Consider the following 72,089-nt stretch of genomic DNA (forward strand, 5'->3'; position numbering starts at 1 on the left):
TAGGTGGAAATGTAGTAAATAGTTTGGCCTATGCTGACGACTTGGTCTTAATGGCAGACTGTGCCGAAAGCCTGCAGTCTAACATCTTGGAACTTGAAAATAGGTGCAATGAGTATGGTATGAAAATTAGCCTCTCGAAGACTAAATTGATGTCAGTAGGTAAGAAATTCAACAGAATTGAATGTCAGATTGATGATACAAAGCTAGAACAGGTCGATAATTTCAAGTATTTAGGTTGTGTTTTTTCCCAGGATGGTAATATATTAAGCGAGATTGAATCAAGGTGTAGTAAAGCTAATGCAGTGAGCTCGCAGTTGCGATCAGCAGTATTCTGTAAGAAGGAAGTCAGCTCCCAGACGAAACTATCTTTACATCGGTCTGTTTTCAGACCAACTTTGCTTTACGGGAGCGAAAGCTGGGTGGACTCAGGATATCTTATTCATAAGTTAGAAGTAACAGACATGAAAGTAGTAAGAATGATTGCTGGTACAAACAGATGGGAACAATGGCAGGAGGGCACTCGGAATGAGGAGATAAAGGCTAATTTAGGAATGAACTCGATGGATGAAGCTGTACGCATAAACCGGCTTCGGTGGTGGGGTCATGTGAGGCGAATGGAGGAGGATAGGTTACCTAGGAGAATAATGGACTCTGTTATGGAGGGTAAGAGAAGTAGAGGGAGACCAAGACGACGATGGTTAGACTCTGTTTCTAACGATAAGAGGCATAGAACTAAATGAGGCCACAACACTAGTTGCAAATCGAGGATTGTGGCGACGTTTAGTAAATTCTCAGAGGCTTGCAGACTGAACGCTGAAATGCATAACCGTCTATAATGATAATGTATGTATGTATGTATGTAAGAGCTTGGAATATCGCGATAAACAGCCTCGTGCGTATGAAGTCTGTGTGACTGTGGTGTCTGTACTGTTGTTGCCACATCCGAATATTACCCTCTGAGATAAGGTTGGAAGAGAGCGACTTATAGTATGAAAAGGAAAGTGGATATAAAATCCTCTTCTCAGTTGTCTACATAAAAATGAATGCACCCCATTCCAAACCCCAGAGACCAGCATTTACATCCTTAATCACAGAACCGGAAATCGAACTCAGTCCAACCAGCATGACAGCTTCTATGCTAATCCCACGATAATTTAAAGGAACAAGGAGACGTGTAGTTGTTGCACAAACACGCGTGGAGAACACTGTCGCCATTTTCAGACACGATGATAATGATTACGATGCTGACGATGATGATGCGGAGGAGGATGATTATGAAGATGCTAGCATTTTAGTGAATAAAGATATAGGACAGTAGCTCCAACGACGGAAGACGCCTGATACTTTGGATAATATGGATATGTATGTTGAGTAGTCAACCCGAAGGGATGTTGGATACTCAACAGCTCCGCCATCACCTGCCATACACGACCTAACCGTCACTGAAGAAGTATGCTTGGGAAATGAGGAGTGAGGTACGGTAGTTTCCCGTTGCTTTCCTCACCGAGCCAGAAGTTGCTATTACATATCAGTCTGCCAGGCCCACTGAAATGCACGCACCAACCGACCCTATGAGCGATATTTTCACACCATTCTTAACAGAGATTTTTTTTTTTTTGCTAGGGGCTTTACGTCGCACCGTCACAGATAGGTCTTATAGCGACGATGGGATAGGAAAAGCCTAGGAGTTGGAAGGAAGCAGCCGTGGCCTTAATTAAGGTACAGCCCCAGCATTTGCCTGGTGTGAAAATGGGAAACCACGGAAAACCATCTTCAGGGCTGCCGACAGTGGGATTCGAACCTACTGTCTCCCGGATGCAAGCTCACAGCCGCGCGCCTCTATTCGCACGGCCAACTCGCCCGGTTTAACAGAGATTGGCTGCATAAGGAATCACTAGCATCACTCTTGCCTCAGTCACTTTCATTATGTCAATGAAAGTAACAATGTTCTAGCCCACACCAGACAACATGGTGCACTGTAAATACTAGATCTTGCTAGTAAAGACATCAATATGGATACCGTGCTGCTAAAGACGAAGCGAAATTGAAAATTACGACACGACCTCGGATACTTCGAAACTTACAGCCTTGGAGTTGACCAACAGAAGGTGGAAAAATGGAGGGAATCTTAGTGTAAATAACTCTATTGTTTTGTTCCTTAAAACGCAGTTACGAATCCGTAAGCAGTATTAAGCTCGGTTGAGCCCCGTACTGGAGACATCTCAGTAAGAATGTTTTTAGTTTTTCATCTCACTAGCCACTTTTACGGTTTTCGGAAACGCCGAGGTGCCAGAATTTTGTCCCACAGCATATTTTTTTACCTGCCGGTAAATCTACCGACAAGAGGCTGGCGTATTTGAACACCTTCAAATACCATCGGACAGAGCCAGGATCGATCCCGCAAACATGAACTCAGAAGGCCAGCGCTCTATAGTCAAAGCTACTCAGCTCGACATATAATTCTCAAAAGAGATGAGTTTCTCGGGTATATTTGTAATATGACCTATCATGAAGACTAAAAAGCCATATAATTTGTACCGAGACTATACTCAGAAATTAACCTCAAGTGTTCCTGAAACAGAACTTTCGCAATGCAGGACGGAGTGTTCTGCTCCCATTTTCGTTAAATAAGAAATTTCTGGGGATTCTTTGTGGTAGACCTATTTCGCTTGTATTACCACGAGTAAATGAATGTAGTCCCGTTTCGTCCGACTCGTTGGCTGAATGGTCAGCGTACTGGCCTTCGGTTCAGAGGGTCCCGGGTTCGATTCCCAACCGGGTCGGGGATTTTAATCGCTTCTGATTAATTCTTCTGGCTCGGGGACTGGGTGTTCGTGTCCATCCCAACACTATTCTCATCATATTCACGCAACGCACTACACTGCCAACCACCAGAGGAACACGCAATAGTGATTACATCCCTCCATATAGGGTGAAGGGCATCCGGCCGTAAAACAGGGCCAAATCCACGTGTGCGACGCAGTTCGCACCAGCGACCCCACAGGTGTGGGAAAAGCGGTAGGAAAAAAAGGAAGAAGAAGATATGGGGTCGGGAATGAAGTGAGTGTGGCATTTTTTTACGGCTGGTTGGATCCTCAAACAGCACCACCAAAAGTCATGCGGATGAACGGAAACCGCAAAAAGCGGTGGTGGCGTTTACTGTCTTACTACAACCTCCTTAATGCCGTCATAACCATATGAAGATATCTGCAATTATTTTCAACCTCGTTAATGTGATTACCCCAATGAAATCTTTCCTCATATTAACACCTAGGTACTTTCTGTGATGCCCATGAGGTACATTCACCCTATCAACATAACAACACACCAACACAGTAATATCCGGCTCCAAGGGTAAATGGTTAGCGTGCTGGTCTTTGGTCCAGGGGGTCCCGGGTTCCATTCTCGGACGGAACGGGGATTTTAACATTCATTGGTTAATTCCGATGACTCGGGGGCTGGGGATGTGTGCCGTCCTCATCATTAGAATTCATCATCGGTAGGGCCCCATCCTCATAGACGCGCAGGTCGCTTATACGGTGTCAACTTTCAAGACCTGCACCAGGCCTCTTCGGAGGCTACAATCCATTAATTGTCGAACACAGTAATTAAAACTGAGAGGAATTTTCTTCTTGGCGAAACATGCAGTTTGACTTTTCATACAGTTTATCATGAAACCATCTCACAACATTGTCGACGTCTTTCTCCAGTCACTCACATGCCTGCAACTTGTTTATTATTCTATACGGCAATACACAAACAGGTCTTTGCTCATAATGTATAAGGAAGCAAAGGTCGACAAACAGTGCCTTGCGGTACGCCTCTCATCTTGTCCTGTCGGCAACGAGAGACTGCTTAACTGAGACAACCGTTAATATGCGATTGTATCCAAAACTCCATAACCAGCATGTACGGGCAGATATCAATCCGTATGTCACTGTTCATTGCACCAACAGAGATTCACCATCAAAATCTGGGCTGGCATTCTTAGTGACTGCTTGTTGAGTCAGCACGTAGTTTCCAACCGCCTGACAGAGGAGACCTACAGGCAATTCTTACGTACCACTTTGTCTGGTCTCTTAGAACAGGCATCATCAATCGAGAGCGAAATGCCTTCGGAAACAGTTTGCTCCCCGCTCTCGAGGAACGAGAGCAGCTTAGCGAGCAAGTAGGGGAAGTGCGTGACGTAGTACTGTATGTGCTGAAGGCCAGTGGCGCAAGTACAGTACGGCCACGTTATGCAACCCGCCTGACTGCTGCTCTCTTGTCACGTGACAAACACCCGTCCCGTGCGGAGCAAGTAACACCGGCTCCCTTAGAGCAACTACGTGATGACGTCTGTCTTAGAAGACGTGACACTAGCCATACTTCGTGCATTACGGTACTCCAGAACATGTTAGCCGTAATGTCCGTGAACACTTTAAATGGACGCCACCTTGGTCACTGGATAGATAGAGGTGGACCGATTGCTTGGCGTCCACCATCACCTGATCTAAACCCGTGGGAAAACCTATATATAAGGACACTAGTCATTCAATTGCAATTACTGCTCAATGGCTTATTCTGTGCAAGCTGGTCAGATTCATCTTATTTCATGATCATCAAAGAAGGCTGTGACAATGCGTGTGCAGGAGTTGAAGTTGGCTGTTCTGAAACAGAGGAAGCTTGATTCTCAAGATGTCATTTCGCTCGCCTTTTCATTATAAAAGGCAAGTTACTCATAAAATAAATATGTATTTGCAAAGGTTCAGTGTGAAATGAACTGTATTAGGATGCATCGCTTGAATAGTAGTAAAATGAAAGAGAAAACACTTTATTTTAGGTTACTGGATGGGTGTTTGATGTTCTTTTAAATGGACGATGGGAAAATACACCTACCTACATTGTTATTATGCATTATAGGAAATCATATTGGAACTCCGAGAATGAGACTGTTTTAAAGTAGTAATAGATAATGAAGTGTCAGGTAAATTGTTTCATTGGCCAACAATGTTATAATTAAATATTCAACCTAAATTCCTATGATACAGAAATAACAAAATAACATTTATTGTTTCAGAAATCTGGCATTGAATGAATTTCTCGCTATTTTGGAAGAAGATGAAGAAGGCGACATTTTTTCCGAAGCCCAGATCAATATTCCAATAATGCCCCCCACTACTGTATTATGTGATCTTACAGATGAGGATTCGGGAGAAGACAACGTAACTCCTAACAACCTTCCCGGTTCGCAGCTGTAAGCAGAAGCATATCTCTTTTCTTCCTGCATCCTTGAAAACCATAATGAGGATTTAGAAGATGCAGATTTCGCAGTCGCCACTGCAAGTCCACCGTAATTGTACTCAAGATAGATTGGCCCCATAACCTGAATCTTCGGTGTCTACTGTGAGACTGTCGTCACCTGTTATTACAAAAAATGGATAATTACCCTTGGCCTCAAATAATGGATGTTAAAACTGAAAAGGCACCATTTCAATTATTTTGTGATTTTTTGACGATGAAGTTATAGTTATAGAATAGTTATAGAATACTCACTCATAGTAACATGTATGCAGCCCGAAGAAGTTATGTAGGGGATATTACTATGGAAGAGATGAAATGTTTCATAGGTATTTTATTACTTAGTGGATATTTGCAGGTTTCTAGGAAGAGAATGTACTGGGAAGCAAGTAAAGATACCTATAATGAAGCTGTAGCTTCAGATTTATCAAGAAACAGATTAGAATTCATTTTTTCAAATTTTCACTGCTGTGATAATGATGCACTTGATCCAACGGAACATTTTTCCAAGGTTAGACCTTTTTGACCGTATGAATGAATGATTTCAACTGATGGTACCACATCATGAAAATCATAGTATTGACGAAGCTATGGTGCCGTATTACGGTAGACATGGTTGTAAACAGTTCATACGAGGCAAGCCCATTGGATATGGATACAAAGTGCGGGTGGGAGCAACGTCTAATGGTTATATTGTTTGTATGGACCCATATCAGGGATCAAGAGCCATTATTGATGACATTAGTAGACGAATAAGTTTGAGTGGCGTTTATAAAAGTAGGAAAGATCACAATATGAAGATAAAGTTGGAATTCAAGAGGACAAACTGGGGAAAATATTCATTTATAGGAAGGGGAGTTAGGGATTGGAATAACTTACCAAGGGAGACGTTTAATAAATTTCCATTTTCTTTGAAATCATTTAGGAAAAGGCTAGGAAAACAACAGATAGGGAATCTGCCACCCGGGCGACTGCCCTAAATGCAGATCAGTATTGATTGATTGATTGATTGATTGATTGATTGATTGATTGATTGATTGATTGATTGATTGATTGATTGATTGATTGATTGATTGATTGATTGATTGATTGATTGATTGATTGATTGATTATCCCAGAAGCATATAGGACTCTAGGTCTAGGCCCCTCTGTCGTTCTACAATACAGCGATATTCTGAACAGAAGTGTACCTTTCACTTATCATTTCTTTTTTGACAATCTTTTACAACTGTGCCTCTCAGAGTTTGAGCAACAGGTACAATTAGGGAAAACCGAACCTCGAAATGTCCTCTGATGTCAAAAGAAAGCATGAAGAAAAATGGCGTGGTTTCTATCCAAAGTAACCACAGACAATAAGAATCGAATAGTGAAATGGGATGACAATAGTGTCGTGTCTATAGCTTCAAATAGTTATCCTGTTCTGCCACTCCACTATGCTTAAAGATATTTTGTCGAGTAGAGAAGAAAAGGATTGACATTCAGCGAAATCTGTCTAAATTATACAAATAAAATTTGAAATCTTTCTGAATAATAATAATAATAATAATAATAATAATAATAATAATAATAATAATAATAATAATAAACAACCATTGCAATATGATTACAATAATCAAATATGAATAAAATTCTTAATCGCCTCACGTTTGGGCATCAATTGTAATCCAATTCGAAATATAGAAATAGATAACTGAAAAAATTATATTAATAAAAATAATTAATCGAAATGTCCGTAGTTTGAGCCACAGAGTTCACCAGAAAGGATCCCTCAATTTTGATAAAGCATGATAATTCTCTCTCCCAGGGCGTGTACATAATGCTGAGTACTGGTACATCTGCTTCAGGCCTTACCTAACCTTCTGAAAACGACTAAATAGGTAGGAACTGCACCCAAGTTCATCAATAATTCCACTGATTCTAAAATAACTAACTATATTCTGAATAACATCCGTGCATGAGCACCTCATCAACACACCAAAATAGACATAAAATAGACTCACAAAATACTGCTGGAAGACTCCACATTTACAACAACAACAACAACAACAACAGTGGGAAATCAAAAGCGAGGACCAAGCTACCATTTGCAGTCTACAAAGCATATACATGTGGATGAAATGAAATGGCGTATGGCTTTTAGTGCCGGGAGTGTCCGAGGACATGTTCGGCTCGCCAGGTGCAGGTCTTTCGATTTGACACCCGTAGGTGACCTGCGCGTCGGGATGAGGATGAAATGATGATGAAGACGACACATACACCCAGCCCCAGTACCAGTGAAATTAACCAATGATGGTTAAAATTCCCGACCCTACCGGGAATCGAACCCGGGACCCCTCTGACCAAAGGCCAGCACGCTAACCATTTAGCCATGGAGCTACATGTGGATGAATACCCTTCATTGTCTCTGTGTACCAACACAACTTGCATATTATCATTATTGGCACTTGTCATATCACACAGATACTGTACCTTTATAATATTATGTTCACTGACTCTAACATTTGGTTTACAGATACATTCACTCGAGCAACACACGCTTGCTGTTGTAGAACGTAAATTATGGAAAGTCTGAGACACAATACCCCATAGCTTTTACCAACATGTAAGACACCAAGCCACCACAAGTGATGAAATACCAAATGCCTAAGCACTCCACAGTATGTAGGCCAGTACCACACATCACATTCCACAAACATAATAATCTATATACATAAATAAGAGTTTCGTATGTACATTGCTCAGAATTTGAAAAGAATGGTATTTCTGTATCGGTCTTGTCCACAGTAACAAGGAAATGCACTTTTTACATCTCCGTAATTTCTGTCTGTCTGTCTGTCTGTCTGTCTGTATGTATGTATGTATGTATGTATGTATGTATGTATGTATGTATGTATGTATGTATGTATGTATGTATGTATGTATGTATGTATGTATGTACTCGCATCACTAGAAAACGGCTAAAGAGAATTTAATGAAAATTGGTATGCAAAGTCGGGGAATAAGTCGCTACAATCTAGGTCATAAATAATTTTATTTACGCTGAGTGAAATGGTAGTTTAGGGGAAGGCCTAAAATTTAATTTTCAAATATTTATGTTGTTAAGTGGTCCTATCGTAATGGAAATTGGTATTCAAAGCCGAGGAATGAGTCGCTACAATCTAGGCTAATTTTATTCACTCTGAGTGAAATGGTAGTTTAGAGGAAGGTCAAAAATGTAATTCTTAAATATTTACGTTATGAGTGGACCTAACTCAATGAATATCGGTATGCACAGTCGGATAATAAGCTATTATAATCTAGGCTATGAATCATTCTATTCACACTGAGTGAAATGGTAGTTAAGGGGAAGGCATAAAATGTAATTCTCAAATATTTAAATTAATAGTGGTCGTATCAATAAATACTACATAACCAAAGTTATATAGAATTAAATTTCCGATGTCTTATACATTTTACCGTGATTTTACTGTGATAACACAGATATTCATGAAATTGTAATTTTGTTGCTAAGTCTATATCAACGCCGAACCACGAGAAAATGGGTTAACATAATTTAATGAAAATCGTTATATAGAGTCGGGGAATGAGAAACAACAGTCTAAGCTATAAACAAATTTATTCACCCTGGATGGAATTGTAGGTTAGGGGAAGGCGCCTAAAATGTAATTTTTAAATACCTATGTTATTGGTGCTATCGAAAAGTATTACAGAACAAAAGTTACAGGGAATACAATTTCAGATCATTTATGTTTTAATCAGTTTTACCGTACCGACTATGGTATGAGTAGTATTTCAGAATCGGAAGAAAACTAAATGTGAAGACCTACAATATCAAAAGCGCATAGCATTGATCAACAGTAACATTACATTGACCATTGTTTGATGTGATGTTCGTTGTCTCTTATGCTGCCTCTCAACTCCGATAGATGGGATTACTGCTGCGTACCGAGTATAACAGCCTGAAACAGCGAGAAATAGCTGAGGAGTTAGAAAACTTTCTTCTTTAGCATGTCATTCCTCTGGTTCATACATTTTCTGATATAGCTGGTACGTAACACACAGGTTCATTATAGTATTCCAGCTATGCGATCCCTAATCTGACGCGCTGTTTTGAATGAGCAGTGTGCATACTTACGGCAGAGGCTCACTTAGTAGTAGTAGTAAGGCCTGGTATAGAATAACAATTTAGGCCTATTCCAAATTATAACACCACAATTCACTAAATAACTCAAAATTCGACCCTGAAAAGAGCTGTTTCTTAATTAAAGCTTCTTCCTCTTTACTGTTATTAAATTCTACATTCATTTCATTCTAAATTAGCAGTGAAGAGTGGGTTTCTCCTCTTGCTTGGAGGAAAAATTTGTCTCCAAGTCAGATAGATTTTTCCGCCGCCAGTATGGTGAATTAAGATTTTCTGACTCATCGGGTACTCCTAGGAAACAGATTAGTAGAAGGGCATAGTTTATGCCGTGGGAGTCTCCACTATTCGACCCCCTCCCTGCCGAAAAAAGACGAAGGGTGTTCACGGATTACGGCTATCTGCGGCTTTGATCATTCCAGCTCTGGAACTTTGGACTGTTAGATCGGCAACGTAGTCCTGTTCGTTAAAAGTGAGAAAATGTGCTGTTTTTCATTTGATCGAGTATTTTATATGATATCATTGATTTTTATTATTATTATTATTATTATTATTATTATTATTTATCGCTACTTTCCTACCAACGTTTTTGTAATGACCTATGTTGACTTCAGTTAGGAAAATCACAAGGTCAGTCTCTCTGAGAATCCAGTCCCGTAGCGAAGCACGGGTACATCAGCTAGTACATAATAAAACCACGTTCCATAAAAGTTACATCTCCTCTCTTCCGCTGTTTTTAGTCCAGTCAGCTCCGCCGTTATCTCACATGCCTAAATGGACCTCACCTTCCCCCTGCTCTCACATGATACGTCTAGATTGATCCTGGCCATCCAGTGACGATTAGCAGGTCCTCTTAACGTGTCAAGACCACGCCTGAACCTCTTCCGGTACCCAATACAATAACAACCAGGCCATGTCATCGAACTCTGGGTTGCCCGTATGACTCACACAAATTTTCCGAGTTGTAAATAGCACTGTTTTCTCATCCGTTTGTAAAAAACAAATTACATATGGAGTCCTCCTAGCTTAAAATATTAATAATAAATATACAAATGAAATAATAATAATAATAATAATAATAATAATAATAATAATAATAATACGAATAATAATAACATCTCTTGCTTCTGAATACAGTGCGAGGGTGTGATATATGTACTGTCACATCAATAATAATAACAATTATGTTATTTGCTTAACGTCCCACTTACTACTTTTATGGTTTTCGGAGACGCCGAGGTGCTGGAATTTTGTCCCACAGGAGTTCTTTTACGTGCCAGTAAATCTACCGACACGAGGCTGACGTATTTGAGCACCTTCAAATACCACCGGACTGAGTCAGGATCGAACCTGCCAAGTTGGGTTCAGAAGACCAGCGCCTCAAACGTCTGAGGATTCACATTCAGCAAGCAAACACTGTACATATGTATAAGTAGGTGATGTACCCGTGCTTCGCTACGGAATTATACATTGAATACAGAATTCTACGTTAGGTAGTGTACATGTTGTGAGCAAGATTGTATTAAATTACATAGCACTTAACGTTACCCTAGAAACGCGACGGGTCAGTCACCAAACATCTATTCTCATATGAAAACTGGATTATGGAATTTTCATTGTAATGGTAGGCTCTCTTGCCTACCATCAGTCACAATCAGGTTGGGGAGTTTTCATTATAACGGCAGACATTCACTCTCCACCTGCCTTTTTACATCCTCAGAAATACCGTCTTAGTAGTTTGTCAATTGAAATGAACATAGGTCATTACAATGACGTCAGTAGGAATGGCGCGATTAAAAGCAATGCTTTCATATGAAATACGCGATCAATTGAAAAACCACACATGTTCTCACTTTTAATGAACCGTACTACGCTGCCGATCTAACAGTCCAAAGTTCCAGAGCTGGAATGACCAGCCCAGACAGCCGTGATCAGTGAACACACTTCGTCTTATTTCGGCCGGGTGGGGGTGTCGAATAGTGGAGACTCCCAGGGCAAAAACTATGCCCTTTTACTAAGCTGTTTCCTAGGAGTACCCGATGAGTCGGGAAATCTCAGTTCACTACACTATGATGAACCAGTTTGTTACGTACCGGCAGTATCAGGAAATGTATGAACCAGAGGAATGGCATGCTAAAGAAGAAAGTTTTGCAACTCCCCAGCTATTTCCCGCCAATATTATACTCGGTAAGCAGCAGTAATCCCATCTGAAGAGCTGCAGCATAAGAGACAAGAAAACACAACAAACAATGGTCAATGTAATGTTATTGTTGTTAACAATGTTATGCGCTTTCAATATTGTAGGCCTGCACATTTAGTTTTCTTCCGACTCTGAAATACCACTCTTGTCATCGTCGCTACGGTAGAACTGAATAAAACATAAATGGTAGGAAATTGTATTCTCTATAACTTTTGTTATGTAGTACTTTTCGATAGGACCAATAACATAGGTATTTAAAAATTAAATTTTAGCCGCCTTCCCCTAAACTACAATTTCATCCAGGGTAAATAAAATTGTTTACAACTTAGACTGTATTTTCACATTCTCCGACTCTATATACCGACTTTCATCAAATTTTGTTAACCCATTTTCTCGTGGCTCGGCGTTGATATGGACTTAGCAAAAAAAATATTACAAATTCATGAATATCTGTGTTATCAAAGCCGGTACGGTAACGATGTATGACATAAATGATGAGAAATTTAATTCTATATAACTTTCGTTATGCAGTATTTACCGATAGGACCACTAATAATATAAATATTTGAGAATAACATTTTAGGCCTTCCCCTAAACTACCATTTCACTCAGCGTGAATAAAATTATTTATAGCCTAGATTGTAGAGGCTCATCCCCCGACTTTACATACCGATTTTCATTAAATTCTCTTCAGCCGTTTTCTCGTGATGCGTGTACATACATACATACATACAGACAGACAGACAGACAGACAGACAGACAGACAGACAGACAGACAGACAGACAGACAGACAGACAGACAGACAGACAGACAGACATACAGACAGACAGACAGACAGACAGACAGGCAGACAGACATTACGGAAAAGTAAAAATTGCATTTCCTTGTTACTATGGACATGACCGATACAGAAATACCATTCTTTTCAAATTCTGAGCAATGTACAGACAAAAAACTTATTTTATATATATAAATGGAGGGATGGGCAGTGTGGATCGTAATGACCAGAATGTTGGACAATACCGTGTTTCAATCCGAGGCGAAAATAGTATTATCCTTCGATAGTTCATTTTATTTATAAGGCTGAGCAAAATGCATGTCAGCTAAACCGGTATTCTGGTGGTAATTTTGACCACCTGGGTTTCCGTAGAAGAATTACGATGGCTCTCTTAGAAACCAACAACAGACGCAACTCTAGCAAAAGAAAGAAACCATCAAGTTTGGACAACAAAGATTCCCGATTTGATAAATTGGATCATACGATTTGTTTCGCAAGGAAAACAGACACGGTGTAGGTTATGCCACAAGAAAGGATCTACCAAGTGCAGAAAGTGTGATGTTGCACTACATGTCAATTGCTTTTTCTTGATCCATACTAAAGAGTAGTTGGGTTTCACTACATAAGTAAAGCTAAATGCACCTTGATCTAATACGAGTAAGTGACTTTGTTCTTTTAGAAATGTTATAAATGTGTGTAAAGCTAAATGCACCATGATCTTAGTAAGTGACTTTCTTCTTTTAGAAATATCATGAATGTGTGTTTCTTCATACCTGCTAAATGTAATTTCAAGATACAATAAAGTGAATGTTTTCTAGGGTGAATTAGATCAATTGATGGACGTATTGATGCTATCAAGTGTGCTACGTACTGGTATGCATGCACTATGCACAGTTTTATATATGTACGAGTATATTTTCAGTAAACAAACTTTAGACAAAAGTATTTTTTTAATTTACCAATAATTAAAAACATATGCTCATATTCCCATCGTCCTTTTAAAAGTATACGGCCCTGCAAAAAACTGGTTAAAACTTTTAAAAATGTTGATATATATCAGTTATTAGGAGTGAATTTATAACTTCATAATAAAATTAAAAGAAATAACAAAACTAATTCTTGGGCATATGTGATTTCCCCCCTTCCTTGCCCATTCCCTAGGGATGGACAGGAGGAGGCTGGTTTCCGACACCTCAGCACTGAATAGCCCCTCTTCCAGACATTTAATGACAAAAAATAATGTTGTTTCCTGCAGCCGATCTTTAACGAGTCTGAACTGCAGGATCCATCAAGTGATCACTTCCAATGTTAAGTAGGGAAGTCATAATTTTTCCAGACAGTGCTGACATACAGCGCAATTTACTTGCAGCTTTTTTATTAATAATAACGAATTGAACAATTTTGAGTATCGGACATAACTTCGTTGTATGTGTGTGATTGGCAGTGAGGGAGACGCTCTCACCGAGTTTCCATGTGTGTCACTCAGCGGCCACCCATCCAAAAATGGTACTCTTTCAGTGTTGTTGTGATTTGGGGCACTCTCACCGTCCCCTAGTGTAATATGTGTGGGAGTTCTCTCACAACTCTCGTGCTATGAAGTGGTCACCCATCCATTAAGTGACCACCCCAATGTTGCTTAACTGTTATGTTATAAGTCCTGTAAGTTTCGATTGTCTCATTAAGAATTTAGGTTCTAGTAATACATTTACAGCCGTCTTGGTTGTCGTTTAATTTCCGTACGTCGAAATGAGATTGGTTACCAGTATTGAAGATAAACCTTTTAGCGTTTTCTCCGCTTTGGCGCAGAGGTCCTTGTTCGGCTCGCCAATTTCCACTTGATTCTATCCAGTGCGTAATTCGGGTTCAATTGCGTATAACACAGGTTTCTTGAACCCGATCAAGCCGACCGCGTGATGGATTTCCAGGCACTAAGAGATGAAGCACCTGCTTCACTACAGATGCTTCTTCCCGGTGGAGAACATGGCCTTAACTAGGCTAGACCGTCGGAGTCTAGCTTCGCGCATTTTTCCATGATCGGAACAACACGCATTTTTTTCCGAGGCGGGTGTAAATGTATTACTACAATCTACATTCTCAATGAGACAATAGAATCTTAAGGACTTAAAGGAAGTGCAGCAGAGCGTGGTTAACCTTTTAAATTCGAATTTGCGGATAACTTTTCTGGCGGTCCCTTGGCATGCCTGTGACACACAATGTTAAAAATTAGTGTTAATTCGATGTTAAAATACAACATTAAAACTCCCATATGTTCAAAAAAATGTTTAAGGATGATGAAAAGCCGCGTAGAATCGTGGAGATGCTGGGAAGGCAATAGTAGTTGTTGCAAGGTTCAAGCTGCTTGAGGGCATGCTCCTTGAACAATCTAGGTAGAGAACTTTCAGTTTCGGTAATCGAGAAAACCCGCTCATTAGACCTAAACCAAGAACTTCATGTGAGATTGATTGAGAACTGTCAGGAGATGAAACGAGACATTCCACTGACTACTGAAGGCTTGGAAGGTGGAGCATAAAATACCCGTCACCGAGCTCGATAGCTCCATAGCTGCAGTCGCTTAAGTGCGGCCAGTACCCAGTATACGGGAGATAGTAGGTTTTCCGTGGTTTCCCCATTTTCACACCAGGCAAATGCTGAGGCTGTACCTTCATTAAGGCCACGGCCGCTTCCTTCCCACTCCTAGCCCTTCCCTGTCCCATCGTCGCCATAAGACCTATCTGTGTCGGTGCGACGTAAAGCAACTAGCAAAAAAAAAAAAAAAAAGAAAGACCCGTCATTAATTGCAGAAGGATTAAGCGACAAGGGCTATTAGGTTTTACTAACGACCCAAAACTAACAAGAAAATGTACTCTGTTTTGTTTGATGCCACCAACTAGACGAACCAATGAAAATGTACGGATCGTTTTGTATTCGAGATTCGGATAAGTACCTAGGGTGTGATATTGTTTAATTCAAACCCGTAGTTAATTTGATTATTTCCTGGATCCTTCCAGATTATAATTAACCAGATTCTACAGTACAACGAGATCATCATCCCCTTTTACTCTAAACAATAGGTGAAGAAGGAAAAGTCGGACTCTTCGAAGAACGGTCCGGCTCCAAGGCTAAAGGGTCACAAGGGTCCCGGGTTCATTTCCCGCCAGGGTCGGGAATTTTAACCATAATTGGTTAATTTCGCCGGCACGGGGGCTGGGTGTATGTGTCGCCTTCATCATCATTTCATCCTCATCACGACGCCCAGGTCGCCTACGGGCGTCAAATCAAAAGACCTGCATCTGGCGAGCCGAACTTGTCCTCGGACCCTCCCGGCACTAAAAGCCATACACCAATTTTTTTTCTTTCGAAGAACGAAAATATCGGGAAAATCTCGATCTTCATCTCTTACTTGTTGGCCACACACCTTTCCTGTACTGAGTGAGTGGCCGCGCGATTTGGTCCGCATAGCTGTTAGCTTGCATTCGGAAGATAGTGGGTTCGAGCCCCACTGTCGGTAGCCCTGAAGATGGTTTTCCGTGGTTTCCCATTTTATGGCGCTTTCTTCCCACTCCTAGACCTTTTTTATCCCATCGTTGTCATAAGACCTATCTCTGTCGGCACGACGTAAAGCAAATTGTAGCAATAAATAATAATCTTTCCCCGAATGTATTGGGGTCAGCACTTGACGTGGATTTCGCCCAATTTTACGGCTGGGTGCCCTTACTGACGCCAACATTATGTGGAAGGATACATTCACTACCGGTATTATGTGTTTCTGAACTAGTTTGGTAGAGTGTCGTATACGTAGATAAAGAGAAGTTTATTAAGACGAACGGAATCAGCCAGTCACCCAGCCTGGTGGCCATGATCATCAAGGCATCAGGTCTATATGGTCTGACCCCGTGGTAGGCCGGTTCCAGTCACGTCGGTGGAAACAATTTTCGCTACCGGAATTTTGGTCGAAAGGGTAGAAGGTGATATACAATTTCTGATCACTAGATTGCGTGCCAAAAGCCTGGATTCAATTCCAATCCTCCCCACAGTGTTCATATGCAGTGAAGGCGTATGACGATGTTGATAGTGATTCGTTCGTTGGATGGAGACGTTAAGCCTTGACCAGACCCCTTAGTGTTATTCGACAGGAGTAGGCTACGTGCCGACATCGGGTTTCACCCTCTCCCTACCTCATCATCATCACCCTGCATCTAGTAGCGGAGGTCGCCTGTGGGCATCAAAATAGGAAGTGGTGGTGGTGGTGATTATTGTTTTAAGAGGAAACAACTAGGCAACTATCCTCTATATAATACTAATCAGAGAGAAAAAATGGAAGGGATCCGACACTTCAAAAAATGAAAGTATCGGCCAAAAGAAGACAAGGGCCACGAAGGGCGTGAAAATGAAACACTCCCTAGGCCTCCATACATAATACCGTCGGGGTGGGAAAGAACAAGAGTTGACCAAGGGAGGTCGGATACGATAGATGAAAGTGAGGAGCCTGGCACAAGTAAGTGGAGCAATGCCAGGACTTAGCTAAGGGCCCCGTGGTCACCAACCCACACTCAAAAGTTCAGAGCCCTTGAGGCCCCTTTTAATCGCCTCTCACCACAGGCAGTGGATACCGTGGGTATTATTCTACCGCCCCCACCCACAGGGGGATCAATATAGAAAGACCTTCAGCAGGCGAGCCAAACATGTCCTCAGACACTCGGCATTAGAAGCCATACGATAAATAATCAACCAGAGGAATTAATCATATGCAATTAAAGTTCTCGGCCCGGCCGGAAATCGAACCCGGGGCCCACTGCACTGAAGGCCAGCAGGATGGCCATTCAGCCAAGCAGCCGGACGTGATGACGATATCTAATAAGAGATTAAGAAAACAGTTATTATTTTGACTGTATCGTGAATTATCTCTGAACTACAAAGGAGAGCGTGTTCAAAGTTCTGCACTTCACAGTTTGTACACCCTTGGACTCCAAGGACGGCTGGAGCAGGTTGCACACATAATCGATCGCTCGAAACCAGACGCGCTGGTCGCGTGTCGACCAGTTGCGTGCGACGATATGGAAGTGGAGGTCGTTACACTGTGTGACTGCTGAGATACGTGCAATGCCGAGAGGTCAAATAACAGAGGAACAGAGGATGAACATAAAACTAGTCCAGGAGGTGAAGAAGTACCCCTGCTTGTACAACCACACGCTGGATGATTACTCCAAAAGAAATGTCGTCGAGGCTGCGTGGGATCAGGTGGCTCTCGCAATGGACGATACAGGTACTATGTCTTACATAACGCTCTCCGCTGCACTGTCCCTCCCTAACCACTTAGCTGTATATACAAATCGGTCAACCAGCATTCTGTTGCTCTTTCCATATCATCATCATCATCATTACATTGATTAATATATATCAATTAATTTATTTAGTTTTAACTATTTTGATTATTTTAGAGTATAATCAAAATGTGGTTAGTCCTAGAAATGTCAAACGTCAAGATATAGCCCCAACATTTGCCTGGTGTGAAAATGGGAAACCACGGAAAACCATCTTCATAGCTGCCGGCAATGGTGTTCGAACCCGCTATCTTGCAAATGCAAGCTCACAGCTACACGTCCCTAATCTCACGGCCAACTCTCTCGGTTATTATTATTATTATTATTATTATTATTATTATTATTATTATTATTATTATTATTATTATTTGCAAGTTGCTTTACGTCGCACCGACACAGACAGGCCTTATGGCGACGATGGGACAGGAAGGAGCTAGGAGTGGGAAGGAAGCGGCCGTGGCCTTAATTAGGTACAGCCCCAGCATTTTCCTGGTGTGAAAATGGGAAACCACGGAAAACCATCTTCAGGGCTACCGACAGTGGGGTTCGAACCCACTATCTCCCGAATACTGGATACTGGCCGCAATTAAGCGACTGCAGCTATCGAGCTCGGTATTATTATTATTATTATTATTATTATTATTATTATTATTATTATTATTATTATTATTATTATTGCTTTTTTCCGTGAGAAGGGGTGCCAGTACTCACGATGTAAGCCTAGGTCAACTTCCACACTTCTTACATACTGTAGGTACACTCCGATATACCCTTGTCATCACCATCCACCTCTCTCTCTCTCTCTCTCTCTCTCTCTCAGAAGCTTTTTTTTTTTCATGTTCTTTTTTGTGTGCAAAAGTGTCTAACGGTCTGACCAGTCATTATCGGAGTCTATTTCCTTTTTTTCATCCCGTAAAACTTCGGTCTTGGTTTTGTGATCCTCTTCACCAAGTGCATTTTCAGTACTAATTCAGTGTTTTACAGAATCGCAAGTCGATTTGACAATTTCTACTTCTTCAGCCTTCCTTATTTTCTTCTTGACTAAAACTGACTACCGATACCGATATAGAACTGACAGTCTGAGATTGGAAACAATTGAAAAGTGAACACAACTTCCCGTTTCCGGCTGCGTTACCAGACTATGAAGCCTATCAAATATGTAAACATGGTACAAACTTGCGAGATCAAAACTGAAAATTCAGCTCGTGAAATATTCAAAATAATCACAGTTCTTTAAAAATTTGGGAAAAGAAGGTGCCGGCACTGTTTACCGTTGTGTAACGGCAGAAATAATAATAATAATAATAATAATAATAATAATAATAATAATAATAATAATAATAATAATAATAATAATAATAATAACAGGAGCCTCCGTGGCTCAGACGGCAGCGCGTTGGCCTCTCACCATTGGATACCGTGGTTCAAATCCCGGTCACTCCATGTGAGATTTGTGCTGGACAAAGCGGAGGCGGGACAGGTTTTTCTCCGGGTACTCCGGTTTTCCCTGTCATCTTTCATTCCAGCAACACTCTCCATTATCATTTCGTAGCATCTATCAGTCATAAATAAATCACTTTGGGAGTGGCGACCCCATCGTACTAATAGCCTATATCTGCTTCATTCATTACATCCCTGACCCGGTCAATGACTGGAAAACAGGTTGTAGGTTTTCATTTTTTTTTTCAATAATAATAATAATAATAATAATAATAATAATAATAATAATAATAATAATTAGGTTTAGGTTAGACTTACTACGGTAGAAAAAGCACGATATCCCCCGTATGTTGTCAAAGGCGACTAAAAGGAGCCCAAAGGGCTCTTAACTTGGGAGTGTGGGTTGACGACCACGGGTCCTTTAGCTGAGTCCTGCATTGTTTCCACTTGTGTCAGGCCTCCCTTGGTCAACTCTTGATCTTTTACGACCCCGACGATATTATTATTATTATTATTATTATTATTACTATTATTATTATTATTATTATTATTATTATTATTATTATCTGCTGACGATACACTTACTTGCCGAGAATTATGTCTGAGAGTGAAGCCCAATGAAAGTGCTCTACATAGAGGGCGTGGTCATATATGGGCGCGAAAATGCATGTTGTTTTATGACAGTCATACCCATCACAGCTCATTGAAGTGAATACGGTGAACGCAAATTGTAATTGCGGAAATTTTCAGACGTGAACACTGTACGACACACTAAAACGTAAAAGAGAAACTAATATTAAATTGGTGTTGTAGCTATGACTATAATGTGCTTTGCATGCGGTTGCACGAATCGGAAAACCAAAAATATTCCTGGAACAACATTTCACAGCTAACATTCTAAGTATGGCTTATACTATACAGTGCAGTATATTATATTACATCCATTGTTATTGTGCTAGTATTCCCTAATCCCTATAGTATAGTATAGTATAGTATAGTATAGTATAGTATAGTATAGTATAGTATAGTATAGTATAGTATAGTATAGTATAGTATAGTATAGTATAGTATAGTATAGTATTGCAGTGAACCTCCACACTGTGATAGCTGGCGGAGTGTTTTTCTGTTTCTTTCGTCATTTGTTTAATGTATTCAAGTTCCTTGCCAATCAAAGGCATTGAAGATAAGATAAACTCACACGCGGTGCTGGTGTACTGCCCTCAACTTGAAGCGGAGTCACTTTTATATGGTTTGTACTTGGCGACTGCGGAATGTAAAGAAAAGGCGAGAGGGTGAATGGGCACCATGAATCACACACGAATGTGTGTAGCAGTTCTCGAATTAAATGGTACAGCTACCGAAAATTTGTAGCTTATTTTATTCGTTCAACCCTCGAAAGTATGCGTCAAAACAGAAACATTTTTTCTCGGAAATTATTAGAGTTATGAAGAAAATTCATATACACTTTTTTCTGGCATATAGAATTTTAAGTACACCTGTTCTGCTCCATTTTAAATATGACTAACTGTTACGGCAGCTTATTCACTTCAAGGAGTCCAAGGAATACTTTGACTTGCTTCACATGTTATTTCGCTACATCGCCCATCTAACAAGGGGGCATTCCCTACTCGTCACCACCGATTTCGCTCAAATTTATAGAACATGCAGGGCTTGGCTAGAAATGAAATAACCTGAAGTGGGAACTCCAGATGGCCAAATTTGAGCGAAATCGGTGGTGACGAGTAGGGAATGCCCCCTTGTAAGAGATAGTGTGATATAAAAGACAGAAAAACATCATCATCATCATCTGTTTACCCTCCACTTAGCGAGGGATCCCACCTCTACCGCCTCAAGGGCAGTGTCCTGGAGCTTCAGACTCTTGGTCGGGGGATACAACTGGGGAGTATGACCAGTACCTTGCCCAGGCGACCTCACCTGCCATGCTGAACAGGGGCCTTGTGGAGGGATGGGAAGATTGGAAGGGATAGGCAAGGAAGAGGGAAGGAAGCGGCCGTGGCCTTAAGTTAGGTACCATCCCGGCATTCGCCTGGAGGAGAAGTGGGAAACCACGGAAAACCACTTCCAGGATGGCTGAGGTGGGAATCGAACCCACCTCTACTCAGTTGACCTCCCGAGGCTGAGTGGACCCCGTTCCAGCCCTTGTACCACTTTTCAAATTTCGTGGCAGAGCCGGGAATCGAACCCGGGCCTCCGGGGGTGGCAGCTAATCACGCTAACCACTACACCACAGAGGCGGTCGACAGAAAAACATATTTTCTGTAATACTGTTAGAATTACGAAGAACATGCTTACAAACTTGTATTTTCCTGCAGTGTGCCCATAAGATACACTTTAATAGTAAGTAGCCTATACGTGAACGAAAGGTACCAGTTGTATGTTTACCAAATTTGAGCTCGGTCCGTCAAGTAGTTTTTAGGTGAAAGAAACCAAGGCAAAGAGACCAAGGATAAAACATGCGCCAAAACACAGCATTCCTTTCTCGAAAACTATTAGACTTACGAAGAAAATTTATATAAACTTTTTTCTGGGAAAACGAATTTCAGGTACATTTCGTGCGCTCCACGGTTAAACAGGACTGACCGTTTAGGCAGCATATTCAGTTTTAAGGGTCTCAAGCGTACGTTTTCCTCTGAGTTGCTTCGCATTTTCTTTCGCTACATAGTCGACTGAAACGTTTTCGTGATAGTACAGTAAGTAACCTGTGTGTTAAACAAAAGTATCAGCTGTAAGTGTGCCAAGTTCGAGCTCCATCAGCCAAGTAGTTTTTTTACGTGCAAGACCATAGGCAGGCAAATGTACAACCTTTGATATTTATTCTTGCTGCTACTGATTCTATTAAATCACGGTTCTTGCGGGAACCCTTTGATATTCCAGGTTGGCACATAGCCTATGTTACCCGGAATGATATTATCTTTCAAATGGTGAAAGAAATTCCAAAATTGGTCCGGTAGTTTCTGAGATTACCCGTTATATACTCACAGTCGCTCTCTTTTTATTATATGGGTTAAACTTCTCTACGTCGGTGTCCATATTGGTGTCCGAGAGCTATTTGGGTGATATGAATAAAAATGAGATGTAACTCGGAGACAAGTCTCGAAGGAGGATTGAGACGGAAGTCACTTGCGAGACACAACTCGTCATGTATATGAATAAAGTTTGTTTCTCGCTAACGAGACTTGTCTCCTTCCGCTTGAGATGAGTCTCGCACACTGGCTCTGGTATCTCTCAGCTGACGAGTGAATTAACAATCACAGAGCTACGAAGAGTGGTTTTGTTGGAACAGATGAAAGTGTTAGATTTAAAAGCGAAAAAGATTGAAAAGCGACAGTGTGTTCTCGAAAAAACACAACTCATTTCAGTGCAAAAACAGATTTTGCAACTGCAAATGGAAAATATTTTACATGAAAGGGAGAAAAGAGCAGAACAAACAAGTACAACCGAAATGGAACACCCACCGATATTTTTTTCATTTAGAATAGTTCTTGACAGACTTTTGTTCAGTTATGTTTCACTTGGGAGCCTATTCTACCTATCAATATTCAGTAATCACTAGTTCTTATTTCAATTCTTTCTAGGCTTACATAAACGTAGTGGCTCGTACACTTAGTATTTTTGAACCCCAGCTTGGGAACGACTGATTTAAGGTTTCTTTTCTTGTAAGTTTCCTTCAAGATATTGTGTAAGAAGTTACATTGTATTTATCACCACATTTAGGATCCATATACAAATGCATAAATTTTCTGCGGTCATTGAAAGTCATTCAAACACTTTTTAAACACGCTTTGTACTTCATTCTTCACGAATATGAGGAGTTTATTGATTATACCTGTGCATAGCTAGGGGTGTTTCTGCATATAATGTACTTTTTCTACAATTTGTTTTACGTCGCACCGACATAGATAGGTCTTATGGCGACGATGGGATAGGTTTAGGAGTGGGATGGAAGCGACCGTGGCCTTAAGGTACAGTCCCAGCATTTGCCTGGTGTGAAAATGGGAAACCACGGAAAACGATATTCAGGGTTCCCGACAGTGGGGCTTGAGCCCACTACCTCCCACATTTTCTTTCCGGTAACGGTAGAGATCTTTATAATCATGTTCGAGAGAATTTCTTCGTGCTTTATAAATTTTTCTTCTCCGTTGTAAAACCATCATAAACTCCGCCATCACGTTTTCAGCCTGATTCTATCGGCTTGAGTCACCTTCTGGGCTGTCTCAAGAAATTCTGAGACCAGTCTCCATTCAGAGAGACTAAACTCCAGTTTATTCATATACATTTGGAGATGTGTCTCCGAGAGAATCCGCTGACGAGCTTTGTCTCAAGGAGCAAAGGTCACTGCTGAGACATCGCTTTTTTATTCATATACATTTGAGACATGTCTTAATATTTATGAGACAAGAGATACGTCTCCGGTTTATTCATATCACCATTGTCTTCTGCTTCTCACTTAGGTGGCTTTGGTTCGAATTCCGAACATTGCACGTGGGATTTTTGAAATGTTTGTTCCTGTGGTTCAGAATTCACGTAGTAATGGAGGTCTAATGGCTATGATCACGATATCACCATTCACGTAAAACTACTAGCTTGCTTATCTTCGTTTTGGAGAGATTTCTCTCTTCCCTCAATACTTCGTCAGTGCACCACACCAGTGGAGAGAATGGTAAAAAAAGTTGCACTTTTGTTATCTCCCTGTACCTCGAACCCCTCTGCGTGGACAAATCTCCGTGCATGAACACGCAGTGCCCGTGCGCTGTGCGATAAGCTTCGGTTTTACGTGACTCTAGATTCTGTGATAATGACCATGGGACATCCCGGCTTACGTGGAACTGCACGTGCTCCAGTACACTGTATCTGCGACGGGAGGAAGCCAACACAAATGAAGGGGAGATTTGTTCCTGCTGTTGGTGGCCTATTAGTTTTATTTCCTCCGTTGTCAAAGTTCACTTATCTATCTATATATATAAAATAACATGTCCTGACTGACTGACTGACTGACTGACTCATCATCGCCGAGCCAAAACTGCTGGACATAAAGAAATGAAATATTGAGGGTACATTTATATTACAAAGTAGGTGCTCACTAAGGGAGGATTTTTGAGTATTCCATCGCTAAGGGGGTGAAAAAAGGGGAGGGGGGTGAATTTCTATATCTCAAAAACTTAACAGTTTAAAGACGTGAAAATTGGTATTTGGAATCTCCTTTAAAAGGAAACACATTTTTTTTGTTTTCCTCTTAAGGGGGTGAAAAAATGTTGAAAAAGGGGTTGAATACCTTTTATGAGGATACTTAATTTCAGAAACTGAAGATGTTACAGTCATGAAAACTGGTATTTGGAATCTCCTTTAAAAATAAAGAAACGTATATTTTTGGAAAATCTACTTAAGAGAGGGTTAACAGGAGTGACAAAGGAAGTGAATTTTTAAAATGAGTATATCTACAATATATATCGAAAACGTATCATGTTACAGACGTGAACATACGTATTTTTTGTTTTCGGAAAATTGACGTACGGGGGGGGGGGGTAAAAAGGACTGAAAGAGGGGTTGTATTCTTTTTTTGAGGATACATATATATAAAAAAACTGAAGATATTACAGACATGAAAATTTGTATTTGGAATAAACTTTAAAAATAAAGAAACACGTATTTTTTGTTTCCACTTAGGGATTAAGAAGTGAAGAAAGTGTTTTTATGAGGATACATATATATCAAATACTGAAGATGTTACAGACGTGAAAACTGGTATTTGAAATTCCTGTAAAAGTAAAGGAAAACGCATAATTTGTTTTTTGAAAACCCCCTTAAGGGGAAGTGCTAAAGGGGTAAATTTTTAAAATGAGCATATCTACAGTATATCTACTTGCTCGTTGCTTTACGTCGCACCAACACAGATTGGTCTTATGGCGACGATGGGAGAGGAAATGCCTAGGAGTGGGAATTTAGGGGGCCGTGGCCTTAATTAAGGTACAGCCCCAGCTTTTGCCTGGTGTGAAAATGGGAAACCACGGAAAACCATCTTCAGGGCTACCGACAGTGGGGTTCGAACCCACTATATCCCGGATGCGAGCTCACAGCTACGCGCTCCTACAGTATATCTCAAAAAGTTAACAGATTACAGACGTGAACATTGGTATTTTTAATATCTTTTAAAAATAAAGTAACACGTATTTTTGTTTCGGTAAAAACACTTAAGGAGTGGGGGATAAATGAATTCAAAAATGAGCTGAATTCTTTGTTTGAAGATATTTATATCTATCTCGAAAACGAAGGATGTTACGGACGACAAAATTGGTATTTGAAATCTCCTTTTAAAATCAAGACACACGTATTTTGTGGCAGGGGCGGGAGGGGGGGGGGGGGGTGGAATCAACTTAAGGCGTGTGTAAAAGGAGTTGAATTATTTGTATGAGGATAAAAATAAGAAGTGGACTTAAAACAATAGATCCCCAAGGAGGTTTTGACTGGGGGTGAGGAATGATAACAAAAATATGCATTTATATGAAACCGTTTGAATTATGAAGTTAAAATTTCAAATGATATCCTAGGTATTAAATAAAAGAAGGTTTGAAACAAATTTAACCGCTCAGAGAGTTAAATCGGGGTTAAGATCCGAAAACAAACATATTCATTCCTTCCTCCGAAACGGTTTAACGTGTGAAGAGTAAATTCCAAATAGCGGTATATATTTTGAATCTTAGGCGTGAAATAGAAAATCTTTTTTTGACGTTCCTCCCCTAAAGTGTTAATGAGGTTAGCTCCGTAAACGAAATTATTCATCCCTCCAAAACAGTTTGACGTACAAAGTTGTAATTTTACGTGAAGGGTCTTCTCTTATGTCTTAGGTGTAATATATCGTACACTTCAAAATGATTCTCCCCTATGGGGTTTAGATGGTAGTTGACTCTCAAAAAACACAATATCCATTCTTCCGAAACCGTTTCAGACACGAAGGTATTTTTTTTAATGAAGGGTGGTCTTCTATATCCTACATCTTAATAAATATTTAAAAACATTCACCCCTTAACAAAGTATGCATTCCTCCATTACAGTTCGACGTACAAAATCAAAATTTGTCAGGTTGGTCATTTTTACATCCTAGACGTTAAATAAGATAGGGTTTAAAACATTCAAATTCCCCAGTATGGGGTCCAAAAGAGTGTTAGATCAGAAAATAAATAAAACCGCTTGACGTACGACCTGAGGGCGTATTTTACAGGCTCAGTTGACAGTGGACTCTCCAAAATGTTTAAAACCGTAGCGAAGCACGGGTCTCTTGCTAGTTTCATATAAAATATTAATGTTCAGTAACCGAACCCGGGACTTCTGGCGGACGACTCGGTCGCTACCTTTATACCACGAGACGGACTTAAAACATTTCAGACCGGGCGAGTTGGCCGTGCGGTTAGGAGCGCGCAGCTGTGAGCTCGCATCCGGGAGACAGTGGGTTCGAACCCCACTATCGTCAGCCCTGAAGATGGTTTACCGTGGTTTCCCATTTTCACGCCAGACAAATGCTGGGGCTGTACCTTAATTATGGCCACGGCCGCTTCCTTCACATTCCTAGGCCTTTCCTGTCCCGTCGTCGCCATAAGACCTATCTGTGTCGGTGCGACGTAAAGAAAAAAAATCAGAAAAATGATAAAGGAACATTCAATGAATTGAAGTACTTTATTCCTTCCTTGAATGAAATATGAGATATCTGCTTCTGGTATGGTGTTCAGCTTATCCGTAGCAGCCTTCTGGAATGCTGTAATGTCCTGAGGAGGGAAGGTACACATTTAAAGGTTAAAAAAGTCAATTTTTCAGTGTATATTTTCCTTGTAAAATATATTTCCATGTTTAATGTGGTGAAACGAATATTTATCTACACTACTTCAAAATATATGGTGGTAAATGTACATATATGTCACTAGCTGCGTCCCGCTCTGTCATACATTTGTTGTTCATTTTACGTAATGCTGACTTTAACACAAGGTTTTTTATTATAATTTGTTGTATTTGCATGATGTTTTGCATGGTAGTGTATTTAGTTTCTATGACCAGTAGCTTTAGGCTCTTTTCCTCGACACAAGATGTTTAACATTTAAATCCCAGTAGCTTAATATAATAATTGGAAATATTGGCATGGAAGGTAACGATTAAAAAATACAATATCTTACGAAGAAATATTTGTGAGGTTCTAGAGTAAGTCTAAATAATTTCAAAACCAAGCCCCATGGTGCTACAACCTGACGGGTAAACGGGATGATAAGTCATCTCAGTTACTGTGTTGATGGGGTGAAAGTGGGATCATTGTAAGTACTTACTGTAGTTGATAATACAAGAAAAGATCTTCGTTCGGATAATCACGTTCACAAGGTTTTACTGTATTTAAATAAAGGTTACAGTTGAGAGTATTTAGGTGTTGTAGTAAGTTAAGGATGTAACGGAAAGTGTGTATACGACCCCAATATTAGAGTGCATTGTATTTCCAGTGTATAGGACCCTCACAAACATTACTTGAGATGAGAATTGGAAAAGATCCAAAGGACGGTAGCACGATTTGTTCTGGGTGATATCTGACAAAAGAGTGGTGTTGCCAAAATGTTGTAAACTTTGGGCTGGGAGGACTTGGGAGTAAGAAAACGAGCTTCTCGACTAGGAGGGATGTTCCGAGCTGTCAATGTAGAAATGACTTTGAATTACATAAGTGAACGAATAAGCTGGAGTGGAGCTTTTTTAAAGAAAGATCATAATAAGAAAGTAAAGTGGGAATTCAAGAGAAAAAATTGGGGAAAAGAGGAATCAGGGAATGGAATAATTTATCAAGGGAAATATTCGATGCCGCCTATGTGGTGTAGTGGTTAGCGTGATTAGCTGCCACGCCCGGAGACCCGGGTTCGATTCCCGGCTCTGCCATCATCGAAGTGGTATTCCGTGGTTTCTCACTTCTCCTCCAGGTAAATGCCGGGATAGTACCTAACTTAAGGCCACGGCCGCTTCCTTCCCTCTTCCATGTCTATCCCTTCCAATATTCCCTTCTCCCCACAAGGCTCCCATTCAGCGTAGCAGATGAGGTCGCCTGGGCGAGGTACTGATCCTCCTATCCACTTGTATCCCTTCGACCCAAAGTCTCACCCTCCAGGACACTGTCCAAAATGCTGATCAATGATGATTTATTTATTTATTTATTTATTTATTTATTTATTTATTTATTTATTTATTTATTTATTTATTTATTTATTTATTAGCCTACCAAGGCACTGCTGCTCAACCCTGCAGCCTGTAGATTACGCGAAGTCGTGTGATCAGCACGACGAATACTCTCAACCGTTGTTCTTGGCTTTCTAGACCGGGGTCGCTATATCACCGTTAGATAGCACCTCAGTTGTTCTCACGTAGGCTGAAAGAACCTCGAGCCATTCCCCAGATACAGAAAAAATTCCCTCACCTGGCCAGGAATTGAATCCGAGGCCTCTGGAAAAGAGGAGGACTCGCCACTTCCACAGGCCTACTACGCAGCCGGCCTAAAAAAAATCAGAAAAATAATAAAGGAAATATTTAGTGAATTGCATTACTTATAGTGGAAATACGCTTCGCTCCAAAAAATCGAGTAAATATGAACATATATTTTACGAGGCCTATTTAAAAACCTGTGCACTATTTCATCAATTATAAAGAATGAATTTTCAGCGTGGATATTTTTCTTTAAATAGTGTTTGTAGTTTTTGAGCTACAAGACATTGCATTTTACTACATTTAAGCTGACTTTGTTAAGCGACGAGCAGTGGAAACCCCAATTTGGGCGTTTTATGAACAACAACCTATTTAATTGATCTAGTTTTGCGGATAATATTGCGCTATTTGGTGAAACAAAAACTTGTTTACACGGTCTGACCACCAGCCGCTCGCCTCCGTGGCATAACGGTTAGCGCTACTAGCTGCCGTCCTCGGAGGCCTGGGTTCGATTCCCGGTAATGGCAGGAGTGCTCGTATGAGGTTAAAATGGTAGGCTGCATACAGCTCACCTCCGTTGGAAGTGTGCCTGAAAAGAGCCGCACCACCTCGATATGAGGACACAGGTTTACTTTTACCGCCAGCTTGGATAATGGAGCCAAGCAAAATCAGCTTACGCCTAAAGTGCTGAAAAGACTTATACAAATCGGGGAAAAATCGAACGGGGCTGTGTCGGGGTCACGGCCACAAGTTTTGAAGTAGAATGTCGAAATAAAATACCTATAGCTCATTCCACGTTAAGGAAACAGTACTGTTCTTATGGACCTACAAGGAGTGAACACACCCCTCTGAGACACCCATAATTCCTCATGATTAAGGGATATTATACTGTACTTTGTAATGTATTATGAAATACAGATAAAAAGCATGAGGCATTCTTGCCCGTGAATTATTAAAATAACCACATAACATTTTCTTTTTCATAAATATATTCGTAGGGAGGAAGCACAATGGCAGGAACAGCCATCGCTTCGTTGCCTTCCTTCATTTTCCTTCAATGTTCTCGAATGCCAAACTTCCAAGTGGATTCCAACTACCACGTAAAACATGGTCTGCTCTAAACAGAATAAGAACAGGCCATGGTAGATGCAGAGACATGTTGTTTAAATGGAACAAGTTGCCGACACCTGCGTGTGACTGTGGAGCTGCACGACAAACCGTACATCATATTGTCAGAGAGTGTGAAACGCAGGCATACACAGGCAGCAAAGTGGATTTTCTGATGGCAACTCCAGAAGCAATACAGTGGATTAATGATCTTGACATTCAGTTGTAAGGAGCCTTTTCTTGTTCATTCTTTTCTTGTTGTGTAAATATGTATATAATTTATTTCTGAACTCAACTTGATTGTATGGGCCATACGCTAAATAAAATAAATACATTTTCCTTCTTCTGTGTTGCTCTGGTACAAGCCTCGTGTAGTCCCTCACTTTATTAACCGCCGGCAGCTCACTTCTGTAGGGAAGTCGTCTACAGTATTTATTTGTTGCGTGTGTGTCTTTAGGCTTTAAATCAGTGCGTACTTGTCTTGTGTTGAATGAGACTTTGTTGTGTATTGCACAGTATTTGCGTGTGTTCTATTATTTTCGTACTATACATAAGTTGTTACCGAATATTTTGATGTTGTGGTGTGTAGTGATACGTCATGGCATAACTTGTACTGATAAAAAATGTCGTGTGTTTTATTTGTGCTTGGTTTTGTTATTTAGTTGTTCTTTCTTAAGCGATCTTTCATTTTACCACTTTTATACGACAACATTTAATTAATTGTTATTGTTTTTGTGAACGATACGACAGCACAGTAGTACCCCGCGTTGCCTGGGGAAATTTATTAAATGCAATTAAGTGCATCCCTCACCCCTCTAGCCCATAAAATATTATTTTCCTATTTTCTCCAGTAATTTGCCTTACACTTCAATGCTGAGTTTTTTTATGTGCCGTAGTTTACCTCTGATTCTGTACAAACCAAAAATAGCCCCTGTAATCCCCCTCCGTCCCCTTTAGTTCATAAAAATAATTTGCAGCTTAGTTTCTTCCGCTTTTTATCTTGAACTCAAATATTGAATTTCACAAATGTATGTGCCGCCGTTTTCCCGTGATGGTGTTGAACAGAGCCGTTCGACATGGCTGTTGTCATAGGAGCAATACTGTTTTCTTAACATGGAATGAACTATAGTTACAATGAGTTTAAAAGTGTTATTGTTGATATTTTATACATTCTGCACAAAGTTGCATATCTTTAAGACAAAGCCCAGAAGTTCCAAATCACTTCCCACCTCTGGAGTGGTAGATATGCTTGGCTGGGGCTCCGGTAGTGCGCAACTCGCCTCACAACACTCGGCCGCCTTTGAGACGGTCCTTATAAGACCTTTGCCGTTGCACATAGGTGATTTTGAACTTCTAATAAGTCACTCTATTTTAGAAATGCGTTTTCGATCATTCTGAAGCCATTTATTGCCCATATGTCACGACATGTTGCGGAATACACTTTTTTTTCGCATTTCTTCGCATCCTATTTTTTTAAATGATTTTGTTTTTGTGGAATACACGCAGAACCCACTGACTTGAATCAAACGTCACGCCACACGACGTGCTAACACAGTGGAGTCCAAAGCTACACTAATTATGATTAGCAGTGCGAAACGGCTGTTTTAGTACCCCAAAATGGCAGCACTATTGAATCATCCGATAACGTCACACTGAGACCAGACTCTTGTTGCTAGGTACACTAGTTCTTCCTATTTAAAATAAGATATTGAACACTGTCATCGCATATGACGTCTAGACATTTTTACTATTTCAAAACGTCCATGATTTTGTATCGTCAGGCCATAGAGTGTTACATGTATATTTTCCTTTTTTTTTTTTTTTCAGGTAAAATACGTCTATAGTATCGAAACCATACTTGGGCTTCGCTTTAGATTTATAACAAGTCCAGCAGGTCACATCTTTCAGCTCATGCATTTAAACTGGTTGTCAGCACATGTAAATGTTACAACTAAAATTAAATTTAAGAGCATCACTATACCAAATGCATTATATCACTGTAAGACTTCGAAAAATCATTATCAAGATGATTAAGCGGCTGAATGATTTTCAGCAGCGTTGCCTCAAAAGATACTTGGTTTTATCCCATATCGTGACCGAGTCACAAACGAAGGAGCATTACAAAGATCTAAGTCGCGACGTCCGTCGGTAATTGTAACTGAACTTTGAATGAGATTGGCCACAATCTGCGCACGCCTGACTGAGGATATCTAAAAGCAGTAAAACGGTGTAGGATTGCCATGAAATGAAATGAAATGAAATGGCGTATGGCTTTTAGTGCCGGGATTGTTCGAGGACAACTTCAGCTCGCCAGATGCAGGTCTTTTGATTTGACGCCCATAGGCAACCAGCTCGTCATGATGAGAATGAAATGATGATGAAGACGACACATACACAAAGCCCCCGTGCTAGTGGAATTAACCAATTATGGTTAACATTCCCGACCCTGCCGGGAATCGAACCCGAGACCCCTGTGACCAAAGGCCAGCTCGCTAACCATTTAGCCAGGGAGCCGGACTAGGATTGCCATAATCGAAATATACGAAACCAGGACGTTGTCGCTATTTGAGGGTCCAAAACTAGGACATAATTTACATTGGTATATTTATAATAACTTCATTGAGGAGAACATGCATTACCACAAAAATGTGTACTTACGGTGCACTAAGCATGTACGTACCACTCGCACTTCTCACAATCAAAGCCAAGAACAGACGGAAGGACCTTGGTTTAATTTTGAATGAACCTGTGAAGCTCACTACAACTTATACAGTATGTTTCATGCTGTATTGTTGGCTACTAGTAGCATTGTACAGATATTAGTGTCAACCTGTTCATATCTTCTGTCCAGTGGACAGATATAAGAGGAAACACACTCTCTACATTCGTATTTTGCCCAGGAAGATAGAAATAATACCCTACAATTTTGAGAAGTTAGGAATACTGTTCCCCAGAAACACAATCTTGGAAACAAAGCTACCCATTTCTTGCTGGAATTTATATTCTCAAAATCTTCAACCTTTGTGTTTTAGAAAAACCAATGTTACAACCTGATCAGGGAAAAGACTTATCTAATTAGCAAGTTTTATTTTCTTGTATCCACTTCATTGCTTTTTCAGTATTCTCCTACGAAACAATATCCGTTCAAATAGTAATGTCCTTCATGATCCAAGATATATCTTTGCTCATGATGACTTTTAGATATTTGGTGGCAAATTTAGATTACCCAAAGATGACTTTGAAAACCTAAATAACTACAATAAAAATTTCGCTGTCGTTTCGGCCTGGACGTTTTTTTTTTTTTTTTTTTTTTTTTTTTTCGTTGTAGAAAATCCGTGAGATACGGCAACCCGAGCCTGGTGGCAAAAGGAAACAAGTCCATTCTCGGACGAGTTGGCGTCAAACACTGAAGGAAGACCTCAACCCCATTGCAGTCGTCTGGAACGATACTTAAACTGTTGCGAAGAACCGACACCTTTGGAGTGATCTTATTGCCCAATCTCGATGTTGATGAAATTTAAGTTAACAAAATATGTTCCTTCCCCCTAAAGTTGTTTTCAACCAGGGTTCTGGTCGTATCACACAGCGCTATATCGGTACAATATGTTACTTTGTACTAGGAAAGAAATGTCTGGACCAACAAAGAAGTGTGTATGTGTGCGCTGTCATGTAATAACAATTATCCATAGTCTAGAAGTGAAATATGTCCTCCAGGCCGAGTGGCTCAGACGGTAGAGCGCTGACCTTTAGGGCCCAAGTTGATCCTTGCATAATCCGGTATGTTACGTATGGTGGAATTTAGGAAGCAACTTTAACTACAGAAGATCATCTGCCATTATATTTTCAAACTCGCAAGTAGGAAACCCATGCCCGTGCCATGCTCTGTTATTCAACGACTCGAGTTCGAACAAGTACAAAAAGTCATAAATCCAGTATTCAACAGCAGAATATCAGGAAGGTGCTGGAAACCCGGAGGGGTGCGTGGTGGGTAAAGGAAAATGCAAATATGAGGAAATGAGAAAATATACACTAATATCAACACCAAAAGATAACATGTATCGAAAGAGAGAGTTGAATCCTCATATAAGAAAATATTATACAATTGGTTAAATCGGCCACAGAAAATTACAATTCAATAAAAGGAAAGCGTGTGATGGTTAATTAAAGTATTTCCTGCGAGCGGAAATGAATACAAAGCTGAACTTCCTAAAAACAACATGTAGGGAACAGGGAATGGGTAAGCGAGGGGAGGGAGGTCGAATCCTGCATGGATAGTTATTTGAATTTAAGCTAGAGGGAAGCAATGGAACACTGTTCTTTGTTTAGGATTTCGTGTAATAATTTTGAAAGCAAGTCCTTGTCCACATGTCGTCGCACTATATCTTCCACATAATTAGAGTTCAATGATTGAAAATTAAGTTCTCGCTATAGAGGAAGGAACGAAATATTACATAAATAAAATAACAAAGAATAAATAAAAGAACAGTGGTTCTACGCCTCTGCATTCGGGAGACGGGCCTGAGGCACAGTGCCGGACTTCACGCCTGGCCCCATCCGTCGGCTGTCCTGAGAATGGTTTTCCGTTGTTTTCCATTCTCCTGCACTAAGGCGAATGCCGGAACAGTTCGGAACAAGCTCCTAAAGACAGCCCTGTACTATGAACCATTTCCAATGTGCGCATGCGTAACACCGCAGCCAAATAGCGGGAACCAGCAAGCTACAAGCGCGCATTACAACAGAAAGGAAACAAATAAAAAGCAATAGAGTCTACGCAATGGGAGGTAATATTCCATATAATACAGTACAGGTACTTTGTGTTTTCAAGCTGCAGAATGAGCACAAGTTTAGCACGCAGTTATAGTCGACGGGGAGTTTATTCAGAAGACAGCAAGCAACACAAGCAATTGTGAACTTTGGAAACGAACACTCACATTTCTTAAAGGAAGTGAATATATTTTACACACACATTTATCTACAAAATGGTATTTTATAAAATCCTTTAAAAGTACGAAGTTAATGAAGGACACACAGTATCAGATGCCGCTTCAGACGCGATTGCTGAACAGAAGTTTTATTACACGAAATGAAATGGCGTATGGCTTTTAGTGCCGGGAGTGTCCGAGGACATGTTCGGCTCGCCAGATGCAGGCCTTTTCCTGTAGGCGACCTGCGCGTCGTGATGAGGATGAAATAATGATGAAGACGACACATATCCAGCCCTCCACCCGACCCTACCGGGAGTCGAACCCGGGACCCCTGTGACCAAAGGCCAGCACGCTAACCATTTAACCATGGAGCCGGACTTTTATTAGATATGTTACACGTATGAATGCCACTACCCTGAAGGTTTCATGAGTTTTTCGCTATCTCTTCAAGTTTCAAAGGATGTTTCTGTTCTACACGTCTATGCAAAGTAGTTCTTGCTTCGTACACACTTCGTAAACATACTGAACTTATAGAATAGCCGTATTACCTATCTTCTTATTCACAAAAACCACACAAAATGAAACAGAACAACAACAGCGAAAGAAATAAAAGAAAATGAAGCGATCAAAACGAAATAAAACCACCGGATAAAGATAGACACCTTACGATAATAGCAATTGTTAACTCGAACAGTTACATTAGCGCGGTCTCGTTCAGCTAGAGGTAGAGCATAGAAGCGCGCATGCGCGTTTTGTGTTTGGTTCATAGTAAGATCCTGTCACTAGGCGCTAGTCACTTCGTAGTATAGGCCACGGCCGCCCACCCTCTCACCTTCTCCGCACATCTCCTTCACCGTAACAAATCTCCCGGCCTGAGAGATGGCGTCACCGTCAAAGAGGCCCGCCTGCCCCTTCAGGGGAGGAATGATAACGTTTAGTAGTAGTTCAAGTTAGAGATTGAAGGACGAAACGGGAGAGCATCACACGGTGCACAAATCCAGTTAGCCAGGCTTAGAATGAACGTGCACAAGACTCGCACGTCTGCCGAAGGCCCTCCACACAAGACCGCTATCAAAGAGGGAAATAATTGGCATATTTATAGCAGCACAGATGGAAAGTTCTCGAACAGCGGAGGCATGGAGCAGCTTCAAGAAAGTTCGATGACGTCAGTAGTTACATGTCAGAGAAGCCGATGGAAGCTCAGCATGGTTAGTGGGTTGCTGGGAGGTAAAGATGGCGGTTGTACGAGAGTGTTGAGCAGGTAAAGAATTATTTTTGTTGCTATTTTAGGGAGCACTTTACAGGTATTATACACCAGCCTCGTGTCGGTAGATTTATTGATAGGCTAGCTAAAGGAACTCCTGCAGTACGAGACTTCGGCACTTCAGCGTCTCCGAAAACGTAAATTCAATAACAACTATATCAAGTATTTCAGTCGTAGCTTTGCTGCAGAACCCATTACTTACAGGGAAAGACAAAGACACATTCTAACTATCTCGTCTCTGAAATGCAAACTTAGCCGTGAAAATTTTATAACAAAGGCTACATGTTGATGTGAATGTCGGAAATATTCCTAATGTCGACATTATCGGCGTATTTTTTGTGAATGTCCGAAACTATTGACAAGAAATGAGTCCTCGCTGAATGGTGATATTCAGTACACTGCCAAATGTGCGTGCTGGTAATAACTTGTGTGGAACACATTCACGCACATCATGTGCTTGTTCGTTTGTAGAACTTAAAAACAGCATAAGGGGAGTGAGCCCCGTGAGTACTGCAAAAAGAAAGATTCAATAATATCATTCTCTGTAACTGCAAGTGTCATAGCAGTACGTCGTAATTTAATGCGTAACTTAACCCAAACAGTGATTATTTAAGCATTTAAATGCCTTCTTATTGGTTACGTTAGTTTTGTTAGATTGAAAATTCATCGAATATTATTTGGAGGTAAGAGTCTCGATTTTCTATCCATGTACAGCAGCTTTACATTTTGAGGCCATATCCACTATTCATTTTACACATTTTTGCAAGTTGCCGCTTTTGTGGAATGGTTTACTAAGAAGTTTATTTTCCTATATTAAGCAAAGTATCATTGAAAATTCATGTGCAGTACTCTTGTGTGTACCATGCGAATTTAAAATACGCTTCTTTAAGATGACCAATATTCACCAAATATTATGTCAACAACAGTTGTTCATTTCCTTTTAATAATTAAAGATCAAGAAGTCCAGCGCCCAGGGCATGTCGTTTATCAGCTGATTTAGAGATGACATAGAATCACTTACGGGGCTTACTTCTTCCGGTGCTGCTACTACGCTAGTAGAACATTTCATCTGCTGACAGATATATTTTTCATTGTGGCCGAGGAAACAGAAGGAATAGTAACTGCCCCAAAATGTGCTGGGGTAGTGGGACCTTAGCGAACTCCACTATTACAGACGATCTGTGAACCTAACGTGTAGTTGATTAAATTTATCTAAGATTCCATCGCTCTGTTCGATGTCATTACTCTGGAATCTTGGAATAATACGTTCTTCTCTTCGCTCGCAAATGCAGGCTGCCGGTTTTGTGGTTTAATAATTGCCGAAGATTGTTTTATATATATATTGTGCCCTTTTAAGGCACCCAATGCGGTGGTCTTCTTTCTTGATATGTGCGCCGGCTGCTCCTGCAAATAATGATATTTAAAAATACCTACCGCCTCATGTAGACTCTTCTCCTCAGGGGTGGTGCGTCCTTGGATCCCTCGGGTTGATGGGCCACACGTCGATCGGGGGGTGAGGAAATGAAAGATGGGGTAAACTAAACTATTAAATGACGGTACCCAAAGACTGAATTAAAATTTTAAATAAATAATGGTTTATTTAACAAAATTTTGCAAAGTGTAAAAATGAAAGTAAAATGGTGTAAAATAAAATAATGTGAAATGAAATTAAAATTTAAAAACAATTAAAAGATCTGCATTACAATAAGTTAATTATCTGCCTTAATAAATTTCGACTGAAGGTCGATCAAAATTTAAATATACTGGATTACATCGAACCACTGTCTCCATGACGATGACGTGACCACATTTAAAACACTGGTCAGAAATACAGTCTCATTTGAATAAATGATATGCAGTATCTTGGAAAATGTCCTCTCAAAATAAATTTGAGTAGTTAATTAATTAATTTGTTAATTCATCGAATTGACATTGACTTTGAAGTGTCTATCAAATATTTAACCCATATTCAAATTCAGTTGGGAAACACCCAACTCTAAAATAATAATAGAATACACTAACCATGTGTAACAATAAAAGAACAAGAGAGAAAAAACAAAACAACCATGAACATGGTACCTTATCCGTTATATAACCTTTGCCACATATTTAAACTACTCGTGACTGAAAACAAGAAAGTTTATTGAACCAAAAACCTGAGTGCTACCATCACTCATTTAATTAGTTAAACCTTACTTATTTAAATGTGATAGTCTGTACGCTTAAAATACTTAAATTAATTAGGCCAAATGCCACAAGTTTACATCTCAAATGACAGCGATCCCTTTACATCGTTAACTTTACCTAGTTTGCCGCTGCCTACATTTTCATTGCGAATGCATACTTGTGTGGTACCAACTCTAGATGTAGGCAGTTTCCATCTTATTTATGTAACTCATTTGCGCCACTTGTGATACAACTGCTTATTAAAGATCGCTTCATTTGCCTAACTGAAATGTAGTGGATTTCTAAGGCTTGGTGATTACTAACTGTCTTCTGGTATGACCATACCACTACTATGGTTTTGACTATGAACTAATCGATGATCTATTACCCTAACATATGAAATCTTATTTACATAAATGAACATGTCAATGGAGAACACTGCTCCCAAGAAATACTGAAATTAAAATAACCTGACTACACCTATTTTATTTACATACATTAAATACAAACACTATTCACGTATCATCAGATTCTAACATATATACAAAATATATACAAAGAAAGGATATTATAACAAAAATCCAGATCCCAAAAATCGCTGCCTAATAAAATTTTAAAATAAAAATGCGCAATATCGAATTATAAAATATTACCCTGATTCAAGTCGAAAAAGTATGTGAATTTGATGGCAATCTTTTAACATCAGACGAAAAATGTCTGGACATGACACTATTCAATCTTTACGGACGATAATTATTGGTATTACATGTCATCAATGATTATACATGACTGTCGAAACACCCATTGATCGGTCGCTCTGTTCACAATTCACCTCGGACTCTAACTTGCATATTTTCCGAGCATCTATTTTCCCTGGAAACTATTTGAAACAATACAGGCTTTTCAACTACAACCCTTACACATGTCGTCGCATATTTAACACTCTCAGTTAAATTATTCATCTCTCAATTCTATTTATTCATCAATATTCTCGACGTAGTAACGAATAGTACGGCCTCGCTCGTATCAGGCGGGCGAAATAACTGTGTCGTTCACACATCCATTTTTACGACATTATTCATGACATGGTCCAAATATCACATTTTCCATTTTCCAACGCAGAACATCAGGGATATTACTATTACTTTGCTCGTCATTTTGATCATCTACCATTTCACATATTATGAAATATCAGAGCTAACTTATCAATGGCTTCCTGTCACTAATTATTTAACTGAAATAACGAGATTGCCTCTCAAAAACACGGCTATCGAAATGTGTAACCACGTTTACATAAAAAAAATCAAATTTTGCGTATCAACCAGATCGTCGCGAAATACAAAGTATGAGAGCTACCGGAAACGGTCATCTGAATAATGATTACATAACATGAAATAATAAACTGAATGCGCTAGTAGCAAAAGTAAACATTTAAACTAACATGGCAGCATCTAAAAAATCAAAACGTCAACAAAATATAACGCTCATTACCACAGTTATTATTATTATTATTATTATTATTATTATTATTATTATTATTATTATTATTATCATTATCATCACTTTAAAAATCTGCACTACACTGTATGTTAATTTCTTTTAGTAAAATAGAATTCTCATATGTGAAAATGACTTACCAGAAATAATATGAAAAACATTTACTTAAGAAAACTACGCAAATAACACTCGCTAACACATATTTATTATTAATATTATTATTATTATTATTATTATTATGATCATGATTTTACAATTACTATTATTGTGACACTATGGCATTTATATTCCGAATCGCCAAATATAATTGTCGTAGTCTCACGTTTAACTCAAAAATGAAAATGATATCAAACTACAATTAATATCATCTGACACGTGAATTATTTACAATCCTATCTAAAATTCTAAACTACATTTTTGATCATCGATTGTTCATAGTTCTACATATTTACATATTTACATTCTGCTCATTTACCTTATTTGTGCTGGAGGCAGGTCAGGTCACCCTCCGGACTCCGTCATGATGAATTTAGTACTCCATCTTCAAGTTGAGGTGGTTATCCAAGAGGTCACACGTACAAACTTGATGCATTTTACGATAGCGTTGCACACGTCCAAATTTATATTAGCACTCGCATTTTTTAACACTCCTATGAAGATTATTCAATGACACTGTATTGAGCACCTGACGTGAAGTTGAAAGTCTGGACTCCGCTACCTGCCTAGCCTCCTACTGTCGTCTCTCTCACCCCTCTCAGTTTGTTTGTGTAATGGATTATTGGTTATTCACCTTCTCTGACCATAACACTGGACTCCAGGTCTTAGTGCCGCAGCATTCCACTAGTGAAAACAAAGTTCTTCTCCCTGTAACTAGCTTGATTAATTCTGCTCCCAAATATCTCACTTGCAATAATAGTTCTATGAGAGTGTGGAAAAATTAAATGTAATGTTCCCAATGATATGTGGAGATTTTTATAATAATCGTCCTCCAAAATATGACTTTTCCACGAAATATACAAGCCATACGTGAGCTAGGGAAAACGTTATGCAGCTACGTTTTACGAAGAGATTCATTGTTCATTCCGGTCCTAGCATGTTATAAGTTCATTCAAGGCAAGTGTTGAGAATATAACTATCATTGTCATTTGTTAATTTAATTGCCTGATTATCTCTGCGTAAACTAAAGTTGAATAAAAGTTTGTCAAAGTGTTCATTTCGGCTAAGATATTACTCACACAAGTAAATACGTTACTCACTCGGATGCCAACAGCTGTACAAGACTGCGAATTCTTACAAGACTGAACATTCCTACAAGACTGAGATTCACCACACCGGCGTCGTCGGTTTTGTAAACAGTCCTCCCCCCACTTCGAAAATAGTTCTGTGGAAGGGATGTGGCGTAATAATCCTGCACTTGGAACTGTAGGTTAGAATTTTAGGAAATGTGTTCTAAACATTCCTAATTTTGGTCCGATTTATGTGTTACATTGCGTTATGAGAAACGATCACAGGTTAATTTATACGACGGCGCGCGTCACTGGCTCTATTTTCTGCAAGAGTATGGCGCCTTCCCGCCATGACTGTTCATTTCCTGGGCGATACCACTCTTCCATGTAAAATTGAAAATTTCTTATTTAACCACTGATTAATCACACTTTTGCACTGATAAATCCTCAAATATTATTTGGAAGTCAGGACACACTCTTTCACAGCTACTTCGGGCACCAAATCGCGAAATACTAGCTGTAGATTCCCGCTATGACAAGACATTAAAATTTGCAATTTTGTGATTGGCTGAGACGTTCACGCTCTTAGTAGCTTGGATTCTTCCACTTTCTGCCAAGGGATGACGGGCATTATTCGTTTCTCTCTCGCACTTCTAGGCAGGGCACATTCCGATATGCGGATTCACGTGGGAACTGGATAGAAAGTTTCCACTTCTCGTCGGCATCATAAACATAATTGGACGTACCACTCAGGCTAACTACTTCCTGTTCGTGCCTTAAGACGTATTCTGTGGATATATTTTCAGTCTGAACGGCGCCTGACTGTTGCTTTGTGAGACTGCAAGCTTTTCCCAGCCTACTGCAGTATTCCCATATGCGAATTATTAAACATTTAATTTATGCATCTGTTATGCACGTTCGCTTATGGGTGCAATATATATATATTTGTTAGGCTCGGTTTTAATAATTATGTCGTGTTTCAAAGGACCTACACTTAATAAAAGCATCTTACTTTTTAATGACTACAGGACTTCAAATGTCTTCAAAACATATTTTGGTGTCAGAAGTTAGTCGAGAAACTTATTCTATGTAGACGTTGCGAAGAGTATTACAATTTATTAAGAAAATATTAATTCTGCTTCTTGTTCTACTTGACTAGGTCGGCAGTTACCATCTCACAGCATGCAGTACGTGAAAGTATGTCAAAGCAACAAGCTTGTAGTTTTAAGAGCCTGTCGATGTTGTCCCACGGGGATCTCCAATTTTACGCGAAATCCGAACCACAGGGATGCGTTTTTATATTTCAAAAATGCCACATGTATTGGCCGAGATTCGAACCACGGCTGTCTCGGTGAGAAGCCAATGACCATGCCACTTGGTTATTATACCCCCGAAAGGATGTCGATTTTTTATTCATTCATATTGGGGTCAACTTATTCTAGTAGTCAAAATTTGAACAAGGACTTCTATTCTATGTTTTCCACGGAGGAATATCTTATTGATAGAGCAAAGGACCACAAATATATTATTGTTGTAATTGGCAGATAAAGTGTAGCTAATAGTAAAGCCTTGACGTGCGATACTATGCTTTATTTGATTTTCTTTTCTTTTCAGTGGCCGGTTGTAAAGACAAGTGGAGGAACCTGCGGACTGTGTTCGTGAGGAAACATAAGTTCCCTCCGGGCAGTTCTGGGCGAAACAGTAAGCCATATTACCTGAGTGAAATTATGCAGTTTGTGCTTCCTTTCGTTAAAGTTCATCACTCTTTTGACGTTCCAACTAATATACCCTCACCAGTTCCTGAACCAGATGCTACGGAGTCTCTGAACTCTGTGGAAAGAGATAACGATGACAATGAACTGACAGAGACCGAGGATTGTGGCACAAGGCTTGTCGATTCAGAACAGAACGTTTCACTGGCTGCTGTCTGTGAGAAAGGGACAGAAACTTCCGACAGTTCACACGAGAAGAAGTGTGGAGTTAGAAGGAAATTACAGTCTAATCATGGGGCAGGCATTGACCGTGTGTTTATGGAATATTTTAAAGAGAAAAGAAGGAAACTGGAGAAACGCGAGAGTCCGAGGAAATATTTCCTGCTGAGCTTGGTTCCTGACGTAGAAATGTTGAGTGACGGCCAATTCCGTGTGTTCCGGAGAAAAGTACTGGACGCTATCGACTACGCCATTGGCTACCAGGATACTCCCCAACTATCATCGACTGGCTCATCTTCAGAGTACGTGTCAAACCGAGGTATGGTCTCCAGTCAAGAGTATCCCAGTTGAGGGAGACTGTATATCAAACAGGATCTGATGAATAAGTAACTTCCAGTATATTCATCGTACCCTTCGGATGTTATTTACAAACCTCAGTTGTTCTAAAATTTATGAGCATTAGAATGTGACTGGAAATGCACGATGGTCCTTAATTTTCAAAACAAACACGTACTGAGTTTAAGGATCAAGTGGCGGTGGCTGTTCTACTGTGCAGATGTATAAGTAATAGTATAGTTTAACACTATAAACTCATCAGTATTGTAAGGCTTAGTGCTTGGAAATAAAATAAATTTTGACTGTTACTCCCTTGGTATAGGTTTAATAGCATTAATAGTACTCACGTTACTACTCACACGTGGCAGATTTTAGTGTCTGACCATCTCATCCACATCCCTAATCGACAACTCATAACAAAGCTAACTTCTACCGATTGGTGGGCCTCTTTTTTAATCACTTGGTGAGCCAATGAACAAGGAACGAAGTGATCGGCCACTTCATCCTATAAAGATTGAAGACCGTGTTTTCAGGAAGCATTGGCAATGCCGGCCTTGGGCGCTGTGGGTTTCTGAACAGTTTTTCATCTACCGCTGCACCTCAAACCAAGCTGCCTTGGAAAGTCTAGTCTCGTCTGAACATCTCTACTTTAATTGGCTGAATCTCGTTAAGAAGATAGCACTGCGCTCAAGAAGATATTTAGCTAGGCTGTTTTCCTTTAACTCACTGATTTCACCCCGTTGGCTCAATTATATCTTCACCAAAATATTCCACTAACCAGACGTGTATCACAGCGTTAACGAAGTTCTTGGGAAACGACGGGCAACAATACAGTTAAAAAGTGACCTGTGCTAAGGTGCCGTTTATTCCCTGTCACGCTTCATGTTGTGTCTCTTATCACCTTCTCCTGACCTCATCATCGATAGAATTAATTTTAAAGCACCTAGCGAGTTCCATTTGGTATATAGTGGGTTAGAATCCTACCGTCAGCAGCCCTGAAGATAGATCCTCGTGATTTTCTATTTTCACACCAGGCAAGTGGTGAGGCTGTACTTTATTTAAGGCCATAGTCGCTTCCTTTTCAGTCCCAGCCCTTTCCTGTCCCCTTGTCACCGGAAACTGAATGATGTTAAATCAATAGCAATCAGACACTCGACAATAGATCAAACTGCTACAAATAAATCGCGCGATTTTCAGTGTACAGAAGAAGCCCGTTATGTCATCGTGACGGAGTCTTCATCGAAGACTACAGCAGAGATGAAGACAACAAACATCTTTGGAATCTTTATGAGATCAAGTATCATCATAATTTATAATTATATTGGAAATCCATTGTAAAATGTTTTATACAACCTTGGAATCAGTAATAAGGAAGTAGATTGTATGACACCTTTGTAGAAAATGACATTTGTGTCAAATATCGTATGATTAAACAGCAGATATCCTCTTTATCCTTTTTATTTGATCTATATTTTATTACTCCGTCCCATACCATATGAACAGAGCCTCTAAAAATACAGGTTCTTCTTCTTCTTCTTCTTCTTCTTCTACTACTACTACTTCTTCAAATGTTGTATTGGGCTCCTTGTAATTTTGCCCCCCGCCAAAAAAAAAAAATTGGTTGGATACAAAGAAGATTACATAAAGAAACAAAACACTCACTTATCCCAAAGAGATCCAAGGAGTACAATTATCCCCTTTATCATTTTTATTTGATCTATGTTTTATTACTTGGTCCCATACCATATGAGCAGAGCTTCTAAAAATACAGGTTGGATACAAAGAAGATTACACAAAGAAACAAAACACTCACTCATCCCAAATAGATCCAAGGAGTACAATTATAGTTCTCTGGTTCACACTGGTGCTGCCACAATTTGTAAGTTATGCATATTCATGCCTTTTGTAATAATCTTGAAGAATAGAATTTGTACAATTAACTTGTGTTCTTCGAAGGTTTGTTTGATTATCTAGATTCTAGATCATCAGCGTATCGATAATCCGATATGTTTATTAGCCAAGTCCAGAGATGAGTGCTATTATCCAGTGACGTATGATAATGTAGTTCGTATGACAGTTTACTAATATCTTGCTGGAATAATATATATATATATGTCTAGCCTAGCACAGCCCATGTAAGGCAGATCCTTCAACGAGGGTGTTCGGTATCTGCCTTGTATGGGAAACCGAGTATAGTATTTAGTGTGGTGGAGAGCAGCGTTATGTATGACAGGTCATTTTCAGAAACAATGGGGACAGCAGAAACACCTAGTCCCCGAGCCAAGTTTAAAATTAAAAATCACTCGATCCAGCCGGAAATCGAACCAGGGACCTCGAGGATTTTAGGCCAAGACGCTGACCACTCACCCATGGAGACGGATGTATCTTGGAATAACACCTTTGTAATGTACGCAAGTAATTGCGCGGTGGTATTTACTCATACTTTGCCACAAGCTGGGATACTGTAAGTGCGCGAGGAGATTTGCCTATCCAGTTACCAAAGTGCTACCTCAATATATTTCCTCTAAACTCTTCCTTTTTGCTGCTGTTTCCATATATCGGTGAGGTCGCGAATGTAACAGTAGTACATGATTGTAGATTTGACCCAGTTTTACGACTGGATGCCCTTCCTGATGTCAACTCTACTGTATGTGGAGGTTTGTATTCAAACCGTTACGTGTTCCTGTGATGATTGGCAGCTGGTACGTTGAATGTAAATGAAGACACCCAGTCCCCAAGCGAGTGGAATTAACCAGACATAGAAATCAAACTCGGGATTCTCTGTACTGAAAGTTATGACGCCGATCAGTGCTGCCGTTTATTTTCAGCTGATCATCGTACGCTCGAAGTTGTGCGTAAGCATAGAAAGTCGTACCGTCTGGTTGGAAATGTGCTATCAAATCCTCTTCGAATCCATTCCTTTTACTACACCAGAAATACACGCGTAAACTCAGCATTAGTCTCATAAGTTCTGTATTCGTGAAGCCTTGACAGCACGGTGAAAAAGCAAATTTCCATGGTTTTATATTGTGTTCCTGATAATAAAAGACTTTCGTGGATTGTTTAAATATTCATAGATATTGAAACCAATCGTACATGCAGATTAAATTGACCTTTAGAAGATGAACAGGGTGGGAGTTTCCGTGGATGTTGAAATCAAACATCTGGTATGTAGCACCTCTTGCATTCAATCACGTAAAAACTTCGTTATGATGTGTTTTTCCATCGTTGATTCATACTTTCAAGTTAGCACAGACATGCCTTTATATTTATGGATATATTTGTCGCTACGTACACTCTCACATGGAAATACATGAATAGAATGGATTGTAAGGAATAATAGAGCGATTGCCTATTTCTACATTGATGCCTTCATTCCGCCGCCTGCGGTAAAGAAGGTAGCCATTCCCATTCTCTTTGTTTCTGTACAAAATCTTAATTTTTTTTTTCATAACTTCTATTCACATTATATGCAAATTGAATTAGAGGTCTATGTAGCATGTGTGTCTTTACTAAGTTGTGCAATGTGACATTCGAAGGATCTGATATTTCTGCAAAAACGATTCATATCAGAGGTTTCTCGTAATTTGGTTTCCTGGAAGTTACACTTACAATTGTATAGTCACTCAAGAATGAATGAGTCCAGGGTAGTGTATGCTTCTCGGCATTTAATATTTTGAAAACCCACAGCCTGTTTCCAGTCATTCGACCGGGTCAGGAATGGAATGAGTGAAACCCCCATCTAGCGGCGAGGATAGGCATTGTACCGGCTGGCGAAGCCTGTCGCACTCCTCTGGGGCAATGATTAATGAATGACAGATGAAATGAAATTATATTGGAGTGTGTTGCTGGAATGAATTATGACAGGGAAAACCGGAGTACCCGGAGAAAAACCTGTGCCGCCTCCGCTTTGTCCAGCACAAATCTCACATGGAGTGACCGGGATTTGAAGCATGGAACCAGCGGTGAGAGGCCGGTGCGCTGCCGCCTGAGCCACGGAGGTGCTATTTAATATTTTATCAAACTTAGTTTTAATTATTATCAAAATATAATTCACATCCCATGTACATACAAACCTTGCGGATACCCTGTAACATTTTGTGAATACTAATAAATAATAATAAAATATCATAAATAAAAATATATAAATAAACAACGGAATAAATAAAATTACTCAAAAAATTAATAAAATACTTGAAATAAATTAAATTAATAAAAATAATTAATCGACATCTCCGTAGTATGGGCGCCAGAGTTCACCAGAATGGATCCCTCGAATTTAGATAGAGCATGATAATTCTTTATCTCCCAGGGCGTGTACACAATGCTGCGTACTGGTACATCTGCTACAGGCGTTACCTAACCTTCTGAAAACGACTAAATAGGTAGGAACTGCAGCTAGGTTCATCAATAACTCCACTGATTCTAAAATATCTAACTATAATCTCAATGAAATCCGTGCATGAGCACCTCATCAACACACCAAAATATACGTATAACACACACACACAAAACATTGCTGGAAGACTCCATATTTACAACAACAATAATGTAAGCAGTGGGAAAACGAAAGCGAGAACTAAGCCACCATTTGCGGTTAGTCCGTTGAACAATGTACATATATGTAGATAAGTATCCTTCACTGTCTCTGTATCAACACGACTTGCCGATTCTCATAATCGGCAATATTATATCATCACACAGATACTGTACCTCGTAATACTGTGTTCACTGACTTTAACACTTGTTGTAAAGATATATACATTTGAACAACACACGCTTGTCGTTCCTGAACATAAATTATGGAAAGTCTGAGATATAGCACCTTCCAGCTTTCAGAAACATGTAATAACAGGCCGCCACAAAATGATACAATACTCAATGCGTAAGCAGAGACAACGTTCCACGAACGTTTGAGGTCCAGTCCAGCATAGTGCAGCAGTTCACTCCAGTACCGTATATCCAGTGAGTACCGTATATCCAGTTTCACTCCCGTATGTGTTAGCACTACTTCATTCCCGTACAGTGTGTCCGCACTACTTCCTCGATTATGTTGTGAGATGGACAGCAGGCAATGGTATGCTGATAAACGGGGTTAAAAGTCAGGTTGTGAGTTCCACAAATAGGAAAAGTTCTCTCAGTTTTAATTCCTGCGTTGATGGAGTGAAAGCTCCTCTTGGGAATCATTGTATCTAGGTATTAATATAAGGAAAGATCTTCATTGGTGTAATCACATAAATAGGATTGTAAATAAAGGTTACATATCTCTGCACATGGTTATGAGGGTGTTTAGGGGTTGTAGTAAGGATGTAAAGGAGAGGGCATATAAGTCTCTGGTAAGACCCCAACTAGAGTATGGTTCCAGTGTACGGGACCCTCACCAGGATTACTTGATTCAGGAACTGGATAAAATCCAAAGAAAAGCAGCTCGATTTGTTCTGGGTGATTTCCGACAAAAGAGTAGCGTTACAAAAATGTTGCAAAGTTTGGGCTGGGAAGAACTGGGAGAAAGAAAACGAACTCCTCGATTAAGTGGTATGTTCCGAGATGTTAGCGGAGAGATGGCGTGGAATGACATTAGTAGACGAATAAGTTTGAGTGGTGTCGACAAAAGTAGGAAAGATCACAATGTGATGATAAATTTGGAATTCAAGAAGGTAAAATTGGGGCAAATATTCATTTATAGGAAGGGGAGTTCGGGATTGGAATAACTTACAAAAGGAGATATTCAATACATTTCCATTTCTTTGAAATCATTTAAGAAAAGGCTAGGAAAACAACAGATAGCGAATCTGCCACCTGGGCGACTGCCCTAAATGCAGATCAGTAGTGATTGATGGAACATCAGTTCCCGTACAGTGTATCCGCACTCCTTCTTTCGTACCGTGTGTGTTCAGTTTATATAGACCTCAGCTCTCACATGATACGTCGAGATTCATCCTGGCCATCCAATCATGAGTAGCTCCTCTAGTCAAGACCACGCCCCGAACTTCTTCCAGTGTCACAAGGCAATCATAAGATCAACAAACTCTAGAGTGTTTCACATGAGTCATAGAACTTTCCGACTACAACAAGAAGCCCATCTCATCAGACACTGGGATATACACATGACTCGTGCAAAGTTTCCAAGTTCAATATAGCAATGTTTTCCCAGCTGTTGTACAAAACAAATTACTCATACCACATATGGAGACCTCCCAGCTTACAAATATTAATGACAAAATAACAACTGAAATACAGATGATAATAATAATAATAATCGAATACTGACAATAATATCTATCACTTCTACTTGTAGTGCGAGGGTGTGATAAATGTACTATCACAACCCTCATCAAAAAGTATAACTCAACTCAACTCAACCCAACTCAACTGTGTGTAAGAAAGTTATGCACCTCACTAAAAATTCCATGCATGAAAAACGTGAACAACGATATCAGGCCAATAGCAGTTTCATAAGCGTTAATGCTAGTAGTAATTTCATCCTATGGTGGATTATAATTAAAATCCTTACACTGATCCCACTGACCTACGTCTTTTGCAACAGTTCGCAAACACACTTCACGATGACGCTCTTCAGAACATTACAAACAATACGAAACTACTCTAAATAAGAAATTTCCATCGTCTAGAATTGGTGCAATCCTTTTGTGTTTCCAATGGTAAAAATTTCAAGCACTACCCAGAGCGAGTGAAGACAAATGACGCTCATTCTCGATCAAACGACTATCTTAGCATCAGTCGGAGTAAGTGGTCTTGGTGGTCTAGGTAGTATTGGTGTAGTGCAGGCCTGTCAAAGACTCTGGCCACTACAAGAGCGTTGCAGCAAGCACGGCAGTCACAGAAAACGTATGCTGATGCTGAGGGCTTACTTAGCCCTGGATCAGCGTGCTGTACGCACCGAACTCTATAACATTCGGAATGCATCTTCAATTGATATTGTGTATAAAATCTAAAAACAATTTGCTCGTTCACATTTAAATTGATTTCAAATAAAGGGATTACTGAGAAACTATGATAAAACCATCCTATTGTACGAATGATTTTCTCCTCAAAATAATTATGAATGCGTGTAAATTATGGATAATTTTTCGTATTCTAGTGGGGAGAGACATGGAAAGAGGAGAACTTATGTATAAAGGTAAATGTTTAACAACTGAAATTGCATTGCTCATACAATCAGTAGTATTATTTAACGTGCATTTATAAGACCTTCCATAATGTTTTTGTTAACAAGAAATGATTAATAAACAAACGGCCTTCAGTAACCACAAATAAAGATTTTACTTTCTTTCCGAGTCAGATAATAGAAAACGTAGGTAAATATATCGTGTAAAAATGTATTAATAAAATAAACACGTAATTAACTTATCCTGTACTATTATTTTACTTTTTTCGGTTGTTTTCACTCCATAATTCTTTGAATATTTAATTTTTTATTGATTTAAACCCAGCCATCATACATTCAACCTTCTTGTCCCGCCTTTTACTGCATTGTGCGAGCTGTCTATCATGCGGCCAGGCAGAACACGCTAGCCCAGTTTGCTATGCCTGGTGTAGTTGATTTTTATAAATGCATCGTATTTTCAATATTTTAATGCCTATATGGCATATTTTAAAGCGTTATGATTTTTCTTTGCTCTTTATTCCATCTGCAACATAGATTTGACAGTAATGGTGCGCGTGGTGATGCTACTCGTCATGTGCAGAGGAGTGGTGCTGATGTCATACGGAGAATCTCCTGTTGAATTTTGCTTACATGCTTTGTGCGAGGCCGGGAAGTCCGTAGCTTGCAGAATCGCTGTAATGGTGATGTGAACTGGCTGAATAAATTAAATAAATAAATAAATAAATAAATAAATAAATAAATAAATAAATAAATAAATAAATAAATAAATAAATAAATAAATACGTGAATTAAGTTACGCATATAATATGTGTGTTAAAAGTGAAACCAGTCCTTTAAAAACATTCTGTTAACCATACTGAAACATGATGAAAGGGAGATCAACTTCGAATGGTAGATAACTAATTTACAGAAACAGTTTTCAGGTGACGTAACATCTACAGACAATAGGGTACTGTTTTATGGAGCACGTCAGAAAAATGTAGGGAGTGAGAAAATATTTCAAGTAGTTTAGCATATAAACTCCACAAAACACAGAACATGTAACCAGAAAACTCGCAAATAAAAGGTCTGTTCAAAAGCACTTAACTTACTAGAGTGTTTAGAGAATAGGTCGGTAGATGCAGGGTGGGTCTTCGCCCATAAGTGTCCACGGCATGTCCGTGGTCCAACAGCTCTGCACTCTGACCGGCCAACCGAGCGGCGGAGGGATGGCCACGGCTCTATCGTGGCTATCTGTGTCAGTGCGACGTAAAGCAACTGAAGAAAGGTGTCGCTAATGTAATTGTTGGTGCTTTAAATAAAGAAAAAAAGACCATATCATATCTTCTTAATGTGTATGAATTACCAGCCACTAACAATGTGCCTGTGACCCTGTGTTTGATGGATTCCTTGAAGTTATTATGGCCTTCTAGTATTAAATACGGCTGGCTAGTTTTGTTTGTTATAGGTACAGGTAGCTACATGGTGAAATCAGGACAACACTGAAAGTATTTTTCCTAACGAAACTCATATAACATGTTTAATACGTCATGCTCTTCATTGCACTGCTGAGACAATACGCAACCCTTTCCCATTAGTGGATTGATTTGTGGCCTTTACAAATATTTTTGTTGTTGTTGTTGAATCCTCGTCGAAATTCTAATTGTTTGGATCAGCAGCACCGAATATGACTGTTCCTCCTGTGTCAACGGTTAATAGACGGGGAAAGTGGCTGAATGCAGCCTTGCATTACTGTGCTCAGCGCAAAACACATGGACTTGAATAATGCTGCATCAATAGAAATAGTTCAAAATATTCTGGCAGGCAGTGAGTTGGACGACAATCTTGGTTTCATATCTGCCCATTTTCTTACTAACAGCCATCGCGTCACTGGAAACTGTGGAATCTCACTAAAATGAATCATTAACTGCTTTTGAAGAATAATATGCAATATGTCGTGTTCCTAATAGTATAGGATAAATATCCTGGTTATAAACAAATCTACCGAGCTCGATAGCTGCAGTCGCTTAAGTGCGGCCAGTATCCAGTAATCGGGAGATAGTGGGTTCGAGTTCCACTGTCGGCAGCCCTGAAGATGGTTTTCCGTGGTTTCCCATTTTCACACCAGGCAAATGCCGGGGCTGTACCTTAATTAAGGCCACGACCGCTTCCTTCCACTTCCTAGGACTTTCCTATCCCATCGTCGCCATAAGACTTATCTGTGTCGGTGCGAGGTAGAGCAAAATTAAGGCACAGCCCAGGCATTTGCCTGAAATGAAATGAGAAACGACGGAAACCATCTTCAGGGCTGTCGTCAGTGGGGTTCATACCCACTATCTCCCAAATACAAGCTGATAACTACGTGACTCAAACCCTGCAGCCACTTTCTCGTTTAAAACAACTGTTTTTCGGGACAACAGACGAAGCTTTTCAGTTCAAAACTTGTGCAAAGTGATGGTTGTGAACAGTAATACGGGGCCATCTCTGCTTCAACCACTAAGGAATAATGGAATAATTAATGCTAACTCGTATTTTATTTTGTCAAGGGGCATAATTCTTTCAGTTTAATAGTGAATATTTACTGGCACATTTTGAAGCTTTTAAATTCATATTGAAGGTGCTCAAATACGTCAGCCTCGTGTCGGTAGATTTACTCCTGAAGAACTCCTGCGGGACTAAATTCCGGCACATCGGCGTCTCCGAAAAACGTAAAAGAGTAGTTAGTGGGGCGTAAAACAAATAACATTATTATTATTATTAAATTCATATTTGGTAGTTTTTAAGGCATGAACTTCCGAGCTGTAAGCACAACTGACTTCAAATTCAGAATACTTATAACTAGGGCCCGTATGTTTATGCAGTAATAGGTTGGAATGCAAACTTACTGAAGCGGGTAACGAGTAGAGTCTACCCCACGACAGTAATGCCATGAGGTTTGCATAAACATTACCGGTTCGGCCCATTAGAACCCCCTAGAATTTATGTTACTCACACTACAGTACGTTAGAGCGGGTTAGTCGACATTACCTAATAATTACCCCTTTATAAGGCAGTACTCAATAAAACACTTTCTTTTCTAACTAACTTTATTTACAGGCTCTATAAGTGCTAAATAATACAATTTAACAGAAAACACAATCCAGTGCTCAGGAGGTCAGTAATAAGATGGGAATTTACTTCCCACCGCCTGCTGTCTGCCATTCAGAAGTGGGAAATATTTTCAATGACCCACCTACGGACACAATTTCAGTTCAGTTGCTTCATTTTTTATTTAGCAAAAATATTTCGGACATCTATGTGGGCTATGAGAAGCATATTCCCACGTACAATGTGAAAGAAATTTATATCTCAGAACTCTTCAATTGGTAATAGGAAGTAAATAATCTCAGAACAAATGAGAAAAATGCACACTAAACAAAGAAAATTAATCTAAATAGTATATAGACTTATAAAATGTTGATTTCTTACCCTATTTTCACTTCATAAAACGTGTTCACAACAGGCGTTGCGTTGGCACAATATAGCAATTCAGATGTTTTCCAAAGAAGCTAAAGATTCCAAGGAGATCAGAATAATAATAATAATAATAATAATAATAATAATAATAATAATAATAATAATAATAATAATAATAATAATAATGTTATTTGTTTTACGTCCCACTAACTTCCTTGACGGTTTTCCGAGACGCCGAGAGTAGTATAATACAAGGATTCGGCCGCCGCCTCCGCCTCCGGCTCTCGGGAGAGGCCTCCATCTCCCGCGGGAAATTTGAATTTTGGCGGGAAATTTCAATTTTGGCGCGAGATTTAAATTTGTAAACAAAGCCACGTGCTTTTTGACAGCTGTCATCGACAACAACGCATCGCTAACCTCACTGCTGCCATCTTGACGGGCCTAAACCTCAGTGGTACCAACTTAACCTCACTAGCGCGAGATTTGAATCGGTAAACAAATCCACGTGTTTTTTGACAGCCACGTGCTTTTTGACAGACAACAACGCATCACTAACCTCACTGCTGCCATCTTGACGGGCCTAAACCTCAGTAGTACCAACTTAACCTCACTAGCGCGAGATTTGAATTTGTAAACAAATCCACATGCTTTTTTGACAGCTGTCATCCGCCATCTTTAAACTACAGAGCACCGTGCTGCCCTCTTTATCGCAGTAGCTGCAAATTCGTCACCTGTCATCGGCAGTGCTGCCATCTTGGCGGGCCTAAACCTTAGTGCTACCAACTTAACCTCACTAGCGCGAGATTTGAATCGGTAAACAAATCCACGTGCTTTTCTGACAGCTGTCATCCGCCATCATCAATCTATAGAGCACAGTGCTGCCCTCTTTAGCTACTTACCTTTGAAATGTGGTGGCGGATAATTTGAAAAATGCTTTTTGACAGCAGCCATCTTTGAGCACCGTGCTGCCCTCTTTAGCTAGATACCTGTGGTGGCAGACAATTCCACGTGACAGCAGCCATCTTTGAGCACAGTGCTGCCCTCTTTGTGGTGGCGGGAAATTCCACGTGCTCTACAAACTCACGTGCTTTTTTCTGACAGCTGTCACCCGCCATCTTGCATCACAAACCTCAGTGCTTCACTCTTTAGCTAGATGCCTTTGAAATGTGGTGGCGGCAATTTGAAAAATTCTACATTCTCTTGTTTGGAAACAAACCTATGCGCTTTTCTTGACAGCTATAATCCGCCATCTTTAATCCAGAGAGCACCGTGCTGCCCTCTTTAGTTGAAATGTGGTGGCGGCAAATTCTACGTGCTCTTGTTTGGAAACAAACCCATGTGCTTTTCTGACAGCTGTCAACCGCCATCTTTAATCCAGAGAGAACAGTGCTGCACACTTTAGTTGAAATGTGGTGGCGGCAAATTCTACGTGCTCTTCAGCTGTCATCCACCACCTTTAATCAAGAGAGCACCGTGCTGCCCTCTTTGTGGTGGCGGATAATTTGAAAAATTCTTTTTGACAAGGAGTCATCTTTAATCCAGAGAGAACAGTGCTGACATCTTTAGCTACTTACCTTTGAGGCGGTTAATTTGAAAAATTCTATTTGACAAGCTGCCATCTTTAATGAAAAGAGCATCATGCTGCTATCTTGCGGGTAATTTTTACGTCACAGCTGTCATCCACCATCTTGCATTGCTAACCTTAGTGCTGCCCTCTTTAGCTACTTACCTTTGAGGCGGACTATTTGAAAAAAATCTATTTGACAAGCTGGCACCCGCCATCTTGCATCACAAACCTCAGTGCTGCACTCTTTAGTTGAAATGTGGTAGCGGATAATTTGAAAAAATTCTCTTTTGACAAGCAGCCATCTTTGAACACCGTGCTGCTATCTGTATCGTAGTAGCGAGCAATTTAAAATCTAGATGCTTTTTTCTAACAGCTATCATCCGCCATCTTTAATCTAGAGAGCACCGTGCTGCCCTCTTTGTGGTGGTGGTAAATTCCACGTGCTTTACAAACCCACGTGCTTTTTGTCATCCGCCATCTTTAATCAAGAGAGCGCAGTGCCGCACTCTATGTAGTAGCGGATAATTTGAAAAATTCTTTTTGACAAACAACCATCTTTATTCAACACAGTTACCACTATCTTACGTCGCTTACCTCGGTGCTACGCTCTTTAGTTGAAATGTGGTGGTGGTAAATTCGAACAAGTTTAATAATACATCGGGGGGGGGGGAGCTAGAGTAAGCACGTGCTGCAGTGATGACGTCATCATGCATGTTTAGATTTGTCCGTTTTCTTAAGAGTAAGTCGGTGTAAACGAATGCAATAAGTATGCATCATAAAAACAAGAGTTTTCATGTGCTGGAGCGATGACGTTATTGTAGGTGCGCATGTTTAAACCCGTTCGTTGACTAAAAGCTTTAGTCTTCGAGAAACAGTGATAGAGAGTGGAGTGCAAACATGACGAAAACATTAATAGTTGATGTGCAAGGGTTTAAAGTAAACGGAAACAAATTTGTGTTTAAAGAGGTGGCTGTGTTAGATTGCAGTGTGTTGTGGGCACCAAAACTTGTTAGTTTAGTATTTAGATCACCGTTCCCTTACTGTTTGCAAACAGATGAAGATATAAAGCAGACTCAGTGGATTGAAAACAATTTAGGTTTGAAGTGGGAAGAAAAAGGAATACCTTATCGTTTTCTACCTTTAATGATGAATGCACATTTGTCAAGAGCAGGTCTTGTTCTTTTAAAGGGTTGTGAAAAGAAAGAATGGTTGCGTGATTTTCTACCATCATCGTGTGAAATTATCGACATTCATGAATTGGGGTGCCCATCATTTAAAACTCTTCCGAAAGAGCATAGTAGAGAAACAAGTAAACAGTCTTTACAACATGTATGCATGCTCTTTGATTGGTTGTGTTGCAGTGCATGCCGGGAAGTGAACAACATATGTAAACGGCAGTGTCGAAATAACCTTAGTGTAAAAGAAACATTTGTAGAGTAAATACATCACGTCATTTCTAACAGATACTAAGTGTAACGCAGTTGAAAAGGCGATCGTAAAGATTTATGCATGCAAAAAGAAACTAAACACTTTTACTGAAGATGAGTTAAATGCATTACCAAAGGCATTTTTGGTTAATGTAGCTGCGAATGCTGTAAAGAAGATTTGGGATAAGGTGCCTCGTGAGTGGACTCAAGATCCTGTTTTGTCAGAGCTTCAAACGTGTAGTTTACATCATGAACACGTGAGTTTAGGTAGAAGACCTTCTGTGAGACAGTGCCGTACATGTCAACTAATTAAACTGTATCACGGACCTAAAACTAACGAGTTGTCTTCGCTTATAAACACTTATCATGGCTGTGGAGAGAGTAAACAAGGAAAAGGTGAAGAAACGTGCTGGGAAAAAGATGAGGAAGCATGTTGGGCTTGGACTCATCAATAGAGTGATTGATCTTCTTTCCGTCGTGCTTCATCTCCCCTGCGGTCTTGGAACACGTTCGCCTGACACGTAGTTACATGCTGCCTGCATAGAGTATGTCGTGTAGCTGTTAAAATCTGCTTCGTAAAGTTATGCTGTGTGTGTGTTATTACCTAGTGCTTTAGCTGCTCAGAAGATAGCAGCACTTGTCGTTGTTGGTGCAATAAAACGAAAACTGAGTGACAAAGACCGTAAAATAGACGAAGGATAAAAATGTATATATATTCTAAAATAAATATGAATTGTCAAAACATATTACAGGTGTTGTTTAATCCTACAGCATGTCCTAGTGACTTAGAAGAAAGGAAATGTAGAGGATTAAAAGAAAACACACATAAGATTTAAAGTACATCCTCTTTATTAATCCATGAATTAAAGCTGTTAAAACCAAGCCATTTAACATACAGTTTATTGCCCCGACGTCGAATAACACGTTCAACTAAATAGTGATCAGGATATTTTGTTTTCTGCAGTTCTCCGATGTAGAATCCTCCTTCAATAGGCTGTTCTCTGAGATCGCGAATAAATACGTAACTGGATTAGTAAGCTTAACACTTCTGATTTGAAAAATTTCAGTGCTCCAGTTAGGTGTGTATCCTTTTGCAAAGATAGACTTGTGTTTGCTGATGCGAACAAAATCACCTTCTTTAAAGCGATGGCGACGTGGATCAGCTGTTTTAATTACAAGATGAATAGCATCTAGACGAGGTGTATTCTTTGTAACAAGACGTGGCTTTGTTCCGATAGTGCGATAAGGTGTATCGATGTAGGTAGATAAAAGTCTAGGTAGCAGATCAATCCAACGATATGAACCTTGCGCAGTAAATTATCGCCACATCATTGTTTTGAGTGTACGATTAAAGCGTTCTACAATACTTGCCTTGAGATTGCTGAACGTAGAGTAGTGTTGAATGCCAAGTAACTTGAGGTAAGAAGAAAAATCCTTGTTGTAAAACTCTTTACCTTGATCAGTTTGAAGAAGCCTTCGGCAGCGTTTCGATTCTTCAACAATATGTTTAAATGCGTCTTTAACTTGAGCTGCTGTTTTAGAACGCACGGGTTGTGCAAAAGCAAACTTCGAGTACACATCGATAACAGTAAGTAGATACTTATACCCCTTATTACCAGAGGCATATGGAATCATTTCTACTAAGTCTGCTTGCCAGAGATCACCTTTTCCTCGTGTAATAACGCGTCTGCGACAGTAGGTGCGACGTGCTGGTTTATGTAACTCATGTGCGATGTTTACCTTTACAGGTGAGATCTTCTCTTGACGAGCCATTACAAAATAATACCGGCATAACGTAGTTCTCTTTCTATGTCTAGAATTTCTGATCCGTGACCAGTGTGACCAGCCCCTTGCGATGCTCTTAAAAGTTGTAATCGTTCAACGAGTAATTTTGGGTCATTCCAGTATCTTACATCCACATACGGCAACAAAGGCTTGTAGATAACATCAAGACTACGTGCAGTCGGAAACAGCTTAGAAATAAACTCACGATACTTGTAACTCTTATTCGCATTTACAGCTTCTGTTCTCTTGTAATTACGTCGTGTTGCGTCAGTAGCATAAAGTATTGCTTTATATTTTTTAAGATCATCTTGTAAAATTATATCCTTGTCAGGTATTCGTGAGAAAAGAAGTTCTAAGAGTCCTTTCGTAGGTTTATAGGTAACACCCTTGACAATGAGTTCGTTGTTATTAATCTTAACATTTCAATTTCCTATCCAGAAACAGTCATCTTCGTAGCAAATACCGTAGGTAGTGTCAGTTTGTCCTGTAAAAAGTTTTTCTATATAAGGCGCAAAGAGAGATCCATAGGTATCTTGAATAAAAGTTCTAAACTGATTGCGATACTCTGGTGTAATCATAACCTCAGGCAAAGGTGGTAGATTTTGCGTCGATGTAGTAGGTGTTTCAGCAATAACATCTGTAGTTAAAAACTCAACACGCTTAGATGGTGATGTATCATTAAGTTCTTCTTCTTCCTTATCTTCCTCTTCCTCTTCTTGATCTACATCCTGCTTCTTCTCTTCCTTATCTTGTTCATGCTTTTCTTATTCTTCATGCTTCTCTTTATGATATGATGTTTGCATAGAAGCAAAACTTGAAGTAGACTGCGGTAATGAAGTAGAATTAAAAATTTCTTTGAGTGATGTACTTAGTTGTGTTCTTAAAAATAAATCCGTGTCTGCTTGAATACGTTTAAGCTCTTTAAATTTCCGTCGAATATTGTTTCGAGCTTGGATGATATGTTTTGTGATCTCCTTGCTAGATGTTAACATGATGATGGTTTTTTTTGCTAGGGGCTTTACGTCGCACCGACACAGATAGGTCTTATGGCGACGATGGGATAGGAGAGGCCTAGGAGTTGGAAGGAAGCGGCCGTGGCCTTAATTAAGGTACAGCCCCAGCATTTGCCTGGTGTGAAAATGGGAAACCACGGAAAACCATCTTCAGGGCTGCCGATAGTGGGATTCGAACCTACTATCTCCCGGATGCAAGCTCACAGCCGCGCGCCTCTACGCGCACGGCCAACTCGCCCGGTATGATGGTTTTTAATCAAGTAGTTACTGTAATTCTGTGTTAATGCATATAAAATGATCGAAACCCATGCGATATAGTCCATGCTGTACATCACTTTCTTTATCAATAACTAAAAAAGCTGTAACGGTTTAATGACCAACATTTAGCACACATACGTTTAAAGTCATCGAATGTCATATCAGTGTTAACATGATCGTTATACACATGTCGCATGTTGCGCTCATCTTGCCGAAAAAGCACAATAACATTTGCGTTGTTGCGTATCAACTGCTTAGGCACACGAGAATAGGTTTGGCACAAATAGATGCAATCAACATATTTATGCCGACCCATACTAAAGAATGGACGAATAACGTTTTGCTGTTCTGTTGCGACATCATCAAAGATCATAAGAGAATTAGGAAGCACATCGTCTGGTGATGGTACTTGCTCATGCGAATTAAATTTAAAATATCTTATTCCATCTTTAACTAGATCGTGCATTATAGTTTGTAGAATAGTATATAGCGGCTGATAGAGTGACTTTGCGAAAACGTAAATATTCTCGAAGCGTACACCATTTACAGAAGTAATAAGTGTGAGTAAAAGATTTGTTTTCCCGCATCCCGACGGACCTGATATAATACATCGAACAGTAAAAGGAAACAACGTTCCATGACGTTTTCTTGTAGTTGTACTAGAACTAGGTAAGAGATGTGGTACGATGTCGGTAACAGGTAGTGTGTCTTGCTGCTTTATAATATTCATGATAACTGAATCATAAAGTACGTAATAGTAATATATATATTAAACGAAACAAGAGGCAACGGTTAGTTTATGATTTGCTCTTGACTAGTAAAGTCGTGTACAGCATGGTGAAACAACGATATCCAAACGACATGAAGAAGAAGAAGAAAGTAAAAACTGTTGGATGGAAAGATGTTATAAAGGCTGCGCAAAAAGCTATTCGAGGGGAATACAATCCTCATGTACCTATTACTAAGGCGTTACGCGCAGCAAGAGCGAGAATTTCTCCAAAGTGCAGAGCAATATTTAGTAAACGTGCGCGAATTATTCCTGTACCAAAACGAGGAGGATTTCTTCCTGCGCTGTTTGCTGGCTTAGCAGCTTTAGGGTCATTGCTAGGTGGTGCTAGTGCTGTAGCGAGAACTGTCAAAGCTGTAGAAGAAGCGAAACAACAGTTGAAAGAGAGTGAACGTCATAACAAGACGATGGAGGCAATTGCGTTACGAGGCAAAGGTGTGAACATGAAGCTAGCGCCATACAAGAAAGGGCTTGGTATCTACATTTCTCCAAAAAACGTCTACTGAATGCACTGCCACATCGAGCTCTAACGCATGATGAAGTTTTCACGTTTGCTAAACAACTAGGAATTCATTATTTTCGAGGAGTGTATATGCGCGATCAACTACCAGCGCGCCCACGTAAACGTGAAAGTGCCGTAATTAACTTGGGCGACAGTCGTGGACCTGGAACTCATTACGTTGCTTATGTAAAGCGTAAATCTAAAGTATGGTATTTTGATAGCTATGGAGACTTACCTCCTCCTTTTGAGCTCATACGTTATTTCGGAAGCAGTGCAGACATTGTTTACAATAAAAACCGTGTGCAGAACTTTAATACACGCATGTGTGGACGATTATGTCTTATGTTCTTATATCAAACCCAGACAGTAGAGAAAGTGCATTAGTGTCTACGTGATGACGAACAGTGAAAGAACGTTTGCTGTACGTGGAGAAGGACCTGAAACAACCGTCTATTTTAATCCACCAATCGAACTTGGTTATCAGCCGCATAGTCTTGGACTAGTATCGTTTGAAAGCTACAATAAAATCTATAATGTGCGTGATGGTGTAAACAAGTTCTATTAGGATGAGTATGTGCTAACACTACCCTCAGGTAGTTAGTAGACGATATTCACGACTATATTGGAAGTACGTTAATTGATCAGTTTGGGGAAGATGGTTTTAGTAATCATAATTACAAGTTCTCAATCACTATAAGCAACATTACACATAAATGTGTTATTGAATCATCATTTAAGATTGACTTCAAATCACAACCTGATTCGATTGGACCACTGCTTGAATTTTCATCGAGGGAGCTCCTACCGAACGTACCTTACGAGTCTGATCAACCTATAAAACTCTTCGGTGATTATAATGTGAACATTACTTGTAATATTATTACAGACTTGAATAGTAATCTACAACCTTCGCACGTCCTGCACGACTTTATTGTTACAGAGGAACGTGGATATACTATTTGTGAGAAACCAGCAGTAGTTCTTTATCGTCCTGTGTCTGCAAAACACATTAGCAACATTACTCTTAGACTTGTAAATAAACATAATCAGCTTATTCATTTAGATCAGCACGCGTACGTAGCTTACAAACTACATCTTAAACCAGTATGAAAACCATCTATAAAACACGGTGTACATTCCGAAGACATACTACATGTGTGCAGAGACTCATCGTGTTAACAGATACCCATAAGCAGATACTCCAAGATTTAGGATATACACTACTACAACAGAATGGAAGAAATGCTAGACATTACGAATACAGTAGAAAGTCGTGAAGGTGTAGTACGAAGTGAGCTTCATTCCTATCAACCTTTTACGTTTGGATTAAATAACAATGATGAACTTCATTTTATTATTAATCAGCAAGATGTATACACCTTACCACACGAAAGCTACCTCTATATTGAAGGACGACTAGAAACGTCGGATGGAAGTGGACCAAGCACTTCACAACTAAACAACCATGATCTAGCTTTTCTCTTTTCTGAAGCGCGATATGAAGTAAATAATGTTGAAATAGATCGAACGAAGAATGTTGGTATTACAAGTGCAATGAAACTCTACCCTTCTGTCTGTGATGAAGAAAGTAATCTTTTGCGGATGGCTGGATGGTGTCCAAAAGCTACTAACAACTGGATGATTAATGAGGATGGTACTTTTACGGGTATGTTATCACTGAAACATATTTTTGGATTATCAGAAGACTTTACACGTATTATAATCAACGCAAAACAAGAGCTTATTCTAATCCGTGATCGAAGTGATTACAATTCTCTTAAAGCAGTAGAAACACCAGTAGAATCGAAAATAACACTGCATCGTATACTGTGGAGGATTCCACATGTAACCTTATCTGATCGTGAGAAACTTGGATTGCTCAAGATTGTAGAAAATGATACACCATTACCTATACGTTTTAGAAGTTGGGAGCTGCATGAATATCCTGTGTTACCACCTACAAACAAGCATAGCTGGGCTGTTAAAACATCACGTTTTACTTAGAAGCCCTTGTACATTATTTTTGGATTTCAAACTAATCGTAAATTCAATCACGAAAAAGATAGCTCACTGTTTGATCACTGTAAATTAAGACACGTTAGACTACATCTCAACGGAATTACGTATCCCTACGAAAACATAGACATTAACTTTGATAAAAATAAGTTTGGGATGCTCTATGACATGTTTTGTAAATTTCAATCATCGTATTATCAGAAAGAAGATCGTCCGCTATTTACACCTCGAGAATTTAAAAATAAAGCACCGATTGTAGTTATAGACTGCTCTTATCATGAAGAATCTATAAAAGAATCCCCAGTTGATATTCGTTTAGAATTTGAAACATCTGAAGACATTCCTGCTAACACAGCAGCCTATTGTCTTATTATTCATATGAGTGATGTTACTTACCATCCGCTAACGAATATTGTTACGAGACTATAAATAAGAATAGCTCTTTATCATTTTCATTAGTGTGTGCTTCGACATCGTACGCTATGGAACAAAACTGCAAATGTGCATGCTGTTTGCATGCTCATACGCAACATCTTATTTATCTTACACGAGTGAGTGAGGCTATTAAGATGTTCTATAAACATAGATCTTCGATGCCGAAACATCGTATTCAATACTTACCGCCAGGATTTTTATCTACGTACGCTGCCTCTTACGTACATAATTTTTGGGACATCCTTCCTCTACACAGTAAGATGTCGATCGAAGTAGCTTTATGCAGAACTTGTCAAAGACATTACAAGCATCGAGGAGAAAATGGTGATGATGATTGGGATGGACCAAATCCGAGGATTGAACACTGTACACAGTGTATGAATGAAATTTCTCTAGTACCTCATGATGATGATGATGATGATGATGATGGTTATTCCGAAAAGGAATAACAACAAGGTAAGAGGTATATGATCTTCTCTGTAAAGCATAACATACTTAGTATAATATATTTCTAAATGTTTTTGTTTAATTTGAATGTTGCAGGAGGCATTTCAGAAGCATACGTTGTTAAGAAGAATACCAACCTTGTCAGCAGCAAAAACGAACACTGTTGTAGTACATTTGTAAATAAATATTTGATCACATTGATCTTGTACTTATTGCATTGCTTTACACCACTTACTCTTAAGAAAAACGATCAGGTCTAAATATGCACAATGACGTCATCACTGCAGCACGTGCTTACTCTAGCTTTCCCGATGCATGTTTAAACTTGTTCGAATTTACCGCCACCACATTCCTTTAAAACCGACTTACTCTTAAGAAAACGGACAAGTCTAAACATGCATGATGACGTCATCACTGCAGCACGTGCTTACTCTAGCTCCCCCCCCCCCCCTCGATGTATGATTAAACTTGTTCGAATTTACCGCCACCACATTTCAACTAAAGAGCGGAGCACCGAGGTAAGCGACGTAAGATAGCGGTAACTGTGTTGAATAAAGATGGTTGTTTGTCAAAAAGAATTTTTCAAATTATCCGCTACTACATAGAGTGCGGCACTGCGCTCTCTTGATTAAAGATGGCGGATGACAAAAAGCACGTGGGTTTGTAAAGCACGTGGAATTTACCACCACCACAAAGAGGGCAGCACGGTGCTCTCTAGATTAAAGATGGCGGATGATAGCTGTTAGAAAAAAGCATCTAGATTTTAAAATGCTCGCTACTACGATACAGATAGCAGCACGGTGTTCAAAGATGGCTGCTTGTCAAAAGAGAATTTTTTCAAATTATCCGCTACCACATTTCAACTAAAGAGTGCAGCACTGAGGTTTGTGATGCAAGATGGCGGGTGCCAGATTGTCAAATAGATTTTTTCAAATAGTCCGCCTCAAAGGTAAGTAGCTAAAGAGGGCAGCACTAAGGTTAGCAATGCAAGATGGTGGATGACAGCTGTGACGTAAAAATTACCCGCAAGATAGCAGCATGATGCTCTTTTCATTAAAGATGGCAGCTTGTCAAATAGAATTTTTCAAATTAACCGCCTCAAAGGTAAGTAGCTAAAGATGTCAGCACTGTTCTCTCTGGATTAAAGATGACTGCTTGTCAAAAAGAATTTTTCAAATTATCCGCCACCACAAAGAGGGCAGCACGGTGCTCTCTTGATTAAAGATGGTGGATGACAGCTGAAGAGCACGTAGAATTTGCCGCCACCACATTTCAACTAAAGTGTGCAGCACTGTTCTCTCTGGATTAAAGATGGCGGTTGACAGCTGTCAGAAAAGCACATGGGTTTGTTTCCAAACAAGAGCACGTAGAATTTGCCGCCACCACATTTCAACTAAAGAGGGCAGCACGGTGCTCTCTGGATTAAAGATGGCGGATTATAGCTGTCAAAAAAAGCGCATAGGTTTGTTTCCAAACAAGAGAATGTAGAATTTTTCAAATTGCCGCCACCACATTTCAAAGGCATCTAGCTAAAGAGTGCAGCACTGAGGTTTGTGATGCAAGATGGCGGATGACAGCTGTCAGAAAAAAGCACGTGAGTTTGCAGAGCACGTGGAATTTCCCGCCACCACAAAGAGGGCAGCACTGTGCTCAAAGATGGCTGCTGTCACGTGGAATTGTCTGCCACCACAGGTATCTAGCTAAAGAGGGCAGCACGGTGCTCAAAGATGGCTGCTGTCAAAAAGCATTTTTCAAATTATCCGCCACCACATTTCAAAGGTAAGTAGCTAAAGAGGGCAGCACTGTGCTCTATAGATTGAAGATGGCGGATGACAGCTGTCAGAAAAGCACGTGGATTTGTTTACCGATTCAAATCTCGCGCTAGTGAGGTTAAGTTGGTAGCACTAAGGTTTAGGCCCGCCAAGATGGCAGCACTGCCGATGACAGGTGACGAATTTGCAGCTACTGCGATAAAGAGGGCAGCACGGTGCTCTGTAGTTTAAAGATGGCGGATGACAGCTGTCAAAAACGCATGTGGATTTGTTTACAAATTCAAATCTCGCGCTAGTGAGGTTAAGTTGGTACTACTGAGGTTTAGGCCCGTCAAGATGGCAGCAGTGAGGTTAGCGATGCGTTGTTGTCTGTCAAAAAGCACGTGGCTGTCAAAAAACACGTGGATTTGTTTACCGATTCAAATCTCGCGCTAGTGAGGTTAAGTTGGTACCACTGAGGTTTAGGCCCGTCAAGATGGCAGCAGTGAGGTTAGCGATGCGTTGTTTCCTGTCAAAAAGCACGTGGCTGTCAAAAAACACGTGGATTTGTTTACCTATTCAAATCTCGCACTAGTGAGGTTAAGTTGGTACCACTGAGGTTTAGGCCCGTCAAGATGGCAGCAGTGAGGTTAGCGATGCGTTGTTGTCGATGACAGCTGTCAAAAAGCACGTGGCTTTGTTTACAAATTCAAATCTCGCGCCAAAATTGAAATTTCCCGCCAAAATTCAAATTTCCCGCGGGAGGTGGAGGCCTCTCCCGAGAGCCGGAGGCGGAGGTCGAATCCCTGTATTATACTACTGCCGAGGTGCCGGAATTTAGTCCCGCAGGAGTTCTTTAACGTGCCAGTAAATCTACCGACACGAGGCTGACGTATTTGATCACCTTCAAATACCACCGGACCTGCCATGTTGGGGTCAGAAGGCCAGCACCTCAACCGTCTGAGCCCCTCAGCCCGGCGGTCAGAATAGTTCTACAGATATTTCCAAGAGTGCAGCACACGTCAATACATGGGAAATAAACTCGCAGCGCCCAAAAATGACAAAAAACCCAGGTGGGAAAATAATTCCCATCGCCTTATAAAGGGTTAATTTTGTTACTAAATAACCCCTAATCTTTATGCAAACCTCATAGCATAACCGTTGTCCGGGTAGACTCTACTTGTTACTCCCTTCAGGAAGTTTGCATTCTAACCTATTACTGCATAAACATCCGGGCCCTACTTATAACCTGTTTCCCTATTTTCTTGTTAATTATTAAACCAACTCCTGCTTTTCCCATGTTTGATTTTGTGTTCATAACTCTGTAGTCGCCTGACAAAACATCCTGCTCTTCCTGCCAATGTAGGCCCACTTCACTTATACTGACTACATCTAATTGTACTCTATTCATTTCCCATTTCAGATTTTCTAACCTACCACAACGATTCTATCTTTCAGTGTTTCTACCTTGTCTTCTTTCCCTAATTTCTTTTTTCTCCAAAACCGGGCGAGTTTGCCGTGCGGTTACGGTCGTGCAGCTGTGAGCTTGCATCCGGAAGTTAGTGGGTTCGAACCCCACTGTCTGCTGCCCTGAAGATGGTTTTCTGTGGTTACCCATTTTAATGTTAATGTTATTTGCATTAAGTCCCACTAACTACTCTTTTACGGTTTTCGGAGACGCCGAGGTGCCGGAATTTTTTCCCGCAGGAGTTCTTTTACGTACCAGAAAATCTACCGACATGAGGCTGACGTATTTGAGCACCTTCAAATACCACCGGACTGAGCCAGGATCGAACCTTTCGAGTTGGGTTCAGAAGGCCAGCGCCTCAACCGTCTGAGCCACTCAGCCCGGTTACCCATTTTCACACCAGGCACATGCTGGGGCTGTACCTAAATTAAGGCCACGGCCGCTTCATTCCCACTGCTAGGCTTTTCCTATCTCAACGTCGACATAACATATGTCTGTGTCGTTGCGACGTAATAAAAAAACCACAACGAAAGAGCACACTACACGAAATCATTATGCTACCATAGCTCTATACCTTTATATAGTGAAAGTAAGAAGTGAGTGCTATCTCGCCAAATCTAGCCCTTTTTTAAGAGGATCGTAGAGGTAATATTTATTCATCAACATTATTATTGAAAAATCTGGATGTTTTTGAGTGGTGATCTGGCGTTCGTAATAGATTCAGCCGTTCGAAAAGCATAAACAATAAGCAATGACCTCCGGATTGCCTTCGTTTCATTGTGTGTGGAGGTGAAATGAAAATCCACAGCCTGTTTCCAGTCATTCGAACGTGTCAGGAATAGAATGTGTAATGAATGAAGCCTCCATCTAGCGGCGAGAATAGGAATTGTGTCGGCTGCCGAAGCCTGTGCACCCCTTCGGGCAATGATTAATGACTGATAAAATGAAAATCCACAGCCTGTTTCCAGTCATTTGACTGGGTCAGGAATGGAATGAAAGAAGCGCCCGTCTAGCGGCGAGGATAGGAATTGCGCTGGCAGCCGAAGCCTGTCGCAATGACTAATGACTGACGGATGACATTATATTGGAGAGTGTTGCTGGAAGGGAAGATGATAGGGAAAATCGGAGTACCCGGACCAAAACCTGTTCCGCGTCCGCTTTGTCCAGCACAGATCCCATATCGTACCTCCTCTGGCAAACTAGCGAATCTGCAAATTGTCAAAAAATTAGGAGAGCTGAAAGAAATTATGATTTCTCATGTGAAATCAATTTTTATATTTAATGATTGTGTTATGTGTTAGCCACACAGAATAAGCTGCTGATGTGATACTTTGTCAGAGGGTACACATTATATAAATAATACAATCTAGACCAAAACTTTAGAACTACAGGTTCCCTTATTCGTCACTTTCTCTAGTTTGCTATAGTGGGGAAGATACGGAGTGACCGGGATTTGAACCACGAAACCCAGCGGTGACATTCCGGCGCGCTGCCGCCGGAGTCATGGAAGCACCTTTCTATGTGGAGGTCTGAATCATTATTTTCAAGCAAGGGAATATGATATGAACATTGACAGATTCACAAACGTTAAACTGAACTTTGGCGCAAAATACGAGGTACTGCGGCATTAGCAAAAATATTAGGTAACGACCGCCACGCCACAGTTTCGGCCAGACGCCATGGTGCATGTCGCAGGTAATAGCAAGTTTATGGGCGCGCGGAGAAGTGATCACACTTCCTCTTCTATACACTATGGTTTCACTAACAGAGGTAGGTTTCAGCGACGCTAGGTTGGGAATGGGCAAGGTCTGGGAAAATAGCAACCACGGAAGAGCGCCGACGCTTGTCTGATGTGAAAATGGGAAACCGCGGAAAGCTATCATCAAGGTTGCTGGAAGTGGGGTTCGAGCTCACTGATTTTTTAAATGTAAGTTTACAGCATTACGTCCATTCTGCGCAGTCTACTCGTTCGGTTATTATCATCTGCGAGTCTTTTGCATGCCTATATCGTATCGTACGGCATGGAGTATCGAATGGTCTTTATTCCACTCTTCAAAAATCCGACTATCCGACTACCTCTGTCAGGTCTCAGCCAGTGATCTTGGGCTCGAGGACCGACATTCTACGACTGATCCAAAGGTATTTTAGAATACGGATAGTGTGAAATCAAAGTCGTCTCTTCACTTCGGTCAAAAATAGCTAATGTCAATTCTGAAGACATCTGCTATGTACTGTTCGCGCGTATGGACTCTAATCTTCCTGATATGTGAAGACTGCTTCTTTTTTTCCTTCTTGTTATTCAGCAGCGAACCTTACATAGTATTAGACATAGTAGATGTTCCCCTTTAACGGAATATACGTGTCTTGTTATTGCACTCTTCAGAACAACAGTATTCGTCTACTCGTGAGAGCACATAATTGAATCATTTGTGATGGTGGTACTGACGTGTTTTCACTCAGCACAACACTCGAACTGCTCACTTCAAGATAAGATCCTTTGAACTTTTGGGTCTTCCTGTATCAGCTCAACCTAGCCTAGGATCTCTACACCTGGGAGCGAGCAGCGTTGTTGCCAGCGTTGCCAGATACTCTCTTATGGAGATAGAGCACGTAGATACGGCTCTAACACCAACAATCAATGGGATTTCTTTGGACGTTCTATTCTTAGCCCTTCGTTTCAAAATGCGAGATCGAACACACTATTATTGCTAACTATTACGACTGCAAGTCTATGCTAAGAAACTACAACAAACAAACAAACAAACAAACAAACAAACAAACAAACATACAAAAATAAGAACCCTAGTGCTACACCCTGATGAGCCATGTCTTACCAAGGAATCGTTTCTCAGCCCAAAGGTCTGCAGATTACGAGATCAGCACGACGAATCCTCTCGGCCGTTATTCTTAGCTTTCTAGACCGATGCCCTACTCACCGTCAGATAGCTCCTCAATTGTTCTCACGTAGGCTTAGTAACCTCCAATCAGTCTTACGATCCAGTAAAAAACCGCTGATTTGCCCGAGAATCGAACCCGGTCCCTCCCGCTAAGAAACAGAATACTCCTTGACCGCAGGGCTGGCCTTAAGAAACTAAGCACCTCCATAATCCTCCACTCGACATAGCATTGTGTGCATCTTTATTTTTCACGCGTTATTGTAGAGTCGTCCGAACCGAGCGGTGTGGCGCTACGGCTATGGAGCCAAGCTCTGCATTCGGAAGATGCCTGGGTTCGAACCTCACCGTCGGCTGTCCTGAGAATGGTTTTCTGTGGTTTCACATTTTCACTTCTAGGAAAATGCTGGGATAGTCCCTGTTCATAAACCAACGCCTATTCCTTCCACCTCCTTATCCGATTTTATTCACCATCATTCATTTCATCTTCATTATCTCAACTGATGTTGGCATGAGGAAGGACAACTTGCCGTAGAACATACCATATAAATTCATCTCACCTCATCCATGATCCCGTATCAAGAAACGGGACTAAGAAGTATACAATCAACAAAGTACAGCCGCCTGGCTCCATGGCTAAATGGTTTGCGTGTTGACCTTTGGTCCAAAGGGTTCAGTAGTTCGATTCCCAGTGAGGTCAGGGATTCTAACGTTAATTCCTCTGCCTCGTGGAATGTGTGTGTGTGTATGTGTGTGTGTGTGTGTGTGTGTGTGTGTTTTGTCTTCCACATTAGAATTCAGATCTTTACAGATAGGCGTTAAATTGAAAGAATTCGAATAGTTTTGCATTTAAGTACGCTGAAAATTACCGTCCAACTGCATCGGGTTTATCACCTTCCGGTTTACTCTTGTGGAGAACGTGAACAAACTACAAAAAGATGCTACACATTCAGTCTTTTACACTGCCGTTATTGGACTATCTACTTAATCTCATGTAGCCAAGTGACGCAAGGTGCCTGATGAAGAGGGCCCGGATTCTTCTGTAATTACATATTCTTGTAGACGACTGAAATGGGACAGTCAGGTTCAAAAAGTGAGGCAATTTCTAAGATATGTACCGGGAAATAGCAGCAAACATTCCGCGGAACAAAGTTCAGGTGCCGGAATACGGTTCATTTCTTGGAAAGTAGTGAAGGCGAGTCTATGCTTCGAAAACATTACCTGGACGAGTGTTATAACGGCATATATTCGCAGTGATATTCAAAACTCCTACAGCTGGATCGCAGTAGATGAAATGATAGACTATTATGGACGCTACATTGCCACTGGAAAACTGGATCCAGAAGCCTGTCCAAGTCACACCTAATCCGTTCTAGGAACGGACAAACCATACACGCCATACAGCAATTACACGATTTCTAACGACGGGTTGAAAATGTAATGGCTTAAAGGCATACAAGCAGATAAAGTTGGAGGCAGTGACGTCACTAGACAGACAATATGATCCCGGCAGCTGGTAGCGACTTCCTCTGTTCTGTTTTGTTCATCACCAGTTCTGCTCTAACACTGTAATCTCGTGTCATATTCTAAAGTTTTCGACATGCGCTGTCGCCTATATTCTTAACTGTCGCGATCTATAGCAATATCAACGGGGGATGTCCGACTCGTTAGCTGGACGGTCAGCGTACTGGCCTTCGGTTCAGAGGGTCCCGGGTTCGATTCCCGACCGGGTCGGGGATTTTAACCTTAATTGGTTAATTCCAATGGCACGGGGGCTGGGTGTATGTGTTGTCTTCATCATCATTTCATCCCCATCATGACGCGCAGGTCGCCTACGGGAGTCAAATAGAAAACCTGCACCTGGCGAGCCGAACCCGTCCTGGGATATCCCGGCACTAAAAGCCATACGACATTTCATTTCATCTCGTGTCATCATCATAGTTCTTAGTCTTTCCCTGAAGTGGGAGGCAGGCCACTCAGGGCTACAATTGGCTTTACATCGCACAGACACAGATATGTCTTATGGCGACGATGGGATACGAATTAGTAAGTGTGGCCATTCATAGTTGAATATAATTTGTGTGTGTGTAAGCGTGTGTGCATTTATTT

The 72,089-nt window shown here is 40.2% G+C and overlaps 1 protein-coding gene across 1 annotated transcript; it reads left to right on the forward strand.

Moving 5' to 3' along the window:
* The first annotated feature begins 17,469 nt into the window (after nt 1–17,469).
* On the forward strand, nt 17,470–43,478 carry LOC136857956 (uncharacterized). The gene is made up of 2 exons (XM_067137093.2): nt 17,470–17,660; nt 42,414–43,478. Exons 1-2 carry the CDS (start codon nt 17,498–17,500, stop codon nt 43,079–43,081), a joined length of 831 nt encoding a protein of 276 aa, XP_066993194.2. The 5' UTR covers nt 17,470–17,497; the 3' UTR covers nt 43,082–43,478.
* Nucleotides 43,479–72,089: the final 28,611 nt, after the last annotated feature.

This window comes from Anabrus simplex, chromosome 1 (genome assembly GCF_040414725.1).
Source record: "Anabrus simplex isolate iqAnaSimp1 chromosome 1, ASM4041472v1, whole genome shotgun sequence".
Lineage (NCBI taxonomy): Eukaryota > Metazoa > Arthropoda > Insecta > Orthoptera > Tettigoniidae > Anabrus > Anabrus simplex.

What these genes read in the sequence shown, in the direction of transcription:
- LOC136857956 (XM_067137093.2), top strand. Translation starts at nt 17,498, where the DNA reads ATGCCGAGAGGTCAAATAACAGAGGAACAGAGGATGAACATAAAACTA. An exon ending in TCTCGCAATGGACGATACAG is followed by an intron (nt 17,661 to 42,413) that starts GTACTATGTCTT and finishes TTTTCTTTTCAG; the next exon opens with TGGCCGGTTGTAAAGACAAG.